Genomic DNA, 72,089 nt, shown 5'->3' with positions numbered 1-72,089 from the left:
GTGCCTGCTTCAGCTCAGAGGCCTTGCAGAGACTGAGCTTTCAGGCCCGCAGGCAGTGGGTCTTCTGGGTCTGTTCAGACGGAAGCAGAAGCTGTGGGCTGCTCAGAGAGATACAAAGCTCTGGGCAGGAATCTGGGCTTAGCTGTGGGGTATTTTTTTTACCATTTTATTTCTTAAAAAAAAAAAAAAAACTCAAACATACAGCACAGCTGAAAGCACTTTCCAGGGAACACTGGCATAATCCTACCTGGATTCTATCTGGATTGTTTTGCTATACTACTTTCTTGGTCACATCTATCCCTCTATCCATCCATTACTCCATGTTAATTTTGGTGCATTTCGAAGTGACCTACAGGCCTCAATACCCTTCCCCCTAAATACTTCAGCATGCATACTATTAACTGGAGCTCAATAATTCTTTTTACAGATCTTTCCTTCTAATATAAAATTTACATACTATGAAATGCACAAATACTAAGATAATAGGTGCTGTGTTTTGACAAATGCATGCACCTGGGTGACCCAAACCCCTATCAAGATGTAGAACATCCAGTCACCCCAAGTTGGCTATAGATTTGTTACATGACCTTGGACAAGACCCTGTTTACCTTTGATTTCAGCATGTCCCAGACTTTTCTGATCACAGAACTCTTTTTCCAAATTCCAAGTTCCAAAGTCTGTCTTAAACAATTCAGCCTACTAGATGGAATGTTAAATACCATTCAAGCCCCCATATTACAGTTGAAGAAATCTGAGAACTGGAGACGTTACTTATCCTAGATCCCTAAGCTGGTAGCACAATTAGGACAGGAAATTAAAATGTATTGAGCAACCTCTCCAAACCAGGAAATATATTAGGTGCTGGGTTGATGTAAAGATGAAATACGATTGCATATGTGAAGTGCCTTGCATTACGTCTGGAACAAGGAGACACCAAAAATCATTAGTGCTTTTCTCCTCTGTTCCATACTAACATTTTAATATGGTCACATGGCTAAGATAGTAAATGCACATCCTTCACCTCATTCCAATATAGTAATAACGCATGAGGGAGGCGGGGGAGGCATTTTTATCCACGCTTCGCAGGAGATTATATAGCTTGTCCTGATCATCATTAGTAAATGATGGTGGTACCAGGACTTCAACTGAGTCTCCTGACCCTAAATAATTTCAGACGAGAGACTTAGGAGCTTTGTCCACGTTCTCCCAGGCCACCTGGGACTAGAGTGGAAGGGGAATTTGGAAATGCTAAGAAGGCTATATTTGGTTCCAAGGGACAGAAACCCAACTTGAACTCACTAAAGAAGAGTTTAGTGGTTCTTGTAATAGAAAGTCTCTCCCTCTCTCTTTCTCTCTCTCTCCCCCCACCCCCAAACCCTGCCTCCAGTTTCCTCTTGTCTTGGCTCCATTCTCCGGCAACACCACCCTCATGGAGGTGGGATGGCCACCAGAAGGTCTTGGTTTACATTCACCCAGGTTAGCAATCTCAAAAGAAAAAGAGAACTTTCTTTTGTTATATCAGGCAAAAATCCAAGGATTGAGTTTACTGAACTAACTTGTTTCATGTGCCCATTCTTGAAACAATTATTATTATTATTTTTTAAAAGGATGGAATCTACTACTCCTATTACTGGGGGTAGGGTCAGCTCCTCCCACAGCCTGAAAGAGAGGGAGGATGTGTCCTCCAGGAAAATCAACATGCTGTTATCAGAGGAAAGGGGAAATGGACGATGGATGCTGGGCAGCAAAATCTAGTCAACAAAAATAAGTTTAACAAAACTACTGGGTGGGGGCTTCCCTGGTGGTGCAGTGGTTAGGAATCCGCCTGCCAACACAGGGGACACGGGTTCGAGCCCTGGGCCGGGAAGATCCCATATGCCACGGAGCAACTAAGCCCGTGTGCCACAACTACTGAGCCCATGTGTCACAACTACTGAAGCCCGCATGCCTAGAGCCTGTGCTCCGCAACAAGAGAAGCCACCACAATGAGAGGCCTGCGCACCGCAACTAGAGAAAAGCCCGTGCACAGCAACGAAGACCCAATGCAGCCCAAAATAAATAAATTAATTAATTAAGAAAAAAAAAAAAAAACAACTACTGGGTGACCAGGATCAACTTACACTGTTGAGAGTGGGTTAATCAGAGCTCTCCTGGAACTGTCCAAGCCCAGGCTTTAGAGGTTTTCATGGCGGTTTCACTATGTAGGCATAACTGATCAAATCATGGGCTACTGGTGATTGAACTCAATTTCTAACCCCTCTCTCTCCCCCGAAGAATGTGTGGGCAGGGGCTGACAGTTCCAACCCTCTAATCACCTGTTCGGTCTTTCTGGCCACTAGCCCCATCCTGAAACTATCTAGGACCCCCCCTCATGGCTCAAGAGTCAACCCATTAGCATAAACTTAGGTAAGGTTGAAAGGACCTCATTATGAATAACAAAAAACACTCCTAACACAAGGTCCAGTGGAAGCTCTTGTCAACTAAGAAAATGCCGAACACTTCCCCATTCCATAATTTAATAAAGCGTTCAGAGTTAAAAGGTCAATGCATTCATGTATTGTGCTTTCCAGGAACTTCACCTGATTTCTCACAGAAATCTTCAGTGCTTAAGCCCAGGGATGCAACAGATGTACGAGGTCCACTCCAAACCCTCCCCAGGAAGGTCCCCAAGCAACTCTGGTCGGTTCCCCCTTCCCCAAAGAGGACAGGGGCTGTGTCCTGCCCCATTGCAGCACTCCCTTACTTCCCTCAGAGATTTTCAGGCATCAGTGAAATTATAAAATAATTTTTCCCCTGGCGAGGGTGGGGGGCTTTGGTTTTGTTTTCCAAGGGAATCACTATAATTGTCAGCATTTTGAATGCCAGGCCTCGAGGGAAATATTTCTGCTCACAGGAGCCTTCTCATCATCACCATTCCTACTGTGAGGGGGTATGAAAGGTAGGATGTGAAAAGGGATTGGCCCACAGCTTCTCTTTTTCTAAGCACAGAGGACAGAAATAAGAAAAATTGTGGCAAAGATTGGAAGAGGTCAGCAAAGTTCCTCTGGACCCCAGCCTTCATTTTGCCTCCCTCCCCTATAGTCCTTCCTTTCTCCTTCGACAGGGTCCCGCCAGCTTCCTCCTTTCTGCCCCCCAGGAAGGAGACGGGGAAAGGAAGGACAGAGAGAAGACAGGGCCCAGGGAAGCTTGGCACTGTGGAGCCAAAGGAAATCCAGGAATTGAGGAGTGAGAACCAGGACAAGAGACTTTTGAGTGAGTTGATGTTGATATCGATCAAACACGAAAATGGGGGAATTCCTGGCGGTCCAGTGCTTTCACTGCCGTGGCCCAGGTTCAATCCCTGTCCAGAGAACTAAGATCCCGCAAGCTGCACAGCATGGCCAAAAAAACCCCAAAAAACAAAAACATGAAAAGGGGATCAGAGACAATTACTGAAAAACAAATTACAGATTCTTCAAAACTCACTAAGTGGGAAGAGAAGAACCCAAAATGCAGTTTAGCCAGATACGATTGATACTAATTAGAAAGTCCTCCTGTTCTCTAATCCCAACATAGACTCAAATTGGTCTTGATATCACTGTACCATCCCAACCACCATCACCTGGACTCCACATCAACCCTTGTTCCATCTTGTTCAGTCTTTCTAATGACAGCCAGAGGGCACTTCTTAAAACACGAATTGAGGGGCTTCCCTGGTGGCGCAGTGGTTGAGAGTCCGCCTGCCGATGCAGGGGACACGGGTTCGTGCCCCGGTCCAGGAGGATCCCACGTGCCGCGGAGCGGCTGGGCCCGTGAGCCATGGCCGCTGGGCCTGCGCTTAAATCTTTCAACTGTTTCCAAGTCCACTTAGAATCAAATCCAAAATCCTTACCACGCCTTAAAAAGCTCCACATCATCTAGCCTCTACCAACTCATATCTTATTGATCTCCCTCCTTCCACTGAGCACTGGCCACCAAACTTTTAGTTTCTCAAGATACCAGGAAACTACCCCAAGACCTTGACTTATGCTGTTACTGCTTCCTGGAAAACTTTCCAGTTCTCCTCCACACCAGCTCCCGTTCATTGATAAGACCTCAGAGTTCTCTGTTAAATGCCCCCATCTCAATCTCAATTAGGTTCCCCATGTTGCAATGGCTATCAAATAAAGTCAAAGTGTAAATGGAGAATAGCTTAGAACTCTATTAATATATTCTGGAAAAGATTTATCAATTTGTAGATATGAAAGGATTCAATTGATTGGTGGGAAAGACTAGTCCTAGGATACGTAGATAGTTTGGCCTGGACAGCATTAACTTACTTAAATTCTTAAAGTTCCACCAAATTTTTCTCCATTTTCCCATTCATTCACCTGATCCTCCTGGGGGAGACAGAGCATCAAAGAAGTTGAGAGTGGGGAAGAATGTTGTGTAACAAGAAGTGTACTGAGACGGGGATCGGAAATCTGGACTCCATTCCCCTCTCTGCCAGCAATTAGTGTAAATTGGGGCAAGTCAAATCTGCACTCTGGGCCTTAGTCTCCTAAACTCTGATAATAATCTCTAAGATTCCTTCTAGTTTTTGTTTTTCAAGATACTAGGCTATCTCGATTAAATCCCCCCTTAACTCAATAATTTCTCCTAAAGTGCTCTAATGTAAACATACTCCTCTTAGCTTAGACACATGAGTGATATAGAACTCTGCTTCCCAAGGCATTCACTCCTTCTTTGTCGACCTGTGGTCTTAGAATCTGCCTCTCCGTAATTTCCTCTCATTAATGTTAGTGCACCAGAACAAGAGAATTTATCTGGCCCCATGACAGTGTTTAAAATGTAAAGATATTATCCTGGCCTCCATTTTCCAAGTTAAACCTCTCCACTTCCTTTCACTCTGTATATAAATGCTTTCCAGACACCTCAACATCCTTCTTGCCTATACCGGTCCTCTCTAGTTTATGAATGTCCATCTTAACACTTAGTTCCCGAAACTAAATTGTATATCCTTGCTGTGATCTCAGCAGATAGCTCTAAGAGTATCATCAGTGATCCAGGAAGAATACTTCTCCAAGTATTTTGGTTTGATTAGCAACAAAAGCAAGCATTGGCTATCAATATGGCTGTTGATTTATTGTTTAAACCATCTACATTATACTACTGCTTTTCATAGCAGTGGTTCCAGCTGAGCCTGAACTGGGATTCAGAGGCTGAGATTATCTGATGAACTGGTTCTAATGGTGACCCATAGGCAGTGACCATTCTGCATGAGGTGATTTTCATGGAGGAAATAGCTTGTGGAGAGGACTTGGTGCCAGAGTGCCTGGAGGAAAATGAGAAACGAGGATATAGGTGTCTATCAAAATTGTGGCCTTCATGATGTCTTAGATCTCTGGAGAGTCGGGCTGGAAATGATACTAAGGTACACACAAGAGAGTGTCAGAGATTGGGGGAGGTGGCGCTACTCATTTCTGGTCATGACCTAGAGGAGTCTGGTGTGGTGAATACTGAAGGAAACATGGCCCTTGCATTGTCTGTCTCTGGGAGGGAACCTGGGGTTCCCTTGGAACACCCCAGCAGGCAGTAAGCAACAGACAACAGTGGAGGAGGGGAACCTGCTCCTTGGGTAGCTTGTGGCAACCTTCTGAGGAACCGAAGAAAAGCTTAGGGGCACTTTGAAGGTGAACTGAATCCGGTCTCAGGCACTGCCAGGGAAATCCGAGCTAGGGAAGTTGAATTACTACTGGTAATGAGAGCTCATTGGGACCAATAAACTGATGAAGCAAAGAAATTTGGGTTCTCTTAATATCAACAGTTGATGCAATCTCTTTCATGTTAATGTAAATCTAGAGCATCCAAGACTTTTGTGAAAAATTCCCAAGTGATGCTATATCTGCTGGTTTACATACTATATTTTGAGTAACAAGAAATTAGAATATATGGCCACAGATCCTCTAAAAAAGTAGTATCAGACAGAGAAGTCTCCTGAACTTGTAGTATAATAAGTTGGAGTCATTGCTCTTAGCTGAGTTGCCATCTTTCTAAATCCTCTGACACTTTTTCCTAGTTGCTAAGAATGAACCTTTGCTCCCAACATTTTCACCATCTTTGTGTGGTCCCTGAAAATAAAGAGAGAAAACCCACTTGCAAAGGAAATGCCTGGGAATCGAAGCTATCTGCTTTGGGAGATGGAAAAAAATCAGCTTTTCTTAAGGACATATTAAAATTAATCCTAGAAACAGATCTTGAACTTTTGTTATATTTGAACTGATATGTGATTTTCCAGAATGACGAGCAAATGAGAGAAGTGAGAAAAAATAAGTCATTTTGATATGATTTCCTCACTTCTTTAATCCCAATATAAACTGTTTAGAGTTCTGTAGAGACTTCACCCACATAAAATCAAAACAAATGCTTACAGGAGGCTCCCTGGTGAGCTTCTAGATCTCGAGATCATTTTGGCCCGAGGGTGGTGCAGAAGCCAGATGGGTAGGTGAGGGGCAGAAAGAACAGGAAGTGATCTCACCCTGAATGACAGGCCCTGCTCTCACTCAGCCCCCAGCCCAAGTGGCTCATTTCTCTTCCTTTAAACAGGGTCAGAGGATCTTCACTACTACCCTCATGCATCACACTCCAAATCTCACACAGAAAACCCTTTCTAACAACCAGCCTAAAACACAAGACAGCCCCTCAGGGATCGGGACACCAGCAGAAACTACATTACACTCAGGTACAGAGGGGTCTACAGACACACCCCTTGCCACTGGAAGATGGCATCTCAGAGGAAGACCACCCCAACTCAGGCTCGACCTTCAGAGCAAGCACTGTGGGTGCCCTTCTTCTTGTCCCTGCTACCATCTTGAAGTCCTGGGGCCTCAGCTCTCCAGCAGCAGTACTTTGGTGACCCTGCCCACTCAGGCTCAAGTAACATTTCTGCTGACAGTGTGCGAGGTGCAGACGGTTTACACAGCACTTCTCCTCCAACAGAGGCTCCCTGAGCGTAAGAATACTAACTTCAGAAGCCAAAGTGACGACCAGCTGGCTTCTTTCAGTGGGCCAGGCCCCAAGCAAGTCACAGATGAGGGAACACACACCTTGCAGATGGATGGCAGGGAAGCAGCTGCCTCGGGTAAAAGGTAGCCAGGCAGGTGTCCAAACTTGGATGGGTGACTGATAAAGAAATTTATTCTGTCCTTTGATTTCAGCCTGCCAGCCCAGTGGTTGTTTGTCATACCTCCTTCCATTTATTGATCTTTTAGTCCTCACCTTTTTAAAAACTGAGGAAGCTTATGACAAAAGCCAAAAATCCAACAGACCCCTTAAAACCAAAATAAAAGAACCAGGGCCTGGATTGGAAAACCAGGAAAGCACTGAAGTATATCATCTAAGCTGTAGACGATCATTGTAATCATCTCCCAAATCAGCTCTGTGCTCCTGATAGCCAAGGCAGAAAAGGAAAACTATTAATTTTTAAATTCTTACCTAATAAAAGGAAACATACTTGTTTATTAACAGAAACAAAAAGTCTCCTGTCTCTAAACTCTAAGGTGACCCTTCAATATCTTGGGTTTTCCCAATTTGATTAAATCACAGTCAGGGCTGACCTACTGTTCCTGGGAACTGATTCTGCCAACACTGGAGAGTCAGAAGGCCACTGTCTTGTTTCTGGACTTTATGTACACCTCTATGCAGGGAATATGTGATGATGTTATAACTTATAGAGTTACACTGCTGAAATACAGATGAATTATTGAACTTGAACTGTCAAACAACTCTAAAAATTGATATCTCTTAAAATAACAATTATTTTCATATTAGAGTCCCAACATCTTATGGTGGAAGGGTCCATGTATGCTAACTATGGGGGAGGTGACACTCATCTCCTGAAATCCTGCCCTCCTGTTTCTTTTCTTTTTAACCTGACATATAACAGTGCTTGTTTGTCTGCTTGTTGTTTACGTTTTTAAAACCTGGGGTGTGATCATTTACATATATACATAACATAACAATTACCATTTTAACCATTTTTAAGTGCACAGTTCTGTAGCATCAAGTACCCTCATCTTTTTTCCCATTTCTGCAACCCAACCTCCACTCTTAGCCCCTCCTATAAAGAGAAAATCTACAGACATTGTTATTTTTCTTGGGGCTTTATGTCTCTTTACCTCTTTTTTTTTTTAATGAATTTATTTATTCTTTATTTATTTTTTGTTGCTACGTGCGGGCTTTTCTCTAGTTGTGGCGAGCGGGGGCTACTCTTTGTTGTGGTGCGTGGGTCTCTCACTGCGGTGGCTTCTCGTCGCGGAGCACAGTCTCTAGGCGCGCGGGCTTCAGTAGTTGTGGCTCAAGTGCAGGCTCAGTAGTTGTGGCACACGGGCTTAGTTGCTCCGTGGCATGTGGGGTCTTCCTGGACCAGGGCTTGAACCCATGTCCCCTGCATTGGCAGGCAGATTCTTAACCACTGCGCCACCAGGGAAGCCCCTTTGTGTAATTTTAAGGAGATAGTTCAACAACAACAGAAGAAGAAAGAAAGCAGCCTCAAACATGCTTCAAGGAATTTGGGAGGCTTGGGAAGCAAAGTAAAAAGTCCCCGAGGACAAAGCCCTGTATTTAAATACCAGTGAGGTGACTCGCAGGGTGAGGTGGGGCTTATGAGATGCCAAAGCAAGTGGTCAGTTGACTAGTTTTCGTCCAGTGAATCATCTGGTTGAGGAAAACACCAGCAATCTCTGCCGGCGGCCTCCCCAGCCTCACCTAGAAACCCACTGTCAGCCTCACTTCCTTTCTCCCGCATTTGAGGTCTGGGCATCTGCATGAAGCGAAGTGAGGAAACATCCATGCTCTGGGTCACTCCTCCAAGCCCTGGCAGGAGACCCCTGCCCCTCCCTCCCTTCTCCCACAGGACGAGCTGAGCTGGGAGACTTCAGGCAGCCACCCATAGCCAGTCCCTCCCACACCAGGACTCAGGCTGGGGCCCAATGCAGAGGGGCTGCTGGGAATCAACGCAGGGACGAGTAGTTTCCTCCTGCCTGGTAAACCCTTGGAACAATCTGATGACTCGATTTTTTAACTCTGTTCCACACACACAAAAAAAAAAAAGTGTTTCTGCAATAAGAGCAGTCAAGGAAGTATCAGTTCTGTTTTCTTTTGGTTTTTTGCAGTTGCTACATTTTCCGGTTGAAAACTGCTTGAGTATCTATAATGTCGTCTCCACTTCGCCTCTCTAGCTTTCTTGCTTTACTGAGAGCCCTGAAACTCGCCATGCCTCTAGAGTATACAAACTTTTTCAAAAGTTGTTCAAAAATCCCTACCACTATAGCAGTGAAACTACTGAAAGCTCTCTGTTCTCTCTCTGAAAATGCCTTCTTGTGGCCGAATCTCCAACAACCTCCAAGCTCAGAACGTGCCCAAATCCCCCCCCCGCCCCGTCTGTCCAGAGGGTCTGGAATGCTGGGCATTTCCAGGAAAGACCTAGCACCAGATTTCCCCAAGAAAATGGTTGCCCTTTGGTGCAACCATTTCACTGGGCTCAGAGTACTGTTGTATAAAGTTCTGGGGAACCAGGCTCAGTTCCTTCTAAGTACAGAGTCACTGTTCTGAGGACAAGTCCAAAGCCAAGGTTTTCAAGACTACATGTTGGGCCCCGTCTTGCTTTCCTACACTCTAAGGGAGAAAGGGAGGAAAACAAGGAAGAACTATAGCACTTGTTGTTGTTTTAGGATGATAGTACTTTTTTTTCCTGGCAGGTGTGGGCTTAGAGCACAGGTTCAATAACGACATCAGGAAACCCCACCTGTTGGGTGGATGAATCTGTTGGGACTCTCTGAGTTGCAACTGAGAAAAATCCCCTTGCTCAGCAGGCATGAGCAAAGGGGAATTTATCGTCTCAGGGAAATGAACATTTCACGGGTGGGTCTGGCTGGATACCTAATTCAGACCAAATGATGCCAGGAATCAATCTCTCTCTTGCTAACTATTCATCTAATTTCCTCTATGTTGCCTTCATTCTCAGCACACCATCATGTGGAACTCCCAAAGAATCCAGGCTTTCATTCAATTAGACTAAGGAGAGAGCTTCTCTCCTTTTGTATAGCTCCACATAAGTCCCCGGACTGATTCACAATGGACTGACCTGCACGGCATGCTCTCTCTGCTTCAACAAATCAGGAAACTTGAAAAACGAAATAAGCTGATTGGCCAGGTTTGGCCCTCCGGAGCCCTGCTACTCCAAAGGAAAATTGAGGTGATGTTACCAGAAGAAGGAAAGGACGGAGGCCAGACAAGAATATGAAATGCCCTCGACAGGGGCATGTGGTGGTCTTGTGTAGCCAAGACTGCTTGGGGTACAAGCAGGGACAGCTCACAGGTCAGCAGTTCCAAGGATCAGTCATGTCTGTGGCGCATAAGCTCAAAGGCCTTGGAGAGAGTGGTGAATAAATTTCAGAAGCAATCCACGCTTATGAGCTGAATCATCACAACTCCTAAATGGCAACCTGAATTCAGGGAAACTTAGAGACGCGGGTGAACCAATGAATTTCGTGGAGAACACAGAACTTGCACCAAGTCTTGAAGAATGCGCAGGACCGGATGGAAAGATGGGCCGGGGTAGCAGCAGGAACTATGCAGTTCTGCATGAATAAAGGCTAGGCGTCTGGCACAAGCGTGAGAACCGTGGCAGAGAGGAAGGGCCACGGCTTCCGAGGGCAATCAGCCCCTAGGGGAGGGGGAGACATATGGGCAAGAGTGGATGGGAATTTGAGGGACCAGATGAACGCTCCATCACTGAGAGCAGTGACTGACTCGTTCTGTCCTCTTCCTTTTCTGTCTGTCTCTGATGTTTTAACATTGTCAGTATTTTGATTCTACCTTGGGCTAAATACAGGTTTTTCTGTATTGCATTCTAATTGTTTAAGAGCAGAGCCACGTGCAGGAAAGCATTCCCAACAGGATGCCAGTGCACAGTGATCCAAAGCAGGTCCAGGCCCTCATGCTTTACCCTGCCATGTGCCTACCTGTCATCAAGATTTCAGGGCTGCCAAGAGACAGGGGCATGGTACTGTTACTAGGAGATGCAGCTGATTAGTTAGATCACTTGTAAGCAGAGATTAGTATCCATCATCACCTGGGAGAAAACAAGGGGTGGAAGGATTGGGGCACAGGACAGGTAGGAGGCAGGGAAGGAAGAGCTAAAGAAAAGACTCATGACACGGTGTCCTTCAGAGTCAGGGAAGGGCAGTAAAAACACAGCCTTGGAGCCACAAAGACCTCGGTTTAGTCACAGGGTACAAACTTTCAGTTATAAGACGAATAAATTCTGGGACTCTAACGTACAGCATGGTGACTATAGCTAATGATAGTACCATATTTGCTAAAATTTGGTAACAGAGTAGATCTTAAGTGTTCCCACCACACACAAAGAGTAGTAACTATATGAGGTGATGCGTTTATTAATTAACTCGATTGTGGTAATCATTTCACTATATATGTATATTAACTCATCACATTGTACATCATTAAAAAAAAATCACATTGTACAACGTAAAAAAAGACGGACCTCAGTTTAAATCTGCGCTTAATAGCTGGGAGGCAGAACTTAATCTCTTTAAACTGCAGGTTCCTCACCAATAAAACAAGGATCATAAAACTTGTATTTTATTGCAAGCATTAATAAAGAGGAAGGAAGGAAAGTCCTGGCTCTGCATATTATTGTTCTGCCACTCCCTCACCATGGGTCCTGGGACAGATTAACCTTAAACTCTTTAAGCTACAATTTCCTCATCTGTAAAATAAAATGATAAAAGTGCCTAGTTCAATGCGTTGTGGTTCGGATTAGATAAGGTAACGCACATACAAATTCAACAGCGTCTGGCAACAGTAAGCACTTAACAGGTATTAATGATGATGATGGTGATGATGATGATCTTAATTGTATTAGGGTGCTTGCGACTGTATGTGACAGAAACCCCAAACAGAAGTGACTTAAACTGTAAAGAAATGTTATTACATGATGAAAAGTCCCAAGGTAAAGAGGTTCCAGAATGAGTAATTCGTTGGCTCAAAAATGTCATCAAGCATCTATGCTCTTTCCTGCCTTCATTCCGAGCTTCTCAACACGTAGGCTGTTTCCTAACTTGGGTTAAACCTCATGGGTGCAAGATGGCTGACATCACTCCAGATACCACATCTTCTTCTAACAATCTCCAAAGGTGGAGAAGATCACGTCTTTCCTTTTCAAGAAAAAGGAAAATTTTTCTGGAAGCCACCCTCTATCAGCAGACCTTCCCTCACAGTGTAATAGGGAAGAAACTTTGTATTCTATTACAAGTTAATCACTATAGGGATGTTGCTTATAAATTTAAATTATATATATGGTCCATCTCTCCCAGGTAATGAGCATTAAGCTAAAATACCTTTGTTTAGCTCACAGGAAACATCCTGACCAGGCCCACCAGTGAATGACTGCAGGAGGGAAGAAATTAACACAACCCCTCCAGAGCTTTACTCTCTCCTCCTTAAGTATAAAAGAAGCCTGAATTCTAACTCAGGCAAGACAGTTCTTTGGGACACAAGTCCACCATCTTTTCAATCTGCTGGCTTTCTGAATAGTCGCTATTCCTCACCCAACAACTCCTCTCTCGATTTATTGGCCTGTCCTATGGCGAGCAGCATAAGTTTGAACTGGGTAACAACAGCTCCTTAGCCAGAATTCCATACACATGCTAACACCTAAACCTATCACTGGCCTCTCAAGAGATGAACGACATCATGGTTCCCTTAGCAAGGAAGAAGGTGGGTATGGCTGTTGAGAAGGCAACCAACACCAGTCACCTTGATAATGACGATGAAAACTCTGGTCACAGAGTACAGAGAGAGGAGAGAGAGCTGTACGTGGGGGAGAGGGGAGAGGGCACTTTAGCTGTTTACTGTAACTCTTTTTTTTTTTTTTTTCGTACGCGGGCCTCTCACTGCTGTGGCCTCTCCCGTTGCGGAGCACAGGCTCTGGGCGCGCAGGCTCAGCGGCCATGGCCCACGGGCCCAGCCGCTCCGTGGCATGTGGGATCGTCCCGGACCGGGGCACAAACCCGTGTCCCCTGCATCGGCAGGCGGACTCTCAACCACTGCGCCACCAGGGAAGCCCCTACTGTAACTCTTTTAAGAGAAGAATCTTTGGAACCACAAAGTTCTACCCCAAATCTTGGCTCTGCTACTTTCTCATTGTGTGAACCTGTGCAATTATTTATCCTTTATGCCTTTGTTTCCACAGCTTAGAAGGTCAATATCTAAAGGATGTTTGAGAATAAAATTAAGCCACACAGAGTAAGTGCTCAATAAATAAGTGAAACTATCTTTAGTACTTCTAGCCTAGCAACAAGCACAGAAGCCAGATCAGTTGCTATGCCAACAATCACAGAAGCTATTGAACATGTCTATATGTGCTACTACAGTAGACTCTTCTCTGGGGCCACAGAAGCATGTTCAGAATGAGGGGAAGAGATTAGGAATGCAGTTGTGGAACCAAACAGGATCCAAGCTGCTTCCAGTGGTAACATTTAGGAACTATATAATCTTGGGGAAGTTACTGAACCATCTCTTGGCCTCAGTTTTCTCATCTGCAAAATGGAGTAACAGGCATTAAGTTGTGGGATTAAACGAGTTAATACAAATGCCTGCGGTTTAAACTGTCAATAAAGGTCAGCTATTGTTAGCAGGTTTTCTCCTTTTGCCATAAAGATGCCGTTATTCTATTCTGTCTCTCACTCGGCAAACTGTCACAAAAGCAGCAGAGAAAAACCTGGCTTTCAATTCTTGCTCCTTCTCTTAACAGCCACGAGGCCTCTGAACATCGAGTGCTTCTTCAGTAACAGGATCAGCCCATCTACCCCTCCAGAGATGACAGGCTCCGAACACAAAGTTTTGAAGACCGAAACCCAACATATAACGTCACATTATTTATACTTACTGCCAACAATTCCAATTTTTGTCTCATTCTTTCTTATCACCCATACTCTTCTTTGGCTTCCTGCCTGGAACTTTATCCTCTACTATGTCACTACTTATCATCATCTCCAATAACTCCATTTTTCCTTCAACCCAAATCTTTATGCATCATTACTAATAACCTCTTCAATGTGCCTCGAACTTTTTACTCTGGGATGGTGGGAAATACATGTATGTGTATTCTTTTTTTTAAAAAAAAATATTTATTTATTTATTTAATTTATTTATTTTCCTTATTTTTTTGGCTGCGTCGGGTCTTACTTGTGGCACACGGGATCTTCACTGGGGCGTGCGGGGTCTTTCATTACGGCACGTGGGCTCTTTGTTGTGGCGCGTGGGCTTCTCTCTAGTTGCGGCGTGTGGGTTTTCTCTCTAGTTGTGGCACAAGGGCTCCAGAGTGCGTGAACTCTGTAGTTTGAAGCACGTGGGTTCCCTCGTTGAGGCGCACAAGCTCAATAGTTGTGGCGCGTGGGCTTAGTCGCCCCGCAGCATGTGGGATCTTAGTTCCCTGACCAGGGATTGAACCCACGTCCCCTGCATTGGAATGCAGATTCTTTACCACTGGACCACCAGGGAAGTCCCGTGTATTCTTTTTATTTATTTTAAATTCAATCTATTTTCCCCATCTCACAGGGACTGGTGCTGAATCAGCATATGCAAAATGCTAGCTAAGCACATAGTAATGCTTATTATAAATGCTAAATAAAATATATGATGTCAATAAATACTTGCAGAAGTCCTACTGTGTGCAGGGCACTAGGCTACTGAGATGACTCAGGCACAGTTACTGCCCTCAAAGAGCTGACCTACTCCAGTTTGGGAGTGAAGACTTGTGACTAAGTAAACATTACACATATAAATACTTCTCAAATAAATATTTAAAGTAATAAAGGCCTTTTAGAAAGAATAATGAATTTCACAGGTTTCGAAATGGAAGTCACTGAAAAAGCACCAGAAGGTGAACTTTCTCTAACAACCTTTAATATTTTAAATGTTTGAGACTGTATCATTCTTTCCAGAGCAGATGAAACCCAGATGATGACCTGCTAAAAGTGTAACTACTTATAGGTTTCATTTGTTTATCCTTTTCTGATCTGGCCTGAAGATGAAGCAGTGGCTGGGTGTGAGTGTGGGACGGGTGACTGTAGCCTCTAACCTGGGTGTTTAACCCCAACAAAATGTGATGCTGACCAGGGTGATGGGGAGATAAAGTGTTTACTGGAAGGAAAGTGGGATGAAATTCCCTTTAAGATTTCTGTTTCGGTCTGTGTTCTTTGTGCTTCTTCATACAGCAGAAACCAACTCTGACTGTCTCAAGCAAAACCGTTTAGAAGGTTAGTAGGAACTCACAGAATCCACAGGAAGCTGAAGTTCAGGCTCTGAAAACAGGCTGGAATCAAGGCTGTTCCAGAGAGTCTGAGGCATCCGGATCACAGCCAGGCTCACTCTTAACATTCACAGGGTCCAGGACAAGCCTTCAAATGGAGCCCAGGGCCTGTGCCCACAACCCACCCACTTTCTCATTCCAGCTGCAGCTCCATTTTCCTCCACAAGGGGCCTTTACACACTGGTGAGTAGCTCTCATACAAGCTCCTCCCACATACCGCTCTCCCTCCAAAATATGCTCTCAGCCACCCCTTGGACCTGGGGAGTGTGAACACTGTGGCCTGATCTGCCCTCGCAGGCTTGGGGCACTTCGGGCAGGATGCCCACAATATGGTCTAGAAAAGAGGGTATGGGCTCTGGGTGGACGGACGTGAAGCCAGAGGGATAAAAGTGGGGTCCTCTTGCCCAGGTCTAGGGAAGATACCACCCAGTGGCCAAACCTGTCATCTGTCCTCCCCAAGGCTATTCCAAGGAAGAGGCATCACCTGGGTTCCTGGGCTTCCTCCCAAGACCACACGCAGAAGTGCAAAGGCAATCTACAAAAGAAAAAAAATCAGGGCACTGTGGGCAAAGGTGACTGGCTAGATAGTCCTAAAGCAACAAACACTTCTGGCCATCGCTTAAGACTCGTGACTTTTCAACTCATAATAGCTGTTTACTCTGTGCTAGATCTGGGAGCATGTCCATCACCAATCATACCCAAAAGAAAACAAATCTCTAGTCAATTCTGAATTTTTTTTAGTATATCTATCTGTAAGATCAGAGGACAGAAGGGTGTTTATTTAATCACTGCTGGCATCACAGTAATCTACCTTCCTACTTCTTCCCACATATCCCCAACCCCTATCCCCAAAGTCTCCACTCCCTTGGAACTAATGTAAATGATCAAGATAACGAAGAAAGTTCTCATAGACTATCAGTTTAAAAATCTAGGACAAGTGGGCTTCCCTGGTGGCTCAGTGGTTGAGAGTCCGCTTGCCAATGCAGGGGACATGGGTTCGTGCCCCAGTCTGGGAAGATCCCACATGCCAAGAGCGGCTGGGCCCGTGAGCCATGGCTGCTGAGCCTGCGCGTCCGGAGCCTGTGCTCTGCAATGGGAGAGGCCACAACAGTAAGAGGCCTGTGTACCACAAAAAAAAAAAAAAAAAAAAAAAAAAAATCTAGGACAAGATTTGGCTAGAATGGGACCTGAAACACACATGTCCACTGTGGCTCCCTGTTGACAAAAATACTGTCCTGGACATATACCCGGGACCCAAGGCAGGGAGGGAAACAGCAGATAACAGGGAAGAACAAATCTGACTCCCTATTAGATCTGTTCCTTTTACTTTAATCTTTGTGCTCTGTCGCCTGTGCTTAGTCATGCTGGCTCTGGACCTTTTGTAAAAGAATGTTGCCTGTAGCCTGAAATATACAGGTTAGCCTATTCTGAAGACTCTGACTTTTAAGAGTCCATTCATATAAAGGTAAAATGTTGCAGAACAGAGAATAACATTTGTCTTGTTGGGGGTTTCCAGGAACATCGAGACCTGACCTACGTGGACAGCTGCAAGAATAAAGGATTCTGACACCAAGAGGTTGGGAAAAACCAACCACGCCCCTCCCTCGCTTTGCCTTTAAAAGTGCCTTGCTCCAAGCCTCCCAGGAAATTGGGGTTTTCTGGGCATGAGTCACCCATCTCCTTGCATGGCCGTGCAATAAACCTTTCTCTGATCCAAACTCCGACGTTTCAGTTTGTTTGGCCTCACACTGTCCGTTGTCGGGCACACTAATCTGCATTCAGTAACAAGCAGAGAAGTAGTTTAGAGCATCACAGAATCCTCACTAAACTGTCAGGCACCTTAAGTTTCTATGTCTAGTCCCCTATTTATAAAAGAGAGAAATGTAGGCATTAAGTGTGCAAAATAAATTATTTAATGAAAGCTTCACATGTATGCAGGTAACAAGGAGGGAAAGAAAACCATCTTTAGAAACATAGAAAAGTGTACTGATTTGTTACGCGTACTGTATTGTTACGTAGAGAGGCAAGTTGCTGAACACTGTGATGAGTATCATGACAACTGTATGAAAATCAGGAGAAATTACATGTACATTCATACTTGTAATACGTTTAAAATATCTTGGAAGGGTATATGAGTAAATTAATGAAAGTGGTAGCAGGGACTGGTGGTTGGGGAACTGGGAACGGAGGGAAAGTGATGTGAAAGCAAAGGAAACAAAAGTTGAGGTGCACTTGTTCATATTACCCCAGAGATCCATAAAAGATTAGAACATGTGTTTGTATTATCTATTCAAAACTGTAAATGGAAAGTCAGCTGCAGCGCTGGGGGTAAACAAGGATGTGCCAACCCCTTTCAGAAAACATACCCTCCTAAGAGCCAAGTTTTGAACAAATGGGATATTTTAAAAGAAATAATTGGGAAATCCTGAATTGCTTGACTGATGTATGACTGAGACTGGAATTTGCTTCCAGAATTTATTTCCTTTGTTTCTCCTGCTTCCTGTTTATTCTTTTTTTTTTTTTTTTTTTATGCAGGCCTCTCACTGTTGTGGCCTCTCCCGTTGCGGAGCACAGGCTCCGGATGCGCAGGCTCAGCGGCCATGGCTCATGGGCCCAGCCGCTCCGCGGCATGTGGGATTTTCCCGGACCGGGGCACGAACCCATGTCCCCTGCATTGGCAGGTGGACTCTCAACCACTGCGCCACCAGGGAAGCCCTCCTGTTTATTCTTTATATAGTGGAAGCACAAGAATCAGCAACATTATTTTCTAATCTTTGGAAAAATAAACACGGGCAAAGGAAATTCTAAGAAGCCAAGAAGCACAAGAAAAAAGAAGCACCCAAATGCTTTAGCCAGCTATTTGGAAATTTCTTAAATATGCTCAGAAATGTGGAAGAGCAGATCTGCCAAAGAGAAAGTAAATTTGAAGGCATGGCAAAGGTGAACAAAGACCATTATGAAAGAGAAATCAAAACCGACACTCCTAGGGACTTCCCCAGTGGCGCAGTGGTTAAGAATCTGTCTGCTGGCCTTCCCTGGTGGCACGGTGGTTGGGAGTCCACCTGCCGATGCAGGGGACGTGGGTTCGTGCCCTGGTCTGGGAAGATCCCATATGCCGCGAAGCGGCTGGGCCCGTGAGCCATGGCCACTGAGCCTGCGCGTCCAGAGCCTGTGCTCCGCAACGGGAGAGGCCACAACAGTGAGAGGCCTGCGTACCGTTAAAAAAAAAAAAAAAAGAATATGTCTGCCAATGCAGGGGACACCATCTCTGGTCCGGGAAGATCGTACATACCACAGAGCAACTAAGCCCGCATGCTACAACTACTGAGCCTGCCTGCTGCAACTACTGAAGCCCGTGCGCCTAGAGTCTGTGCTCTGTAACAAGAGAGGCCACCACAATGAGAAGCCCACACACCGCAAGGAAGAGTAGCCCCTGCTCTCCGTAACTAGAGAAAACCCACGTGCAGCAACGAAGACCCACGCAGACAAAAATAAATAAATTTTTTTAAAAGGCACTAATTAATCCAAAAAATGGCAAAAAAAAAAAAACAAACCTTAAAACACACACAAAAACCCACCTACACTCCTCCCAGAGGAAACAAGGAATTCAAATAATTGTTCTATTAACTGAACACGACTCTATACTTGCAAAAGAAAGATCTGCAGATACATTATTGACATTCTGAATATACCTAAGTATATAAAGTTTTAAAAAAGGCGAGAAAGATGATACTGTTTGAAAGAACACAGGAATCTTCCAACATTGCTTGAAAAATTGTTTTAAAAGATTTGCTCTTATCTGTTAAAAATGTGAACTGACTAATAAAAGGACACTTGGTGCCTTGCTCCAAAGTAAGTCAAGCAGGTTAAGAATGCTTCTAGAATGCTACAGTGGTTCACAGACAAGAATGCCCTGATTTCCATCATTGCAACTTGATCCTGAGGCAGCCCCAGGACCCTCGATTGGCTCTAACTGTGATTTCTGTCAACTGCCACATTAAACAAGAACTACAGGGTTTTGGGTTCAGTATTAGTACACAGTCCCCTTCTCTCAAAAGAAACTTACCTGGTGCATCTGCCCTTCAACATTCCACAGACGGAAAATGTGGGTATAGAGAAAAGTGGGAAGCAAAGGTAAAGCAGGGCTAGGAGATAACTCACTACATAAGAAAGGGGAGCAGCAATTAGTAACTTTTACTGACACTCCTGGGGGGGGGGTGCACTTTATAAACATCATCTGATTCAGTCCTTACAACCACTCAGTGAGGCAGGTACTGTTATTCTCCCTGTTTTTTCAAATGAGGAAACGGGGGTCAAGAGGTTAAGCACTTGCGTAAAGTCACTCAGCTCCCACAAGCTGCTCTGCTGGGAGGGGGCTGGGAAAGGAGTGTGACGAGGGTAGGGTAGCTCGAAATCTGCCCCCAGCTCCTAACCTCACTTCCACTGGGGCCAACCTAATTTCACACATGGCCTGTATTCCCTTGTGCCCAAGTTAATTTGTAAGATTGTCCTACAATTTCCTTTAGAGAGTGACTCTATTTGAAGGCTCTTAGTCACAAGGGCACAAACATCTTTTCGAAGTGGGTACTGTTTCTGCTAATTAAGGCAGATTGAAGGCTGGCACAGGCAGCAGAGCAGTTTCTGACTCATCCTCTTTGGCTTCATCTATGAAAATGGACCCGGGGACTCAAAAGGCATGGCTGGGATACCACCCTTCAAATGGTTGAAAAACATTTGAACATGGCTTCTGTCTGACCCAGAAATAAGGCTTGTACAACTGAAATCTGTTCAGACATTCATCAGAAATATTTCTGCCTCTTCTCTCTCCCAAAGAGCCTCTGGAGCCACAGAAAATCTCCACTCCAATATTCCAGAACACCTCCTCCAATTGGCAAAGGAAGACTGAAGCTGTCTAATTTTAGGGTCTAACAGTTGGCATGCAATTAAAACTATATTTATTATGGGCTTCAGAGGAGAATAATTTATTTATGGGTAAATTAGGATCATTGTAATACAAACATGCTCCCACGGATTGGGAATTAGCTATGCTCAACCAGGGACCGTAAGAGCTCTGCCATTTTAACAATATGGGGCTCACTGTTTCAAAACAAGCAAAAGATCAGACACTTCAAGTCCACTTTTCACCACCACTCCCAAGCCCTGTGGCAGGGTTCCAGTCAAGACTGCCTGTATTTTAGCATTGGTAATGATTTGAGGAATTTGATCAAAGGAAACTAAAAGCAAGAAAATGTGTTCCCCCTCCTGAAAAGATATTATACCAGCGTTAAAGTTTAGAAAAGCAGACTGAGATTATTTTGATTTTGTTCTTTGCTTTCAAAACTTTACTGACCGGGGCTCCCCTAGTGACGCAGTGGTTAAGAATCTGTCTGTCAACGCAGGGGACACGGGTTCGAGCCCTGGTCCGGGAAGATCCCACATGCCGCAGAGCAACTAAGCCCGTGCACCATAACTACTGAGCCTGCGCTCTAGAGCCCGCGAGCCACAACTACTGAACACTGTGCTCTGCAACAAAAGAAGCCACCACAATAAGAAGCCCTCGCACCGCAATGAAGAGTAGCCCCCCACTCACCACAACTAGAGAAAGCCCGTGCAACAGCAACGAAGATCCAAGGAAGCCAAAAATAAATAAATAAAATAAATAAATTTGTAAAAAAAAAAAAAAACTTGACTGACCAGAAATTCAGGCAGGGATAGTTGAGTCTAATTACACTGGTTTATTCTGTGTCATTGATTTAGGTAGAAGAACATGCCTTATTATTAAATAATGAGAAACAAAAGAAAAATAAATGAAATAGCTTACAGTATGTAACCATCGTTCTCCTGAGAACAAGGTTTCTATAATACTCCTGTTTGCCAATTTAGTATCATCTTTAATTTCCTGTTTAAGAGATTCCCAACATGGTCATAGTATGTCCCCACCTTCACCACAGTGGCTTTACAAAAACACATAATGCATAGAATAATACCCAAAACTATGTGTCCCTCCCAATTCAAAAACTATATAACAGGGCTTCCCTGGTGGCGCAGTGGTTGAGAGTCCGCCTGCCGATGCAGGGGACACGGGTTCATGCCCCGGTCTGGGAGGATCCCACATGCCGCGGAGCGGCTGGACCCGCGAGCCATGGCCACTGAGTCTGCGCGTCCGGAGCCTGTGCTCCACAACGGGAGAGGCCACAACAGTGAGAGGCCCGCATACCGCCAAAAAAATCCCAAAACTGTATAACAATGTTCTGTGCAGAGTAAAGCATTTTGACTTGAAACTTGTTTCTGTGTCCTGATATAGGAAAAAAAAGTCTAAAACCTAGAGCTAGGATCTAGTTTTGTAGCTCTCTATTATTTGACCGATTTTCCCCAGGTTGAGGACTTTACATTATTGGTAACCTGTGACTACATTCCTCTTGATTATGTGTTTCTGCATCTTCTTTTCCTGCCCTACTCACAGTTATGCACTGGCCCAGGCAGAAGTGCTTACACATGATTTCCAACTAGTACCTTTAGGGTCAAACCCATTCAGCATAAAGAGACATGAGAACTGATAACTACCCCTTAGTACCCACCCTAATTGAGTACACAGGCATCCTCCCGTTGGGTCAGTCTTCATCATCGCTGAACCTGTTTTGTTTTCATGGAAATATTCATTACTAAATGAAATAATCTTTGTTCATTTTTTCATGTAACTTATTTAATGTTTGTCTCTTTTTAGAACATGCTTTCCATGAGGTTAGAGAACTTCTCTTTGTAATTCATCCCTGTGTCCCAGCACCTAGAAGACAGTCTGGCACATACAGAGATTTGATCAATGTTTGCTGAAGGAATGACTCTTGGGAGTACAAACAACGGATTTGTCCAGAAAGATAGCGCTCAAGGTTCTTAGACTCTTCCAGGTAGATGGAGTCTCGTAGGTCACTCAGAGTTGGCAAATTTTTGTTAAAGGACCAGATAGTTATATTTCAGACTTTGTGGCCTCATGGTCACAGCCACGACTACTCAAGTCTGCTGCTGTCCATGAAAACAGTCATAGTGAATGAGCACTTGTGAATGAGCCTGGCTGGGTTCCAAAAAAAACTATATGCACAAAAACAGTCAGTGGTGGGTTGAAGTGTGCTGACTGCTTCTAGACCACTGGTCTCCTACCCAATGACTTTCTAAGAATACATTTCACCAAGGGCAATAAAAGAAAATATAAGGATGTTTCTGTGAGGTTTTTCATAAAGCTAAATTTTTTCAACTTAAAAACTGTCTTTTTTTCTGCATCTATGTCTTCCTACTTTTTTGGTCTTCAAAAATATTTCTTCAGATAAATTATGGTGATAGTAAATGGGTTTTGTTGTTAATCCCCTCTCTTGGAAAAAGAAAAGTTGGCAACACTAATGGAATTCCAAAATATGTTTTGGAAATTTTTTCTATCCAAGAAAATTCAAACAGTGGAGAACTACTACGGCAGTAGCCCAGAGATCTCATTCTACAACCTGGTTCTTATTTAAGGTCAAGAGAGTCCTTTCTATTTAGGGTGTGCAAAGGGATTACAGAAAAGATCCTAGCAGTTTATGGAATCTGGGAGGACCAGAGAACTAAGCACTAGAAAAAAGCCAGCCCATACCATGTGACTGTGTTGGCAGACCTGACACCCCCTACTGTCTATTGCACTGCATCGACATCAGCAGGGGCTGAATGCCAAAAATCTGCCTCAGCTGCCCCCAAAGAACAGATGCCTCTAGTGCAATGCCTATCAAAAGAACTGTGTCCCATCCCACTCCCAGTCCTAGCCACTGCCTTGCTGTTTGCACATGCTCCTAGTCTCACACAGATCCATGGATTTAGCTGATGCAACGTCACATGCAGAGCCCTCAGGGCAAGGGAGGTGGAGAAAGGAATCTTCAGCTCTCCACCCCTTTGAAAAGGAAGTCAGGAGAGAAGGGTGCTGGAATGGGTTCTGAGTAAACCAGTTTATAGCATCTTCCATGAGAATCCTGAGGCCCAAAGCTCTTTACCTTTATCTACACACCCATTCAGACATTCCAGAGGACAAGGAAGCTCCGGCCTCAGGATCTGTGTCATAACCACATTTTTTAGAAGAAAAGTAGCATCTCCAAAGGTTGCCTAGAGGGTTGACACCACAGAAACATTTCAACTTGTTAGTGAAAGCCACATAGTAGAAAACTGAAGAACTGGGATGACTACCCAGATAACTCAGATCTCAAAACAACTTTGCCTAATCATTAAGGTAAACGGTAAGAAACAAACTAACAACACTCGCCCCCCCCCCAAAATAAACCACCTTAAAATTTGAATAATCACCTCAAGTCATTTTTTGTACTTGTAGACATATCTTGAAACTCTGCAGTTCAATAGGGAGGGGTTGGGAGTTGCTTCTTCTAAGCAATGCACACACCTCTCAGATCTGAACAGCCATGTCAATTAAGCAACTTGCCCCTGAATACGGAGGATTCTCTCTAAACAAAATAAACCACAGAAATCACATTAGCTCCTTTATACCTATTAATAGATCACTACTGTGATAGAAAAGCTGGAAACAGCACAATTATACAAGGAAAGTTGGACTTACAATGGAAGTTGTTTGATGTGATAGTTCCACTAACCAGAGACCAAAGTAAACACACTAAAATTTCAGTAACTGTTGCTTCTGGACAGCCGAATTGTAACGACAGTCATTCTTCTCAAAATTTCAAAAATATGTACAGCTGTCCCTCAGTATCTTTGGGGAATTGATTCCAGGATCCCCTTGGATACCAAAATCCACAGATAAAGTCCCTTACACTGTGTTAAATGGCATAGTATTTGCATATAACCTATGCACATCCGCCTGCGTATACTTTAAATCATCTCTAGATTACTTATAATAAGTAATACAATGTAAATGCTATGTACATAGTTGCCAGGCACAACACCCTGGCAACTATGTACAAAGTGCTGCTTTTTGGAACTTCCTGGAATTTTTTTCTGAATACTTTCTATTTGCAGCTGGTTGACTCTGTGGATGTGAACCTGTGGACACAGAAGGCCGACTGTATATACTATGTATATATAATCCTTTTTTAAAAAGAGAGCAATTTACTCCCCAAAGATATTAGTACACAGGAATCTCTTTATAACGCATTTATTATTTTTACCGTTTCATTAAATATTTATAGTTCATTAAGCACAGGACTGTATTTAAGACATATGAGCCTAAAAAGATGTTTGAGATATCCTTTTCTCAAGTTCACAATTGAATCAACAAAATTTAATAACCAATGATGTCATTACAAATACTACAAAAGGCGTAAGTCTTCTTAGAAATGTTTATGTTAAGAGAAACTGTTCATTTTTTGAGGAAAGAGGTGTGAATGCTGATGTACACATGTAATTCTTGGATGTGCAAAGTTGTTGTCCTGTGAGGAGAGGTGGGGTTGGGGAGGATTTGAAGGATAAACATTGCATTGTAGGGAAGGAAACAAGGACTCACATCCAGAGTAGTTCCTATTTGCCAGACCTCAGTTCAGTGGTGTCCGAAATTCCTTAATAAAACCCAATAACCAAAAGTATCATTGGTGCATATTTGTGCAACAAGTCCTCTTCAGGATTAAAAACACATCAAAAAAGTCATGGCCACTGAATTTTCCAAAGAAACAAAAGACAAAAGATATTATATGTCTCAGTCTCTTTAGGCTGCTAGAACAAAATACCACACACCTGAGTGCTTCTAAACAACAGAAATTATTTCTCACAGTTCTAGAGGCTGGAAGCCCAAGATCAAGGCACTGGCAGATTCAGTGTCTAGTGAGGGCCTGCTTCCTGGTACAAAGACTGTTCTCATGTTCTCACTATGTCCTCCACAGTGGAAGTGATGAGGGAGCTCTCTGAGGTCTCTTTTATAAGGGCACCAACCCCATTCATGAGGGCTCTGACTTATGACCTAACTGCTTCCCAAAGGCCTCATCTCCTAATACCATCACACTGGGGATTAGGTTTCAACATACATGAATGTAGGGGGGACACAAACATTCCATCTTTGCGTTATGTCCTAGTGTTTGCAAACAGCAGGCTAAAAAGATTGCCTAGCGGTCAGAGCCCTACAGAAGTAGTTTTTCTACTAAGTGCTTTCATTTATTAAAGTAGAAAGCAAGACTTTAAAGAGGCACGACCAAGGGACTTCCCTGGTGGTCCAGTGGTAAAGAATCTACCTTCCAGTGCAGGGGATGCGGGTCTGATCCCTGATTGGGGAACTAAGATCCCACATGCTGCGGGGCAACTAAGTCTGAGCGCCACAACTACTGAGCTGGCGCGCCTCAACGAGAGAGCCCACGTGCCACAAACTACAGAGCCCACACACCCTGGAGCCCGCGTGCCACAACTAGAGAGAGAAAACCTGCACGCCACAACTAGAGAGAAGCCCGCATGCCACAACGAAGAGCCCATGCCGCAACAAAAGATCCCGCATGCCTCAACGAAGACCCCACATGCCGCAACTAAGATCGCGCAGCCAAAAAAAAATAAAGGAAATAAATAAATTTTTTAAAATAAATAAATAAAGGGGGTGGACCAAACCCTGTACTAATCCTCGTTCTTTGGATTACATGACTATTCTCTCCTAGGCTTGTGGTCAATCTTCCAATCAAAGATTCTTAGCAGAGTGGTGTCTACACAGTTCTGAGGCCTGTTTCTCCACTGGCACTGGAAACTCTGGGTCTGTAGCAGCCTCTGGAATGTGGTTTACATTCAGGGGCTTCGTTCACAAGGAAATAGTCTTGTTCATCGCTGCCTAGGTTACAGCTTACATTTTTATAAAGATGGAGTTAGTATTAGGGCAAATCCGAGTTTACTGGCTTTAAAAAGGGAATGTGTCACCAAGGAACAAAATCAGAACCAAAGTCTGGTCTTCCCAACTAAAGGGTCTCCAGTCAGAATGGAGCTAACATTTGCACAGGTATTTGGAGTTGGACCACACCCCTCCTTCTTCATATCTATTTACCTCTACTGACCTAAACATAGGCCGAGGAAAAAAAAAAGAAGCATGTCCGTAGTTGGCTCAGACCTATACAGACAGACAGGGCTGACAGTCTTCAGGCTTTGATAGAAGACAGCTTCTGGGGTCAGAGAAGTGTCTGGGAGCAAGTTCACCATTCTGAAGCAGCCTGGCAGATTTAGCAGTAAGGCTTGAGTGCCTGGTGAGTGGTTTCAGATAAACAGTACTTGAATCCATCCTCACCCAACTACCTGGGTGGCATGTCTGTGCCCTGGGGAGAAAAAGCCTTGTGTTCCAGGACTGATAAAGCTCTCCAAACTCTGCAAAGCTCCAGAATTGACACAGTCCTTGGCAGAGGCGGTGTGGCATTCTTACTACTTGCTAGGGAAGCTGAGAGCTAGTCAGGCTTCATGAGGAAGATTTTTGCTCAATATAAGGATAACTTTTTTTTTTAAGAAATAGAGAGTCACATTAACAGAACTTTTTATCTTAGAAAGTAGTGAGCACCCTAGCACTGGAAATGTTTTAGCAGAGACAGAAAAATCTACATTGGATGGAAAGTTGTCTTAGCCAGCCTTTAAGGTCTCTTCCAGGGTCCTATGCTTCTTGCTGAAAAGTGGACTCAAATGTGCCATTTTTCTTTGCCACTTCTGTTCAGCTCATATGCATATGCATGAGAGAAAGTGTTAAGTATTAAGAGCCAAGAAGCCAACCAGCACTGTCATGGTTAATTTCACATATCAACTTGACTAGGCCACAGGATGCCTAGACATTTGGTCTGTGTATTTCTGTGAGGGTGTTTTGGGGGTGAAATTAACATTTAAATCAATAGACAACATTAGACTAGATTAACATTTTAATCAGTCAAGCAGACTGCTCTCCCTAATGTGGGTGGGCCTCATCCAATCAGCTGAAGGACTGAATAGAACAAAAAGATTGACCCTCTTTCAAGTGAAAGAGAATTCTCCAGCAGACTACCTTTGGACTTCATCTGCACCATCAGCTCTCCCCAGTCTTGAATCAGCTGGCCCATACTGCAAATTTGGACTTGCTAACCTTTACACTTGTATGAGCCAATTCCTTACAATTAATTTCTTTCTCTACATATTCACATCCTATTGGTTCTGTTTCTCTGGAGAACCCTAACTAATACAACTTTTTTCTGTCTCCTTTGCTGACTCAGCTTCCACTTTCCAATCTAAATACTGGAAGCATTCCAACATTCAGTCCTCAATAATCTTCCCTATTTAAATCTCCCCATAGGTGAGATCAGCCAGACCCATGACTTTAAATATCATCATCTCTACACTGATGGCTTTATATGCCAGCCCCAACTGCTCCCCAGAGTTGCAGATTGGACTACACTTCACATTTCTACTTGGATGCCCCAAAAGATCTCAAACATAACATATCCCAAACAGAGCTCTGCCCTCTACTCTCACTCTCTACCTCCAGTCACCCATCTTAATTAACGGCACCACCATACACCCAGTTACTCAAGCTCAATACCGAGGAGGCATCCTTGATTCTCTTATTTCTTTGTATTCAATATTCAAAACTTTAGGAAGATTTCAGTTATATCCAAAAAAAAATCCCAAATCTGTCCACTTCTCATCATCTTCACCACCTTCTCTGCCTCCATCCTAGCTCCCCTCCATCTCTTTTTTTTTTTTATGGTTTGCTTTATAAAAGTTACTATAATACAGTGGTACATAGTATTGAATTCACAAAAATATGAACAAATATTTACAGCAAGACACACCTACAACGGAAACACTTCTCTTCAAACCAGGTTACATACGATGAGAGTCAGTATGCACAAACATCCCTAAAACTTACGGGTTCCTCTTCTTTGCTGGAGGAGGGAGGTGGGGGGAGGAGGGGGGACAAGAAAAAGAAAAAGCAGAAACCCCCAATTCCTCAAAAGCTGTCAGTGCCATTTTCAAAACATGAACCTAACAACATCCCTTCTGTACTCAATATCCTCCCATGCTTTCCAACTTGCTCAGAACAAAATCCAAACTGCTAATCAGGGCCTCAAAGGCACTACACATTCCTTTGCCCCTCTCTCTGACCTTACGTCCTACCACTCTCCCACGCTGGCCTTTCTGCTATTCCTGAAACACCCAAGTTAATTCCCCATCAAGGACTTTACATTTGCTGTGCCCTCTGCCCCCAAAACTCTGTCCCCAAATCTTCACAATGGCTTTCTCCTTCCCATTATTCATATGTCAGCTTAAACCTCACCTCCTCGGAGGGGTCTTCCCTAACTACCCTGTCTATCTCCTTTTCTCCCCGACCTTCCACTCCCTAACACTGCTATGATTTCTCCACGGCACTTGGGCTTGCCTTGAATCAGGTTGACCTCTGGATAGAATTTGTACCACTTGCTTCCTGGGTCTGGATCTTAGGACCCACCTGCAGAAGAGACTGGGCCTCTAGACTACCCCAAACTTACCCAATCAGCACCATAACCGATTGAACCCCGACAGCAAGGACAAAGAGACAAAGGTCTCCAAAAGTGCACGTAGAAGGTAGGTTCTGGGCCTGACCCAGAACCTGGGTGGGGGAAGGAGTGAAAGGAGAAGGCACTGTCTTAAGGGCAGGCTGGCCAGGGAGAGAAACCCCCCCAGGCTGAGCCACAACCTCTACAAACAGATACTACTTCTCCTTGGGAGTAAGGGACAGAGAGAAGGCCTTGCGAGCAGAAGACCCTTCATGAAACACAAGGCCTGAGGAGTTGGGATCCCTCTCTTAATTTAGGGTAATAACAAATATTGTTTAAGGGAATGGGCTGAAAAGCAAGTAAGTTGACTAGTTTATCTCCAGAAGACCCTCCTCCAACCACGACTCAATGCTGGAAGAAATGTAGTCTCTGTGACGGCATTTGACCTTTTTTTTTTTTTCCATCTGGTGCATTGCTCCTTCTTTACTGATACCTTACCTATGGCAAATTAAAGCGCACACACTGCCCTACCCCAGCCACAACACCTCTTCTACATGAACTTGGTTACATAAGTTAATGATCATCCTACTTCTCCTGTCTTTCATGTCATTTATAAATTAAGTTGCCTTTCTCTTCCGTGGCTTTATTATCCTTCTGTATCTCTGTGAATATCTTTCTTAAATTGTAGGCTGTTCATTTCAACCGAGGAAGCAACAGATTTATTGTGCAGAATGACACCATGTTGAAGGTGCTAAAAAAAAAAAAATAGTAGAGAAAAAGAAGAAAACGAAACACCCTCTTTTTCTCCCATCTTCCCAAACTCACCCTCATCATTCTCCATGTGTTGGGTGCTGGGCCAATCCCTGCTCAGGCCTCTGTCAGGTCAGACTCTGTAAGCCTGATCACCCTGGCTTGATCTGTGCCTTGTGTTCAGTCTGGACTTCTACCATTTGTCCTGAGAGCAAGACACAAAGGAAAGAGTGGCATTTTAATGAATTGTGAACCCTTCTGAAGACAGAAAAGGCAACATAAATTGACTATGGGACTTCAAAAATTGTATAAGAATGGATGATGCTGGGGGCTGGGGGTGGGGTTTGGATGGGGGAGGGACAGATAAAGGTCCATCCTAGATTGCCAAGCGACTTACTGATGGAAGGTGTTTTCATCTTGGTCATGTACTTCCCAGTATTAATTTGATGACAGTGACTGACTTAATACATTATTTAATACTAATATATCAGGAGAAGTCTCCTTCTCCATGCACTGGCTTAGCAATCAAGGACAGCTACTTTGCCTGGTGATTGTCTTGAAGTTGCACCGGAGGGAATATCCTATGTTCCACTGAAGGTACTGTCTCACTTTTCCCACGAGCTAACAAATTCTTTTAATCCACTTCTCACAGTACATATACCACTTTGTGCTTCACTTTTTCTGTTTTATGACTCAGATGTATTAATTCCCTGCACTCCTTGGCCACCCATAAACTGAATATTGTTACACTGTTTTTGCACTTTTGCTCCATTGTTATCCTGGGCGGGAAAAAACGTACTCCAATCATCGATGGTTAAACTGCCTTAACATTTCCTCCCATGAGTCTCTAAACAAGCCAACATCTTTAAAACTGGCTTTTTCATTGTGGATTTTATTTTTATGTTCTATGTGAACCAAAGTCATTTGTAGAGTTCATTTATTTATGCCTTTGGGTTTTTTCCTTTTAAAGAGTCTGACAGCTATTTTCAAAAGCCCATGTATTGTTTTCAAAAGTAGGAGAATTCAAATATCATTTGGGGTGGTGGTGGTGTGTGTGTGTGTTTGTGTGTGTCTGGATTTGTGCGTGTGTGTCTTTCTTAAGATTCTGACAGCGAAGGGAATATTTTCTCTTCCCTTTTTGAGAAAAATTAAAACGAATAATTTAAAAAAATTTTTAAGGTTTCAAATTGAAAAATCCTGTCATCACTCACAAGTGCAATGTATACTGTCAGTCACTGCTGCTGTGTTTCAGGGAGTGGAAGAAATGACTGGGAGTTCTGTTTGATAACTGTTAAGAAAGTGACAAGTTGCCAAGCATCTGGTTATAGAGGCCCTGACTCCTTCTTCCCCTCATACTCATCATTCAGTCCATCAGCAAACCTTTAAGTACCACCTCTAAGCATGAGCCTGTATCCTTCCACTTCTAGTCCCATCATTAGCACTCTAGCCCCCGCCACCACCGTCTTTCATCGGGACTATAGCAAGAGCCTCTGAAAGGTTTCCCAGCTTCCACTCAAACAGCTGACTGTCCAGACAGCAGCTATAGCTATCTTTCAATAACATATAGCATGCCAATCTGAGGTCAGAACTCTCTAATGGCTTCCCATCACACCCAAAAGAAGACCCAAACTCCTCCACACGACCACCCAGACCTGATATAATGCACCTGTCAGCCTCTCCCACTCAGGTGCCATGGCTCTGCCAGTCCTTAAATAACCAAGCTAGAGCCCATCTCAGGACCTCACAACTGCTATCATCTGTCGTGAACACCCTGTCTCCTGGTGGTGGTACAGCTCCCTCCTTCCTAGCCCTCAGGACTCAGTGCAAACGGCAGACCCTCGTAGGGGCCTGCAGTGACTTTCCTTTCTAAACCACCGCCGCAGTCTCATTCCTACTCACTCTTCATCCCTCTACATTGCCCTTATTTTTTTCCTGCAGAGCACATATTAATATCTGAAATTATTTTATATACGTCTCTCTTCCACTGGAAGATAAGCTCTGTGAGAACAGGAACTTTGTCTTTACTGCTGATTCCCAGCTCCTATGACACTGCCTACCACACAGTATGCTCTCCATCAATACCTGTTGGATGAATGAATTCTCCTGCTTCTGAATATAATGGTTATTCCCATGAGCTATTTAGGATCCCAGTTATCGTAACAGAGAACGCTTACGAAAAGCTGAGAATGCCTGAGTGCACTGAATGCCGAAAAGGTGAGAATAAATGTCTGAAAATGTGGTGGTATAGGAGAAACGGAATTGGAAGGGCCCCTAGAGGTTCCTACATTGTACCAGATCACACTGTCTCTGAAAGGCTGTCAGTACTTCCCTGGTCTGTGTACCTTAAAGATCTCTGGCAAGAATTCATTTTCACTTGAGGGTACAGTAACTCAGAGGATGAAAAATGATGAGGAAGCACCTGTTCTTCAGCAGCCAAAGGGAACCAGAAATCTAGGCCTTCCAGAGTATCTAGGCCTGTGTCTTGAATCATAGAATTTCCCCAATCTCCTTTGCAGTTGTAGTCTAACCCTGACCCTACTTTAGTCTCTAAAAATGGAAGCCAATAGATGGTAAGTACAGTGGCAAGAATTCTGCACTTGGAGTGAGAAAACGTAGGTCTGAAGTTATGAGTACTGACACTCAACTGGTCGAGTTTCGGATGAACTTATTCCCGTATCTGTAAAGTGGAAATTATGCCTCCTGCTTGACAGGTCATCATGGATCATCAGCAAGGTGTGACCGTGACAGAGCCAGCCCAGTGCTTGTATGGAAGTCCTCAGTGCGTGCTTGCTTCCTTCCAGCCTTCAAACTCTGTAGGTCATTTCCTTTTGTCCTTCAAACACTCGTAAAAGAAGGATTTGGCAGGCCATACATACTTTTAGAGCATCAATATACAGGCTTTTAAGGTTTGTTTTCTAAGCCTCACACAAGCAGATGAGTTACATCTAATCAACCAGAGATAAACAGTCTTCTTTGGGTAGTAACAGCTTTAGATTTTGGAAATACATTGCCTTCGGTGTGTTTTATTCTCAGTGCATCACTAACATGACAGGCTGCCTTCCTCAGAATGTATCAGGAATTCTGTTTCTTAGCAACACCCCTCCCACAGGCAATAAAAGACAGAACATAATCCCCTTTGGGCATTAGGAATCTGCTCATAATACTGAAAATATGGCCAATTTTCTCTTAGACGCAGAATTAGAAATCAGTTCTCCACATCTGAAAGACAATAATTGTGACCCTTCAAATTAAAGCTTTTGAAAAGTCGAGCACATTTCTCATTCCAGGGCCTGCTACTGCAGGGCTTGTTTTTAAAGATATTACAGAATTTTAATGTATTAGGTCTCACAGCCTTGCTCTTCGCAATTCAAAATTAAGAATGAAGCTTTTTTGGGACTTCCCTGGCAGTCCAGTGGTTAAGATTCTATGCCTCCACTGCCAAGGGTGCGGGTTCCATCCCTGGTCGGGGAACTTAAGATCTGCATGCAGTGTGGTGCAGCCCAAAAATTAAAAAAAAAAAGAATGAAGCTTTTCTAATTCTAGGCTCTCCCCTCCTACTACTACCTCCCAAGTTCATCTCTTAAGAAAGTACAAATTATTAGTCTTGAATACCAGCTGCAGTTTTATATTCTGGATTTCAGAAAATTAAAAAAATTTACATTTATGACCAAGTATAAAATAAGCTCATTGCACCTATTAAGTCTGTTCGAAGATTAAAATCCAAATAAATCCAGCATTTATTTTATTATCTACTTTTCCACCAAATAATATTAATAGCTACTACATTTATTAAGAAATTATTATGTGCCAGGTGTTCTACTTAGCACTTTAAATGCTTTATTTACTTCTCAGAAAAACCTTGTGAGGCAGGCATTATTAATCCTCATTAACCACAGAACTGAATCTTAGAAAACTTAACTAGCTCAAGGTCACACAGCTAGTAATAGAGACCCATGGGCCAAGTAATATATTAATTTTACCCCCAATAAATTATTAGTTTTAAATTTTGTGTTCTGCTTATCACTGCCATTGATTTGTTGAATCTAAGTGAATGAATAAATAAAATCACATGGAATTTTACCTTTCTTGAAAAGGCAGTATTCAGTAGTTACCTAAGGAAACTGAACACATCCATAATTAATACTTAATCCTTTAACACTGTAATTGTCTGTTACAAAGAAGGTATTTTGAATGAATTCAATGTAGTAAAAAAGCTCCAATGAGCTTTGATTTATTTTCTAAACAAGTTTCTCAACACCAGAGCCAAACTATTTTCTCAGCTGTTTGATAATCAGGGTAATTTACCACCTCTTCCCTGTGTCTGCAGTTCTGTCCTGGGTAACTAGGAAACTACCAAGCAAAACAAATGTGGTCACAATTATTTAAAGTGTGTTCCCATCTGATGGACCCAATCTGTACTTAGACACCTGCCATTTGAATGGCTGTCATTTTCTATGACTAAAAACAGTATTCCCATTATAACTAAATAAGCCACTCCTTAACTTGAACACAAGCACTGCAACAAATATACTGTTATGCCGTTGCCACAATCCAACAAAGCACATTACTGTTTTTGTTTTAATTTATTTTATTATTATTTTATTTATGTTTATTTTTGGCCGTGTTAGGTCTTCATTGCTGTGCGCAGGCTTTCTCTAGTTTCGGCGAGCGGGGGCTACTCTTCATTGAGGTGTGCGGGCTTCTCATTGCAGTGGCTTCTCTTGTTGAGAAGCACAGGCCCTAGGCGCACGGGCTTCAGTAGTTGTGGCATGCGGGCTCAGTAGTTGTGGCTTGCGGGCTCTAGAGCGCAGGTTCAGTAGTTGTGGCACACGGGCTTAGTTGCTCCGCGGCATGTGGCATCTTCCCGGACCAGGGCTCGAACCCGTGTCCCCTGCATCGGCAGGTGGATTCTTAACCACTGCACCACCAGGGAAGCCCAAAGCACATTACTATTTAGCTATACATTAAATCGTGTCTTGGGAAGGATCTTTCTCTCTCTTCTCTCTTTCTGTATGTGTGTGTATATATATATACACACACACACACATACACAAACACACATACGTAAGTATATATTTAAATTTATATATGTGTATATTAAATGGAATGTCCTGAGGGTCAATATATAGCATACATTAATGGAATGCTTATGATGAAAAGATACATTAAATACACATTTCTTCTTTTAGATATCTTGAGATACTAGTTCATTGCTAGAGGCATACGACATTGTCTTAAAGGGCCATTTAACACTAAATGCTTCACATACATGTAAATAAAAATATAAGATGGGGCTTCCCTGGTGGCGCAGTGGTTGAGAGTCCGCCTGCCGATGCAGGGGACACGGGTTCGTGCCCCGGTCTGGGAAGATCCCACATGCCGCGGAGTGGCTGGGCCCGTGAGCCATGGCCGCTGAGCCTGCGCATCCGGAGCCTGTGCTCCGCAACGGGAGAGGCCACAACAGTGAGAGGCCCGCGTACAGAAAAAAAAAAAAAAAAAAAAAAAAGTAAGATGTACTTTGTACCCCCAAAATAACCCATGAATGAATTTTTCTAGTAAATTAGAGGAAATGCATTATACAAACTCTCATCCTCCTTTTTGCCGTGGAAATTGCAGCAGGGTTTACTTCAGCTAAGTCTACAGTCTGTGACTACAAAATGAAGACCGCTCTGTGGCTCAAAGGTTTTCAGCCCCAAGTCTTGGCCTCATTACAGGCTGCTCTAAGCAACTTTGTTTCCTATTGTGGCAGAGGAAAAACAATGTTCACATTCAGGACCGAATTCCATGGACATGCCCAAGGTCACAATTATACTTCTATGCTTTCCTGATCCATTAACTAAGTGTAACTGATTTCTAGGGAGAATATCAATATAAGAATAACCTTGATTCGACTTTAATTTATAAAACTGAAAATCCCTTAACAACTCTGGTACTTGTGACCCACCAGACTGTGGAATGAGATGGGTGGACCAGCTTAGTGCAGACTACTCTCTCATTCCAAACACGTGGAAATGGCAGATAAATATAACTCCCCCATCTTTTTATAATACATAGCTGAGCTGAGAAGAAAGGAGTGCTTAAATTTCAGAAATGAAGAGGGGAATTCAAAGCCATGCTAATGCCAACACTGATGGGGGTAGGGATGTCTAATGGCTAGGGAGCGAGGGCTTAGCACCCACAGAAGGCATCTCCTTGAGTCCCAGCTAGACAGGAAGCTGGAACTGAATTCTACATAGAATGTAAGGAACCCAGGAAACACTATCCTTGAGTTAAGGGGCCAAGAAAACCATAGCCTTTTAGTCCAGTTGGGCAGCGAGCAGACTTTGCTGTCTGTCCATCACTATGGATTTTGTTAAAAAGAATATGCTTTCAGGAGAAACTGGAACTGTAAACCTGTATTCTGTGTACAGGCACACCTTGGAAATATTTCAGGTTCAGTTCCCGATCACCGCAATTAGAGCAAACATCACCATAAAGTGAGTCACAGGAATGTTTCGGTTTCCAAGGCATATAAAAGTTATGTTTACACTATACTGTAGTCTATTAAGTGTGCAAAAGCATTATGTCTAAAAAACAGTACATACCTTAATTTTAAAATACTGTATTGCTAAAAAATGTAAACTATCATCTGACAATGCAGGGTTGCCACAAACCTTCCATTTCTGAAAAAACACAATATCCACCAAATGCAATAAATCAAAGCACCATATAAAGAGGTATGCCTACATAGAATCCGGACTAACTTCATCCTCTTCATATAGGATGCCCAAGTTGAAAATGTGATATTCTGGAACCCCTGGGGCCCTGGTTGCTCTATGGGGATACTCCCAAAGCCTTGGACACACAGGTCTTCCACCTGAAGAAACACCACATGCTGAGGACAGCTACAGAAATAAAATTATAACCTCTGGGAGGAAAGGAGCCATCCTGAAGAGAGCAGCACAGGGGGACTGGCATGCCAGGAACTCGAGATAGTACAACTACAGGGGATGATCAAGTAGAACTGTTTAAAATGATGAGATAGGTGGAAATTGAAAAAGGAACAGGAAATCGTGAACAAAATAGAGCTTCTAAAAATAAAAATATAGGGACTTCCCTGGTGGTGCAGTGGTTAAGAATCCGCCTGCCAGTGCAGGGGACACAGGCTCGAGCCTTGGTCTGGGAAGATCTCACATGCCACGGAGCAACTAAGCCCATGTGCCACAACTACTGAAGCCTGCGTGCCTAGAGCCTGTCAACGAGAAGCCACCACAATGAGAAGCCCACGCACCACAACAAAGAGCAGCCCCCGCTCGCTGCAACTAGAGAAAGCCCACGCACAGCAACAAAGACCCAATGCAGGCAAAAATAAATAATTTAAAAAAAAAAAAACCTCACAAAAAACAAAGTGTCAACAGGGTTAGTTCCCTCTGGAGGCTCTGAGAAAGAAACTGGTCCATGCCTCCCTCCCAGCTTTTGGTGGCTGCCAACAACCCTTGGCATTCCTTAACTTGTAGCTACATCACTCCAATCTCTGCCCACATCTTCAAAGAGCTTCCACTCTGTGCAGCTCTGTCTGACATGGCCTTCTCCCCTATGTCTCCCTCCATGCATTCTCCTTTTCTGTCTCTTATAAGGACACTCTTCATTGGATTTAGAGCCCACTCTAATCCAGGATGATATCATCTCAAGATCCTAAGTTATATCTGCAACTCTTATTCCAAATAAGGTCACATTCCCAGGTCCTGGGTGGACGTATCTTCTGAGAAAGCAATTCAACCCAGTACACATGTTAAAAATGAAAAGGTAGCCACTAAAAATGTTTTTTCTTTAATGGAATGTATAAATTCTAAAAAAATAGAGGGAAAAAAAGAAATATAGAAAACAATCTCCTTGAAGTAGGAAACAAGAAATAAAAGCTAAATAAAACCATGGCAAAATAAGCTGTTAGAAATTAAGTCCAAATGAATTATAAATTAAGTGTAAATAAGTTAAACTGCAATTATTAAAAGACAACTTCAGATTCAATTAAAAATGAAATAAAACAAAACCCACATGTACCACTGCTGATCAAAATATTCACATACTTAGGTCCCATTCTCTTTAATACCTTCCTCAGAACCTTAGTTTAGCAAGGCAGAAGTACATTCTCATTTGATTAATATCCTGAAATCATTTTCACCTGTGACAACATTAAGACCAGTCTATAAACAGAGGTTACAAAATAGAAAAAAGGAAAAAACTGTTTTCAAACCAAATTTCCCCCATTCTAGTGGTAGCTAAGGAGTTAAATTTTCTGGATCAGTTTTAAGATTTTTTTATAAGTAGTTTTAGATGGCTTAAAAGATTAACAAAAGGTTAAAACTGTGAGATTTATTTTTGATCCCTCACTCACTTTTATTCTTCTGCCAATTCTACATCTTAATAATAAAAAAATTTCTTTGAAATTCCAGACTACAGAGAACAGATCTTGTTAATGAACCTGGTAGACTCTGACTGATTTTCAATCATGGCAAGCACAAATTCTGAATGCTCAGCATGGGCCAGATTTAATGAGTTCAGAATACAAAAGATGTTACTTGGAAACACACACACATACACTCTCACTCACTCAAAGGATACCTCCTACAACTTTATGTAAGGTAAAGGACACATTTCAAAATAAAATACAAAGTACAAATTTTAGCACAAAAATGATGTCAAATAGATGAGGAAAATTCAGTCAATGGACTATGCACTTTTCCTCTAAACCTCATTTTGATAAAAAGGTGAAATAGCCAGCCAGTCCTAAAAATGTGAACGATGGTTTATAAAAAAAAAGTGTACAATGTAACGTATAAGCAATTTTAATTCGAGATCTTTCTCAATTCTTATTAAACCTAAAAGTCAGAAAAACCCTCTGCCCTTCAGAACACAGTTGAAAATTAGCTTCGCTTGCCTCCTTAAAAATATTGTTCATTCTTCAATGGCAAGTTTGTATTATTAATCTTTATATCCCCACTCACTGCAGGGTCAATAAATTTACTGAATGTGTGAGTTTACATGATAAATTACTCCCAAATTTATTTCCCTTCAGTCCTAAGGACTCTTTCCCCTAAACTTTCAGTAGATTGGTAGGCTAGAGAAGTTTAAACTTTGATATCATGTCATTGTATGCAGATGAAGTATTGGGGCCTAAAGAAAAGCCAGTGCATTCAATATGGATCCTATAAGGTGTTATGGTGGTTACCAGCAACTCTCTTATTTTGGCTTTTAGCACAAATAATTAAGGTGTTTCAGTATTTAAACACAGAGAATAATTTCGGGTTTTTTGGGGGTTTTTTTTCCGCGGCACGCGGGCCTCTCACTGCCGTGGCCTCTCCCGCTGCGGAGCACGAGATCCTCCTGGACTGGGGCACGAACCCGTGTCCCCTGCATCGTTAGGCGGACTCCCAACCACTGCGCCACCAGGGAAGCCCAATAATTTCCTTTTAATAATTTCCTTTAATTTTCCTTAAAAAGATAATTAAGACTCTTTCCTAACCTTGCTCCCATTTACTTCTAACGATCCTCAAACATCACTTCATTTTTAAGGCCTACTCAAAATATCAGAAGATGAATTTCACCAACAGACATTCTGATTCTATTTCAGTAATCTCAACTTATAAATTTAACATTAAAAAAAGCTAGAGAATCAGCAAAAGCAGTGAAAAGATACTAGAGTCAGCTTTGTTGAACAATCAGCTGAGACAGGAAGGAGAGAACAATTTTAGTTAGAAACAGGTTAAATGTATATATTTTTACTTTAAAATTTTATACATTATGTCTTTGACACATTTCCCTGTTTTTTTTAATAACAATTCTTTTTTAAAAAATTTATTTATTTAATTTATTTATTTTTGGCTGTGTTGGGTCTTCCTTGCTGCACGCGGGCTTTCTCTAGTTGCAGCGAGCAGGGGCTACTCTTCGTTGTGGTGCACGGCTTCTTACTGTGGTGGCTTCTCTTGTTGTGGAGCATGGGCTCTAGGCACATGGGCTTCAGTAGTTGCAGCACGCAGGCTCAGTAGCTGTGTCTCGCTGGCTCTAGAGCACAGGTTCAGTAGTTGTGGCGCATGGGCTTAGTTGCTCCATGGCATGTGGGATCTTCCTGGACCAGGGATTGAACCTGTGTCCCCTGCATTGGCAGGCGGATTCTCAACCACTGTGCCACCAGGGAAGCCCCATTTCCTTGTTTTTGATGGTGAGCTATATAGCTTGTAGTCAGAACGTTACTCTCTTTGATGCCTATTACAAAATAGTCATTAAAAAAGTTTTGTTGGGGTTAAAAGGTGCTGCCTTAAGTAATCTTAGAAAATGGTGTTTTGACTAAATACTGTAAGGCTAACAACAGAAATAGAAAAAAAGAAATATACATAAGCACTGTACTCGTAGGTAAATTTCTCACAAGGATACCGGGTTTAGCAATTCTAAAACTACTTTATTTAATAGGGTTGAAAAAATAAGTAAATAAATTGTAGATAATGGGAGTTAGGTTTGTCACTGACAGAGAAAGAAGCTACAAATAAGCAAAGGGAGAAGGCTGTAATGAATCCTGTAGTGCTAGATTGGGAGTAGGAGATGTCAGTATGAACTCAGATTTATTTTAAATATGTACAGATACAGAAATAATTATAGGTATGTGTATTTACATGTGTTAATATACGTTCAACAAGTACATCCAAAGTCAAATCTTGGATTCTAAATACCATTCTCCAACTAAAGCAACAGGGCTCTAGGGACTTCCCTGGTGACGCAGTGGTTAAGAATCCGCCTGCCAATACAGAGAACACAGGTTTGAGCCCTGGTCTGGGAAGATCCCACATGCCACAGAGCAACTAAGCCCATGTGCCACAACTACTGAGCCTGCGCTTTAGAACCACAACTACTGAGCCTGCATGCCGCAACTACTGAAGCCCACGTGCCTACAGCCCGTGCTCCACAATAAGAGAAGCCACTGCAATGAAAAGCTTGCGCACCGCAGAGTAACTCTTGCTCGCTGCAACTAGAGAAAGCCTGTGCGTAGCAATGAAGACCCAATGCAGCCAAATAAATAAATTATTATTATTATTTTTTTTTGGTGGTACACGGGCCTCTCACTGCTGTGGCCTCTCCCATTGTGGAGCACAGGCTCCGGACGCGCAGGCTCAACGGCCATGGCTCACGGGCCCAGCCGCTCCGTGGCATGTGGGATCTTCCCGGACCGGAGCACGAACCCGCGTCCCCTGCATCGGCAGGCAGACTCTCAACCACTGGGCCACCAGGGAAGCCCAAATAAATTTTTTTTTTAAAAAAAGCATGTTTAAAAATAAAAAAGCAACACGGCTCTAGAGAAATGTATGATTCTAGGGCTGGGGCAGAGAAAATACAAGATGATCCTAGAGTATATTTATAGAAAGTAAGGAAGGCTAAGGAGGAAAAGTGGGGTCATGTCAAAATACCATGGCTCCCAATGGCCAAAGCTGAAACAACCTGAGCAAGAAAACAAACAATTACACTATTTAATTATAATACACAAAAATAAAATATAAATCCATGATCCTATACTGAAAAATGATTGATTGAGGGAGACGGGACAAATCTCCCTTCCGTTAGAATTCCACATGGATACCCCTGTCTAGGAAGAGGAGCTTAATTACTCTCCTCTTCGAACAAGGGCTGGACTTAGCAACTCACTTGCAAAGAATACCCTATGGAATAGAAAAATATAACTCTCAAATAGAGAAAGAAACCCACCAGATACCATCACAACCAAGTGATCAAGGTTATTATCATCAGTGTTGTACTGTTGGTAGCATGTACCCTTGATATGATGTAAGGAGAAGGGCACCTCACCTCTGGTGGTATTCCTCCCCAGAAAATCACAATCCCAATAAAATCACGAGAAGATATCAGATAGACCCGAACAGAGGAACATTCTACAAAATACCTGACCAGCACTCTTCAAAAACGTCAAGGTCTAGCAAAGATCAATAAAACTAAAAGCTGGTTCTTTGAGAAGATAAACAAAATTGATACACCATTAGCCAGACTCATAAAGAAAAAAAGGGAGAAGACTCAAATCAATAGAATTAGAAATGAAAAAGGAGAAGTAACAACTGACACTGCAAAAATACAAAAGATATGAGAGATTTCTACAATCAACTCTATGCCAATAAAATGGACAACCTGGAAGAAATGGACAAATTCTTAGAAATGCACAACCTGCCAAGACTGAATCAGGAAGAAACAGAAAATATGAACAGACCAATCACAAGCACTGAAATTGAAACTGTGATTAAAAATCTTCCAACAAACAAAAGCCCAGGACCAGATGGCTTCACAGGTGAATTCTTTCAAACATTTAGAGAAGAGCTAACACCTATCCTCAAACTCTTCCAAAATATAGCAGAGGGAGGAACACTCCCAAACTCATTCTATGAGGGCACCATCACCCTGATACCAAAACCAGACAAAGATGTCACAAAAAAAGAAAGCTACAGACCAATATCACTGATGAACATAGATGCAAAAATCCTCAACAAAATACTAGCAAACAGAATCCAACAGCACATTAAATGGATCATACACCATGATCAAGTGGGGTTTATTCCAGGAATGCAAGGATTCTTCAATATATGCAAAACAATCAATGTGATACACCATATTAACAAACTGAAGGAGAAAAACCATATGGTCATCTCAATAGATGCAGAGAAAGCTTTCAACAAAATTCAACACCCATTCATGATAAAAACCCTCCAGAAAGTAGGCATAGAGGGAACTTTCCTCAACATAATAAAGGCCATATATGACAAACCCACAGCCAACATTGTCCTCAATGGTGAAAAACTGAAAGCATTTCCACTAAGATCAGGAACAAGACAAGGTTGCCCACTCTGACCACTCTTATTCAACATAGTATTGGAAGTTTTAGCCACAGCAATCAGAGAAAAAAAGGAAATAAAAGGAATCCAAATCAGAAAAGAAAAAGTAAAACTGTCACTGTTTGCAGATGACATGATACTATACATTGAGAATCCTAAAGATGCTACCAGAAAACTTCTAGAGCTAATCAATGAATTTGGTAAGGTAGCAGGATACAAAATTAATGCACAGAAATCTCTGGCATTCCTATACCCTAATGATGAAAAATCTGAAAGTGAAATCAAGAAAACACTCCCATTTACCACTGCAACAAAAAGAATGAACTATCTAGGAATAAACCTACCTAAGGAGACAAAAGACCTGTATGCAGAAAATTATAAGACACTGATGAAAGAAATTAAAGATGATACAAATAGATGGAGAGATATACCATGTTCTTGGATTGGAAGAATCAACATTGTGAAAATGACTCTACTACCCAAAGCAATCTACAGATTCAATGCAATCCCTATCAAACTACCAATGGCATTTTTCACAGAACTAGAACAAAAAATTTCACAATATGTATGGAAACACAAAAGACCCCAAATAGCCAAAGCAATCTTGAGAACGAAAAACGGAGCTGGAGGAATCACGCTCCCTGACTTCAGATTATACTACAAAGCTACAGTAATCAAGACAGTATTGTACTGGCACAAAAAGAGAAAGACAGATCAATGGAACAGGATAGAAAGCCCAGAGATAAACCCACGCACATATGGTCACCTTAACTTTGATAAAGGAGGCAGGAATGTACATTGGAGAAAGGACAGCCTCTTCAATAAGTGGTGCTGGGAAAACTGGACAGGTACATGTAAAAGTATGAGACTAGATCAATCCCTAACACCATACACAAAAATAAGCTCAAAATGGATTAAAGACCTAAATGTAAGGCCAGAAACTATCAAACTCTTAGAGGAAAACATAGGCAGAACACTCTATGACATAAATCACAGCAAGATATTTTTTGACCCACCTCCTAGAGAAACGGAAATAAAAACAAAAATAAACAAATGGGACCTAATGAAACTTCAAAGCTTTTGCACAGCAAAGGAAACCATAAACAAGACCAAAAGACAACCCTCAGAATGGGAGAAAATATTTGCAAATGAAGCAACTGACAAAGGATTAATCTCCAAAATTTATAAGCAGCTCTTGCAGCTCAATAACAAAAAAACAAACAATCCAATCCAAAAATGGGCAGAAGACCTAAATAGACATTTCTCCAAAGAAGATATACAGACTGCAAACAAACACATGAAAGAATGTTCAACATCATTAATCATTAGAGAAATGCAAATCAAAACTACAATGAGATATCATCTCACACCAGTCAGAAAAGCCATCATCAAAAAATCTAGGAACAATAAATTCTGGAGAGGGTGTGGAGAAAAGGGAACACTCTTGCACTGCTGGTGGGAATGTGAATTGGTACAGCCACTATGGAGAACAGTATGGAGGTTCCTTAAAAAACTGCAAATAGAACTACCATATGACCCAGCAATCTCACTACTGGGCATATACCCTGAGAAAACCATAATTCAAAAAGAGTCATGTACCAAAATGTTCATTGCAGCTCTATTTACAATAGCCAGGAGATGGAAACAACCTAAGTGTCCATCATTGGATGAATGGATAAAGAAGATGTGGCACATATATACAATGGAATGTTACTCAGCCATAAAAAGAAATGAAATTGAGTTATTTGTAATGAGGTGGATGGACCTAGAGTCTGTCATAAACAGTGAAGTAAGTCAGAAAGAGAAAGACAAATACTGTATGCTAACACACATATATGGAATTTAAGAAAAAAAAATGTCATGAAGAGCCTAGGGGTAAGACAGGAATAAAGACACAGACCTACTAGAGAACGGACTTGAGGATATGGGGAGGGGGAAGAGTAAGCTGTGACAAAGCGAGAGTGGCATGGACATATATACACTACCAAAGGTAAAACAGATAGCTAGTGGGAAGCAGCCGCATAGCACAGGGAGATCAGCTCGGTGCTTTGTGACCACCTAGAGGGGTGGGATAGGGAGGGTGGGAGGGAGGGAAACGCATGAGGGAGCAGATGTGGGAACATATGTATATGTATAACTGATTCACTTTGTTATAAAGCAAAAACTAACACACCATTGTAAAGCAATTATACTCCAGTAAAGATATAAAAAAATAATAAAAATAAATAATAAAAATTAAAAAAAAAGAAAAGAAAAGAAAAAAATATTTCTTTTCTAAAATCCAAAAAAACACAAAAAACAAAAACATCAAGGTCTAGGAAAACAAGACTGAGAAACTGTTAACAGACTAAGGGAACACAATGACTATATGCAATGTGGTGGCTTAGATTTCATGCAGGAACAGAAAAAGGACATTAGTGGAAAACTGTGAACTCCAAATAAAATCTATAGTTCGGTTAATTGTTTTATACCAATGTTAATTTCTTGGTTTTGACAAACTAAGTTTTGATAAACAGGTACCGTGTATGTGAGACGTTAACATTAGGGGAAGCTAGATGAAGGGTATACAGGAACTCTCTGAACTATCTTTGCAACTTTTCTGTAAATCTAAAATTACTCTAAAATTTTTTAAAGTTTTGGAGTATTCATAGAAATAAAAATATTCTACAACTCTTACTAGTTTGTATAATTCATCTGTAAAATAAAATTTTCATAATTCAAATATATCAAGACTTGTTCAAAGTCAGTGATGTAGAGAAAGAACTAAATATGAGAAATATCAGCTTATTTTTAAGATTATAGAAAAATCAGAAAGGTTTAAATGTATTATATAAGCTCTTTATGTGTAACTAAAGCGTCCATAATTTCTTTAATAAGTTGTATTTAGATGAATAGAAGCTATCCTAACATCAGCTATTTCAGAGATAAACAAGAAGGAATTGTTACCTACTGACAATGCATGTGGACTTATTTTGCTAACTGATTTTTTCGTGAAGATTACCCTGAAAGAGCATGGAGAATATGCCTAATTTTCCCTTAACACTCCATTATAAACAGGTCACACTCATCTAAATTCATTCTTGACCTAATTCTATTTTTCGAATTTTAGCTACCACCTATTGCTTTAAGAATTTGTCTTGAAAGAACTTAAGGTTTAAAACAGAACCAAAAAAAAAAGAAAAGAAAACATACCTAAGCATTAACCATGTATAACTGAGAGGTATGAGATAGGTGGTTTTCTTTTATTTTCGAAAAGCTTCTACAGTGAATAGAATAATCATTTGACACAGTGTCTGTTACTGCAGGAATTCAATATTATTGACTGAATACTGAACTGGTATTACTTCTGCTATTAAAGAATCAAGGTGATCGATCGGAGCCGCCCTTAAAGGAGTGGGACGTACCCGAGCTGGGGCGCCGAAAGCCTGTGGGCAAGAGGCTCCCGTGGGGGCATCCCTGGTGGCGCAGTGGTTGAGAGTCCGCCTGCCGATGCAGGGGACACGGGTCCGTGCCCCGGTCCGGGAAGATCCCACATGCCGCGGAGCGGCTGGGCCCGTGAGCCATGGCCGCTGAGGCTGCGCGTCCGGAGCCTGTGCTCCACAACGGGAGAGGCCACAACAGTGAGAGGCCCGCGTACCGCAAAAAAAAAAAAAAAAAAGAGGCTCCAGTAGGAGCTGGTGACCCCCAGGAAGTCTAGGGACAAGGGAATTTCTGCCTACCCTGAGTCAGTCCTTTCCACATGGGTGAGGTCCATCCACGGAGCAGCGGGAACAGTCTGCGAAGACCTGAGGCCTCCGTCTCTGCGGTTCCGGGTGGCTTCCATCGCAGCGCGTGCGCAGTGAAGCTCCTCAGCCCTGTACCAGCGCCACGTGGATGCGAGGCTCACGTCGGCCTGGACATCTCCGAGAACAAGTGGGTCCACCTGTGTGACATCAGGACCACCTGTTCTCCGTGCAGAACCGACTAGAACCCAACCTCGACAGCTCTCTGAACACACATGCTCCTAAGTTCTAGAAATGCCCACAACCTGTAAGTACCTGCAAGAAAGTCTAGTTAAAGCAGGTCTCCCTGTGAGAACCCTGACTCCAGCTGTCCAGCCTCTTTCACTGTTGCCTTGGTTTTTCCTTAGATGGTCTGTCCTTTCTTTGTTATCTTAAGCTGTGGTGTCATTTTAGTTTTGTTTTTCAATTGTCTTTAGTTAATCCCTTGTAATGAATATGTTAACTACATTTTGTTTAGAAAAAGAAAAATCAGGTGCCAAGTTTTTGAACTAGGTATTATCACAAGTATCCTTTATAACTTTATAATCTACAAACCCATTTGTTTATACGGATGAAAGGATTTTAGAAATAAGTATCAATCCTAGGATCAATTGGTACTATAATGTAAACAAGAGGGGAACCTGCTATTAACAAAATTTTCTTTTGGAAAAGGAAAAAATTAAATTAATAAAATAAGGCTCAAATTATGTCTAAAATAAATCAAGGAGACCTCACTTTAGAAGAGACATTACTGGGAAGTTTTGTTAATGTTTTTATAATAGACTATCTTTTTTTATTCATCTTTGGCAATGTGAAATACTTTAAACCACTCCACTCCTTGACTTACACCAAAGTATAGTTATTAATAAGCACCCAATTGTTTTAGTGGGACTACTAATCAAATCCCTCTTTAATGTGAACATATATGTCTGAAGTGTATCCCATTTTAAAGTTTAAATTTTCAATTTTTTAAGGCATGGAACTGTATTGTTTTATTTTTTAAATCAGACATTCTATATTAAGAAACTAAATTGAGATAATTATTAAAAGCTGAGTTAATTTAGGGAGAGAAAATCTTATTTAAAAGAGCCTTATAATAAAACGTAAGGTAACATGGCATACAGGAACCAATTCACAATTCCCACAACCCCATATTACTCAAGAAAGAACATTCTAAATGTGCAGAAATGGAGGGGAAAAAAAGGATATAATAACTTTTTTTTTTGCTCAAATCCTTAAAAATATTCTTAGCCTTATATATTTGCTAAGATTTCCTTTTAAATGTTGGTGGTGGTAGTTGGGAACAACCATAGCACCAAGGGTAAAGAAGACTAACACTTCAAAGGGTCCTGTGAAAACTATGACAAAGCCTGTATTTGTTATGGATAAGTTAATGATTCAAAAGGGGAAAGCCCATACAATTGAATATTTCAATTTATGCCTGGAGTTTAGAAATTATGCATTTTCTGGATCTGTTAAAACTTCTTATATTAGGAAACTTACATATAAGGAAAAGACAAGGACTACTTACATTTTGCAATTTAAAAGTGATGAAAATAAATTTATAAAATTTACCTTCATAGTAATATATTTATGATATACTTTTGATACTTAATATCAAACTCAGTTAAAAAACTGAGTTAGACCAGTTAAAAAACAAGAGTTAAAAGCAGTCCCTCTCCCATGCATCCCACAACAAAAATCTTCCTGTATCTTTAGTTTCTGTGCTCTTTACTGGAAAAAAAAAATTAGAATAAACTACATAAATCATCTTTGTTTTTTACATACTAGTATAATAATAAATGCTAACTCGTGAGTTCTAACTGACTATAAATTACCAGTAGGTGTTTTTGAGAAAGGAGTCCACTATCATATGCCTTAAGATAACATCAGTCAAGTATTGAGTTAATAAGAATACACTACTATTTGGCGCAAATTTAATTTTATTAAACCTTACAATGAATGTTGTGGCGTATCATTTTCCATTGTGTGACAGTTTATTGGCTGGCATCTGAATACAGTACTTTTTGGAAAAATACACAATGGGAATTGACAAAAGGGAGAGAAACTAGTTGCTTAGTGATGTATGAGGGCAAAAAGAAAAAGATGACAATTAATTTTAGTTTTCCTAGTAACTAAAATGGTTAAAGTTCCAAGCAATAATGCTGCTGGTACAGTGCACAAGAATATGGTTATTATCTCATCCGGCCCCCACAATTCTGGGGAAATTAAAAGGATTATTATACCTGTAAAATTCAACCTAAGGCTTCTGCTGGGTAATATTATTTTAAAGAGCTACTTTTTCAAATATAACCTCAACAGTTTTCCCAAGTCACAGGAGACGGGGGCCTCGAAAACATTATACATTACAAGTCACTTTACAAGTGAGCAATCACTTAACTGCAAAATCATAATGGGCACCAAATTACCTTTGGTTGATTTGGGCTAATGTCCCTGTCAGATTTATGGATAAGAAAATGACTCTTTTTAAAATCTGTAATCCACTTGTCTTTAAAATGTAGACTGGCATCTAAATAAAATGACCATTTCTTTTACAGAAATGATCAAGAGTGGAACATCTAAAATTCAGCAGGCCTTAACAGGGGATTTTTATGGAAATGCAACCAAAACTTATACATTAGCTCCAGCCAACATTACCATACTACAGTGTACAGCTGAGAGTACAATTAGCTCATTATTAAATTACTCATCTGTTGGTTAAAAAAAATAACACAAACTTAATTTTTTTTTTTAAATTCAGTCTCACAATTTTGTGAATACTTTCTGACAAAGGCCTTAAACAGTATCTGAGGGCACATTTATGAAACAACCTCCTCTAAAATAAAATGGACAATTTTGAGCTTTTAAACTACGTGATTTTTCAAGAGCTCCTAACATCATTTGGGGAGATGGCAAATAGAGAACTGTATCTTAATTGAAATAAGGCATTTCAGTTATCAAGACTGAGGAATAGTTCTAAGTTATCTATATTCAGTGGTGGGAAAATGCTATGTAAAGAAATCCTTATTTTATACTAGAGTTGCACAATTCAAATTCACCTATAAAATAGTGTGAGATGTGCCTTACTATAAGAGCATGTAAGCCCTCCTACACCCTCCCAAAAAAAGGAATATTAAATCAGTTAAAATCCAATTGCTCACCGTTCACCCCAAAATTATTGAGATCAACTAATGTAGATTTACTGTACTTGCAAAATTTTCCTTTCTTTAAAAAAAAAAAGGCTGTTCACACATATAATTCTTATTCCAGAAGGTCAGAGGCAAATGATTTCAAAAATTGATATCTGATATTTCCAGAATAATTATCTAAATCACAAACTATTCTTAATTTATGTGGCAGTTCAAATATTTCATCAAATTTTCCTATAGTAAACAAGATATTAAAATCTCTTCATCAAAAGGTTGCAGAGCAACCATTTATATCCAAATCACCTTTTTCAATGGTGAAATTAAATATACAACCTAGTAAAATGAGTAAGGATATCTCTTAAAAAATTAAACTTCAATTATTTAACCAGAAAGTTAAGTCTAATGCTTTTTTGTTTATTTACTATTCTTCATTACAAGTTTTTTACTGAGTAAAGATGAAATAAACCTAATGTGACTGTTTGCAATGATGACTCCTTAAATACCCCTACATCAACCCTCAGAATAAAATGTCAACACAAAAATCCAAGTGATCAGGCTCATTAAACTCACAGGTAAACTGAGTTTTTCCTCAAACCAATAAGGAGCTTTTTATTCAGAACAATTGCATTAAGACATTTGCAGGGCAAATATGCCATCATAAATTTTATTCTGAATAACAATAAAGTGCTGAATGATAATTACCTGAATCTTTTTTAGTACTTTTCACTTATTTTTTCTTAAGTTAAAAGAGCCCTTTCTGTGGCATTAGCAAAGCTGTGAAAAAAAAAAAATCCAAAAAAAAAAAAGAAAACAAAGAAGGGAGGGAGAGAGCAAAGAAAGAAAAGAAAGGAAGAGAGAAAGAAAAAGAAAGAGAAAAGAAAAGCTAATTTTCAGTAAGGGAAGAGGAAGCACTGCAACCTTTTGTGTTTAATTAGGGTGACAAATAATTGAGACCAAAGTAATTCATGCAAGTTATCTTCAAAGGTATACTTAAGCTTGAAGAAAGAAGGAACACTGTTACTGACCTCTGATACTATGGCAGTAAATTGCATACTAAAAATACCTTAATTATCCTAGATGCCTAGATCTGGCTTGGCAAGCATCATGCCACTGACATGCTTCAGCTCTTTTTTGTAAATAAAAGTGATTTGCAGTTCAATTACTGAATACTTCAGTGTGACTCATTAAGCTGTGTGATAAAACTTTGAGGTTAAATTTAAGCAAATTCTCTACACCTAATCACATCATCAGCACAAGCAGGACAATGCTGGCGCAGCATGAAAGGTGGGTCACTTTACAAAGATTCTTCCTTTTACTGCATGATATATTAAGACGACAGACCTAAATTTCAACTGGGTTAATGAGTTAGAATAGCTTTGTTTCCCAAATTTAGCACACAATAATTTCAGTGGATTAGAGAAAGAAACCTCAGATGTAAAGAAAAAAACAACAAAAAAGCTTGAGCTGTGGTAGCTAACCTGTAGCTCTAAAAATTGTCATGCTACAAGAGTACTTTCGTAAAATGAACTTTGTAACATACTTAGCAGTGTTTCGGAGTTGAAGGTGACCAACTGCTGCATAGAAAATATGCTAACATACAACAGTCAAGTTGAAGCCAGTGCATAGAGAAGATAAAGCACTTATGGTAACTGCAAATGGTAACAAGTCCATAAAGTTTGTACAACCTAACATGGATCCATAAGGGGAAAGAAATTGATAAGTAGAAATGGTTAAGTTAAAAATGAGGTGGAAACAGGGGAGAAGCTCAAAGAGAAGGAAGAAGCACAAAAAAGACATTCAATTGTATAAAATTCACAAACCAGAAAAGTATAAAGACACCACTGAAAAATGGTTAACTCTATCCCAAGCACCCAACAGCAAACAAAACCAGAATGGATAAGCCTTTGGCAGACAATTTTAGAAATCTGAATATGAGATTACATTTCTCAATAATTCACAAACAATATATTATATGCTATATTTATATTAAATACTGGGAAACCAATCCTGTAAATTTGATGCTTACAATGCTTTAGCCAATGAGAGCACGATGAAATCAAGCTAAATGAATGCTGGTGTTACCACAACAGTGCTCATTTATGAAACAACTGTTACCAAGTCGTGCTTCAACAGTCAAATTATCATCTATGAAGTGAAACGAAGGTCTCTAGCTTTTCTGGGATATGCCCTTTATAGTATATTCTATGATTCACTATGACACGAGCAGCTAGACACTGCAATGTGGTATGATTTATAGGCTGGATCAAATTTTTAGCCATTTCCTTCTCGTCCAGCAAGTCACTAGCAGTTTGTTTGTGCAAGTTTGTGGCATCAAAATGTGCACCTGATTTAATAAGGAGATTCATGATGTCTGGATGGTTGTTCAGAGCAGCGATATGGAGGGGACTGTTGTCATCCGAGTCTCTGACGTTCACATCAGCACCACATTCTATCAGTATCGCAGTAACTTGCAGAGATGGAAATTTACAAACAGGGTACTGCCCTACACAGGTAGTATTCTTGTCCACAGCCAGATGAAGAGGGCTGAAGTTATTCTTTCCCCTTGGATGCAGCTTAAGAAACCTGTATATAGTTTGCTTTTTGAAATGATCCTGTTCTAGAGTACAAGGAACTTTTTCTAATATGCAAATCAAGTGCAAAATAATGGAAAGAGCCTTATTTAACTGTAATGGGTCTGCTGGACACTGAGTTTGTTTGATCGCTCGCTCTATTTCAAGGACACTTTTGCACAGTATGCCCATAAGATCATCAAATGTAACAGTGGTTCCCAGACCTTTAGCCCTATACTGTAGCATAAAAGAGAACAGTTCTGCAAAAGATAATAAGCTGCTGGCGGTCATCGGGCTTAGAGGGTCCAAATTGTTCTGCTGCATATCCAAAGCATACTTCCATAGGTTGATGCATCGTTTGAAATTTCCAGAGTCTGCATAGACAGCACCTCTATATCTAATATAGTAAGAGGTGTCAGGATGAGAAGGACCGAGAATACGTTCTCTAATTAATAGTGCCTGCATTCTCATCTCATCAGGATCAGCAATAAGACCTTCTAGCTCTTCTGCACTGTTTACCTCCTTGGCATAATCATAAGCCATTATTAGTGTCTGCGGTACTGGTTTGCTAATTATATTAGTCCTATCACTGTACCTCATGTTCATTGCCTTTTTCCAGTATTTCAAAGCCCCAAGGAGATCTCTTTTTTTGTCTACAAATGTAGCTCCCAGAAGCTCTAGAGCATTGATCCTTTCTGTCTTGCTGGTCTGTGCATGGTGAGTCAGGAAATCCACAATATTTGTGTGACCAGTCACACTTGCTGAGAGAAGGGGAGTCATTCCATAACCATCCTTTTCCATCTTGGCACAATACATAAGAAGCATCTTCATGATGTCCAAACTTCCAGATTCTGCGCAATCATGCAATGCAGTATTACCTTAAGGAGGAGGAAAAGAAGAGATAACATATTTGAGGGACCAGGATATAATGTAATACATATGTATACTTTAGAATCTAAAGAAAAGCAGGCAGCTCCAAGCTGCCCTCAATGGGACATACTTTAATTTGATTACAAATAAGAAAAAATGATCCCCAGCACCTAAAGCTAATATCTGACACACAGCAGGGGGAAAAAATATTGGTTAAATTCTTTGAATAAACGAAATGACAAAATAAGGCATGAAAAGATATTCAAAGTCACTAAATGAAATTCAAAATTAATCCACGGCCTCTTGATATTTTTCAGTAATGTTTTCAAGTGTATATTCTACAACTAAAAACTGAGGAAATGAAATTAACCACCTATTTACAGTTTTGCTGACAGTCACTTAACTTTCTGGGTCAGACTCCACATTTATAAATAAGAAATCTAGTCTGTAACACCTAAGAGTCTCCAATTTGATTCTAAGAGCCAGAAATTATTTTTTCAGTATTTCTGATTGCCAAGTGAACCTCAGCTGTTTTAGTCAAAAATCTTGGTAACAAAGTACAATACTTTCTTCAAAAAACTCACATAAGAAAAACAAGTCCACTGAAACCTAAAAAATATGTGGGTGGTTCAACATGAACTTTAAAAGGAGACATCTGAAGTGTCCTTTCATAATGGATTATTTCCCACTGTAATTTAATTTTCTTAAACATTCTTTTTAAATGTACTAAATGTTCTAACACCGTCCGATTCTTCCCACACATGCATTAAAACTGACAATAGACACTGGCACATTAGTGAAAGGCTGTGTGGATGGAACATACTAAGACATAATCACTCATTTAGCTACGTAAATTTAATCTAAACATTCTACTAATGATCAAAACAGAAATTATCATGCAGACCTTTGATATCTACATACACTGTTTACAGAAAATTTCAACAGTCTTTTTAGGCTGTGTGTGTGAAAAATAACTAATATAGCTGGCTGAGACAGCTATCTTTAGAAAGACCTGCTTGCAAGGATGGCCCTGGGCTGGCATCTGGAATGTTGTCTGGTAAACAGTTCCAAGATATAAAACTTTCCCTAAATGATAAGGGTGGGCTTTTATGCTGACTACCTGCTTTCCTTCTGGGACTCTGGAATTTTGCGTATGTGCTCAGCAGAGGGTGCCTTTGTGACCAGTGCCCAATAAAAACCTGGACATTGAGTCTCTAACCATCCTCTCATCAATCAAAATGGGTTTCCCTGGGCAGGAATATTGCACACATGCATTTATGTTGCTAGGGGAAGACAGCTCTTTGTGACCTCACAGGAAGGAGAGAGCATAAAAAAGCCTGCACAAAGATTCCTCTAGGCCCCAACTGTGCCTTTCCTCTTATGATCCAGGTACATGTCCTTATTATATCACTGTAATAACTCTTAGCCATGAGTACAACTGTATGCTAAGTTACCTGCAAACATGGGGGTGGCCTTGAGGACCCCTGACACAGGATGTGTACTAGAAAGTTGTTTAAACCTGAATACTTCACATAACAGATCTACAGATAAAATTCCAAAAAGCACAAGTTGTAATACATTAGGACTTTAAATCTCTTCACAAGTTTATCCTGTTTATTAGTCTTCCATGATATCTATAGGGATTATATTAAAAAATCTGGATATGTTGTGACCCAGGATTCCAATGGTCTACAATGGAAGGGTGTCTGATAGAATGTTTTAGCAATGTGTATGGTAACCAACCACTAAGAGAGCCCAGAACTTCTGACTACTAATGTTCATTTGCTCAAAATAATTTCAATTAAACATGACTACTACTAAGTATATTTTTAAAACTCTTTTGAATTATGGATCCCTAATATTCCCATTTTCTCTAAGAAATAGACAATATAATAGAAATATAAACAGAAGGCTTAGATGGCATTCTTCTCTATTCAGAACAATAAAATCAAGAAAAAGAATGCAGCAAAAGCCAGTTTTTTAAGTAACTGAATTGACATATTAGAAAAATGCAGAATATATATATTTTGAATACACCATATACTGAAAAAATGTTGTTTTGTTTTGTTTTTTGTTTTAAAGGAATAAGAGACTCTCACATCTAGTATTGGCAGAGGTAGCATGATTACCCTCCCAATCAGAACCAGAAAAGCTGAAAACTGCATTTAAAAAAAATCTGTACGACCGCCTGTAAGAGCTCACAGGGAGACAACATCCAGGAGAATAAAGAAAATTAGTTAAGTAAAGTCCAGAATTTGGGGAAGCTTTCCCCAACGACCTCTATTGATTCTGGAATAGGCAGCTAAAAAACTGGGCAGAGCTTTTGACCTTTCAGGGCTAGAGGAGAAAACTGGAGTCCAAAGCCCATTAAGAAATCCCTATACACTTTAGGTTATAGCTCTGAAGGGCTGCTCTCTAGGAGTTAAGGTGAAGTGCAAAGAAACCAGCGTTCACAGGCACTGAAATGCAAGTTAAAATCATCTTTATATTGAATTAAAGTGATCCAGAACTGCTAGTATATATGTAATTAAGCCAGAAGCAAATACAAATACTACTTAGATGAAGATATTATCATATTAGAGCTCAAATTATTTTTATATATTCTTCATATATAATGTTTGGTATCCAATCAAAAATAATGGACAAAAGAGAAAACAAGGAACCACAACACAAAAACCAAGGATAAGAGCTAAGAGAAAAGCCCAACAGAAGATCTAGATAATACAGTTATCAGACACAGACTTTAAAGTAATAATTATGCTTAGAGTATTCAGATATTTAAAAAAAATTTGAGAATTAGAAAACTGCAAACTACAAAAAAGAACCAAACGGACATTCTAGAACTGAAAAACTCAATGGGTGGCTTTAAAAGCAGACTACACACAGCTGAATAGAGAATTAGTGAACTAGAAAATTAAGTCAGATGAAAATACATAGAAAGAAGCATGCAAGTGAAAGGATGGAAAAACAGGAGACTATAGAGACAGAGGAAACGATGTCAGAAGGGATAACATGCTTAAAACCAGAATTGTAGAGTAAGAAAATAGGCCCAAAGCAATATTTAAAGAGATAAAGTTTGAGAATCTTCTGAAGCTGATGAAAGATTAAGCATAAATTTAATAAGTTTTATAAACAACAAGGATAGACAAAAAGAAAGCCACACTGAGGCACTCTACGGCAGAACCATTAAAAACTAAGGACAAAGAGAAAAATCTTAAAACCAAAGAATAGGTGGACATGACCTGCCAAAGAACAACAATTAGACTGACAGCAAAGTTCTAATCAGAAACAAGAGAAGCCTTAAAGCACTAAAGGAAAATAAATGCCAACTTAGAATTCTGTGAAGTAAAGGACCGTTTCAGGTGAGAAAGAAAAGATGAGCCACATGGAAGCCTGGAAAGGAGAGTATCAACATTGACAGAAAGGGTAAATTTGTGAGATATCTAAATAAATATTGACGTTAAAAATAGTATCTTGTAACAGGGTTTGAAACACATATAGAAGAAAAATGCTTGAAAGCAATAGCATAAAAGTAAAGAGGGTAATTGGAGTTGAAGTATTCTAAGATTTCTGCCTTGCTTGGAAAGAGGTAAAATTAGAAATTTATGTTAGCCTTTGATAAGTCAAAGTAGTACTATCTAGAGTAACCACTAAAATAATAGAGGCTATGCATGCATATAATTACTATATCCTCTAATATAGAGAAAAAATGAAAAATAATCCAAACAAAGACAGAAACAAAGCAAAACAGGTAGACAAATAAAAATCAGTAAGTAGCTAGGAGATTAAAGCCCAAATATATAAGTAGTTACATTAAATACAAGCAAACTAAATGTTCCATTAAGACAAAAACTGTCAGACTGAAAATACAAACACACATAGAACTCAACTACATGCTGCTTACAAGAGAAATACCTTAAATGTAAGGATAGAAAAAGGTTTAAGTGAAAAGATGAAAAAATATATATACTTTATGCAAAAATTAACCATAAGAAAGCAGTCTGATATTAAAATATCAGATTAAGTAGACTTTAAAACAAAATACATGATTACAGATAAACATTTTATAATGGCATAAAATTCAAAACAACAGAAAGATATAATTCTAAATTTGTTTTCACCTAAAAACAGCAAAATAAATAAAGCAAAAATCAACAGAACTACAAGGAAAATCAGATAAATCCACTCATAATACATTAGAACACACCTTTTTCAGTTTAGGAGACCAAAACCAATAAGGATATTGAAAATTAAATGAACACTATAGAATTTAATTTTTTTCTAAGGACACATGGAACATATACAAATGCTGACTACATTCTGGGCCATAAAATGAGACTCACACAAATGTCAAGGGACTGAAATCACTGAATATGTTCTAAGTCCACAATACAAGTTAGATTAAAAACAAGCGGAAAAAAAAAAAAAACCCTAGAAAAATCTCCACATATTTGAAATTTAAAAATATACTTTTAAATAGCCCACGGGTCAAAGAAGGAATCCCAATGGAAAGCAGAAAATATTTTTATCTGGATGATAATAAAAATGTTAAATAAAAAATCTTGTGGGATATGGCTAAACTATGCTTAAATGTACATTAGAAAAGAATGGCTTTTTGAAAAAACAGCTAAGTTTCCATCTCAAGAACTTATAGGGGAAAAACAATATATTAAACCTAGAGAGACTAGAAGCAAATAATAAAAAACAGAAATAAATGAAGAGAAAAGGTACCAGTATGCTAGCACGGCATTTTTCCCCTAAATTGTATTAACTATTGCAAACTTATATTAATAACTATGCAAAGTAGAGAAGATAAACTTGTTCTACAAACAGAAACCAGAGAAACTGGTAGTAAAATAAAAACCCATGTCTCCCAATTGCCATTTCAGTGTATTGCTCATTACTAAGGTCATATTTTAAATGCTAGTCATACTACACTCCAGTGAATAATTTATTTCTAATATAAACCAAGCATCATAATAAAACTTCCACCAATCATATTACTTTCCAGCTCAAAAGCTTTCATGCTTCCTCTAAAGAAATAGCTGAAAATCTTTAAGATTTCAAAATTTTACAGCATTGATTCTCAAAGCACTATCTGTGTGAGGATGAGAAAGCAACAAGGCAGAAATCTATAGTTTTAGAAGGCATGTCATGTGAAGTAAAGCTTAATCTTGGTAGTGGGAACACACATAAGAAGATATACTCTGGGAAATAGATTTTTAAAAAGAGAAATATTTCCCTAACCTACCTCTCTAGCCTCATTCGTTGTCATCTCCAGTATGAATGCTGCTCTGTGAATCTAGCCCAGGAGCCAGCAAACTTCTTCTGTAAAGGGTTAGATAGTATTCCAGCTTTTGCAGTCCATAAGGTCTCTGTTGTAATCACTCAACTCTACCATATAACAAAAAGTATCCATAGGCAATTGGTTAAATTAATGGACATGGCTGTTTTCCAACAAAACTTTACTTATGGACATTGAAATGTGGCTTTTGTGTAATTTTCACATGTCATGATATATTATTCTTCATTTGATTTTTTTTTCAACCATTAAAAAATATAAAAAATATATCTTAGTTCTCAGGCAGTACAAAAACAGGGGGTGGGCAGGATTTGACCTCTGGGCCAGAGTTTGCCAACACCTTCTCTAACCCAAAAGACATCATCAATACCAGCCACACACAAGGCAAAGAAACGGCTTAGGCTTCCCATCACTGTATTCTAAGTTACCTCTCCCAGTTCCTGGAATAGTCCCGCTTACTTCCACCTCCATGCCTCTTCTCTTAATTTTCCTGTCAATATACTCTTTCTTCTTTGCCTTTTTAACTTCTTTTCCTCCAAGTTGCACCAGAAATTTCAGCTGCTCAAAGAGGCCTTCTTGGTTATACTATGTCAATTTATCATTTTGAGAATGCCTGGTGAATAAATGTTTCATTCATCCTGGTAAGTACTCATGTTATATCTACTACTATAATCTTATGTAATACCTTACATAATATGTTAGTGCTTCACAAATAGGTTTTCTTACCTAAACTGTCTATTCCTAAAGTACACAGAGCCTATGTTATATTTCCTGTATATCCCAGATAGCAGTTATTTAGCACAATATCAAAGCTAAGGTAGATTCTTAAATTTTTAATACTTGATATCACAAAAAATGATTCAAATAAGGACAAAATAACTTTAAAAACTAAAATCTTAGGGCTTCCCTGGTGGCACAGTGGTTAAGAATCCACCTGCCAATGCAGGGGACACAGGTTCGAGCCCTGGTCCAGGAAGATCCCACATACTGCAGAGCAACTAAGCCCGTGCACCACAACTACTGAGCCTGCGCTCTAGAGCCCATGTGCCACAACTACTGAAGCCCGCATACCTAGAGCCCATGCTCCGCAACAAGAAAAGCCATCGCAATGAGAAGGCTGTGCACCACAATGAAGAGTAGCCCCTGCTCGCTGCAACTAGAGAAAGCCTGCGCACAGCAACGAAGACCCAACGCAGCCAAAAATAAATAAATACATTAAAAAAAAAAAGTAAAATCTTAGCAGGAGGGGATCACCTTTATTATTCTAACAGGTTAAGTATATAACTGCCACACTTTCATGCCCTGGAAGCCCTAAAAAATTTCTGAATTATAACCTAGACCATTACTTAAAAGTTAAGAAAACAGAGGTCAAAAAAAATCCCCAATACAAAAGCATAATTTTACAGCCACTATGTCATGTCTCCAAGTGTCTTTACATAGTATATTTTGATAAAGTTGTAATCAGAAAATATACAACTGTTTCCTGCTTTTCACCTACATCTTAGTCATTTTGTCATGTTCCATGTATATAGTCTACATGAACTATTTACACAGATACTACATAATCACTCTTAATGGCTTTATGGTTAAAGTTCAAGTAAGGAGGCATGTCATAATTTACATAAACACTTCTCTGTTGATGGACATCTGCATTCCTTCAGAATTTTCACTATTAAAATTAATGCCTAAAAAACTATAAGGACAGATAACAGACCAGTGATTGCCAGAGGGTGGGTGCTGAGAGAATGGTTAACTGCAAAGGGGCATACAGGAAGTTTTCATTCCACCTCTATTGTAGTGGTGGTTAAATTACAGTTTATGTTTTTCAAAACTTAGGGAACTGGGCTTCCCTGATGGCGCAGTGGTTGAGAATCCGCCTGCCAATGCAGGGGGCACGGGTTCAAGCCCTGGTCCAGGAAGATCCCACATGCCGCAGAGCAACTAAGCCCACGCGCCACAACTACTGAGCCTGTGCTCTAGAGCCCGCGAGCCACAACTACTGAACCCGTGTGCCACAATTACTGAAGCCCGCACGCCTAGACCCCATGCTCTGCAACAAAAGAAGCCACTGCAATAAGAAGGCTGCGCACCTCAACGAAGAGTAGTTCCCACTCACCGCAACTACAGAAAGCCCACGCGTACCAACAAAGACCCAACACAACCAAAAAAATAAAAAAAGTAATTGTCGTGATGGCTGCACAAATCTGTGACCATACTAAAAATCAATGATGGGTGGTTTTTAAATGCGTGAATGGTATGTGAATTATGTCTCAAAGCTGTTTTAAAATCAAAGTATTTGTTTTTAGTAAAGTATAAGTTTTGACTGATAGAAACAGCAATTAAAAGGTTTTTTATCATAACAGATTTGTCTGGAAATGCACAAAAACAGTTCTTATTGTAACAGGCAACAGCCAATTTTGACTCCATGTTGGATCTGTTTCTTGGACTTTAGCCTTTGCTTTTCGTTGCTTTTGTTATTATAATCATACATAATTTCCTGCCTCAGGGAACCCTACCCACCTGTGAATGGCTGCAAGAAAAAAAGAAATTAACACATCCCCTCCGGGAGGCTGGCCATTCCAGGAGATGTTCTCCAAGACTGATGGCCGTTTTTACTTTACTTCCTCCCCACCTCTCCCTCTCTATTCTGCCTTTTTACTTTACTTCCGATTCTGTAAAAAAAACTGGCATCCAGACCCCATAAGGTGGTTTTTTGGGGGACCCTAGTCTGCCATCTTCTCGGTCTGCCAGCTTTCCGAATAAAGTGGTACTCCTTGCCGCAACACCTCGTCTCCCGATTTGCTGGCCTGTCGTGCGGCGAGAAGAGTCAGCTAACACGACAGCTCCAGCTCGCTCATCATCTCTCCTCTTTAGCCTGCTGTGCTTGGCATCCATTCTTCTACCTTGCAGCTGGGGCTAAGCCGAGTCTTTAAAGAGAGGTCCACCTATAAACATGGGGGCGGGGGGGGGGGGAGGGGTGCAGTTCAACTGCATAACAAGGCTGATTGCAAGCATTTTACTCCTGGAATAGCTAATTGGTATGTGTTAAGGGAGCAGGCGGGAAGGGGTGAAGAGGAAAACTTTAGGATATCAAAGGAGCACTAGAAGGTTCCTCTGCTCAGAATATTTCCCTTCCCCATGTATGCTGTAACACCAGAGATACTCAAGGACAAGAGTTTGAAAAAAAAAAAAAAAAAGAATCAAAAATAGGATAGGGGGCTTCCCTGGTGGCGCAGTGGTTGAGAGTCCGCCTGCCGATGCAGGGGACGCGGGTTCGTGCCCCGGTCCGGGAAGATTCCACATGCCACGGAGCGGCTAGGCCCGTGAGCCATGGCCTCTGAGCCTGCGCGTCCGGAGCCTGTGCTCCGCAACGGGAGAGGCCACAACAGTGAGAGGCCCGCGTACCGCAAAAAAAAAAAAAAAAAAAAAAAAAGATGATAAAAAACTACTGGTATTAAGATTACCACGTACCTTCCCCTCATTAATTCTTTATATAAGGCAGTGAGCTAGGAACACAGAGAAATTTAACAATACAGGTCCTTGAGCTCACAACAAAGTTAAATGCTAAAAAATGCTCAAGATGCATTCATGTGACTCAAGGGGGATGAGGACTTGCCTTTGAAATGGGTCTTGATAGCAAGCAGTAATATCTGAGCTAAGGGATCAGGACTAAATTCAACTAATAATAGTATAATTTGATGAAGATTACACAACATAAGTTGATGAAAACATCAACATTACAATTCAGACTTACATTCTAGTTCAGACTCTCTATTCAACTGCAGCTCTACCCAAAGGTAGGGAAAAAAGAGGAAGAGATATTTTAATCAAATTTGCATCCGTGTGACTTCTTTACCTGGGCCTCTCCCCAACTCTTCCACCTCTATCTTCCAACACATGCATTCCCGATGTCTCAGTAGCATACATCTTTAGAATGCCATGGGCTTCCTAAATTTTCTTTTAAACAAATTTAATTAATCAATGTGATTAAAATCTCATAAAGATGAACTCAGTGAGGGAACTATATGTAGCTAAAAGATCAATAAGTAAAACTTAACCACTGCCTTAAATTTGTGTTGCTGGGGATGACTCTGAAATAGCAGTAGTGTTCAGGAGCTACTCATTTTCACCATCTTCAGTTCAATCTTGTGAGGACACAGTTTACAATCCAATCTTCACGGATAGAGGAACACAATAGATATTTCCCTACTGCACTCAATAGACACATCATCTACAGCTTAGCTTCCCCAACTAGGATGCCAAGTTTCCCCGAAGACACAGAGAAAGTGTGCCAGGAGATACAGGAGGGAAAAGGATGAACAAGAAACAACCTGCAGGAGCAACTTGATCTGGGATTAAAATGTTAATGAATTCAACTAGTTAAACATTATTATTATAACAAAATAAGTATGGAATGTTACAGAGTAGAAAGAAATTTTAAATCCCTCTCTTTCACTCTTCTCTGCTACTAGGTGTGTTCTGAGGTAACCAAGAGCTGAGCTAGAGTTCTCAAAGAAAAACAGAATTTCAGCTTCCAACACTCTCAGTCCTGAAGTATACAAATAAACTACCTACATGACAATAGTCATTATCCTTGTCCATTCTCTTAATACCAACCATTCTTAATTTACAGTGGAGATTTTCTTACATGAAATTCCTTTGGATTTACAGTGGATAAGAGAAAAAAAGGATTTCTTTTTTTTAACATTCTCTTGATTGAAATACATCTATACCCTAAACTGCCTATACTATAGGAGAGAAAGAATGCCTGGGGTTTGCTTCAAGCTCCTGCAGAGAACAAAAGGAGGGAGAAATATATTTTTTAACATATATTAGCAAATGTGGATAAATGCTGAAGCAAGGTGATAAATACATAATGGTTCTAAGTATTCTTCTCTCTTTCTCCACTTACATATAAGTTAGAAAACTTCCATAATAAAGAGGCAAATAGGGGCTTCCCTGGTGGCACAGTAGTTAAGAATCCGCCTGGTGGGCTTCCCTGGTGGCGCAGTGGTTAAGAATCCACCTGCCAATGCAGGGCACAGGGATTCGAGCCCTGGTCTGGGAAGATCCCACATGCCACGGAGCAACTAAGCCTTGTGTGCCACAACTACTGAGCCCACGTGCCTAGAGCCCGTGTTCTGCTACAAGAGAAGCCACTGAAAGGAGAAGCCCGCGCACCACAAAAAAGAGTAGCCCCTGCTTGCCACAACTAGAGAAAGCCCGCACACAGCAATGAAGACCCAATGCAGCCAAAAATAAAGATTTAAACTAAATTAATATAAATAAATAAATAAAACCAAGGTTTAAAAAAAAAAAGAATCCGTCTGCCAATGCAGGAGACACGGGTTCGAGTCCTGGTGCAGGAAGATCCCACATACCATGAAGCAACTAAGTCCATGTGCCACAACTACTGAGCCTGTGCTCTAGAGCCCGCGAGCCACAACTACTGAGCCCGCGTGCCACAACTACTGAAGCCCGCACGCCTAGAGCCCGTGCTCGCAACAAGAGAAGCCACTGCACTGCAACAAAGAGTAGCCCCCACTCGCCACAACTAGAGAAAGCCTGTATGCAGCAATGAAGACCCAGTGCAGCCATAAATAAATAAATAAATAAAATAAAAGATTTATTTATTTTTAAAAACGAGGCAAAAAACTGCCTGATCTAGCTCTCTCAAACCCTTTTAAAGTTAACCATACTTACGAGCCTACATGGTTTTCTCCCTTTTCTAAGCTCCTATAGAGTTCTACCTGTACCACTCACTTTTCACCATCACTGTCTTAATGTCTTCATGTACGTATTTCTGTACTACAAGGACCAGAAAACAGTCCTTGCCATCCAAGAGCTTATAATCTTTCCTCTCCTAAATGCAACACATTCATTCAACAAACTCATTTATCAATTGCCCCCTGTGGGCCAGATTACTCTTTCTAACACATGGATACAAACACCAGGTCTCTAGCCTCAATGAGCTCACAATGTAACAGAATTAGAATGTACTAAGATGGGTTTCTCTAAAAAAAAAAAAACACCTCAGTCGTTCCTCTGCTGAAAACATTCACCGACTTACCTACCACTGCATAAAGAATAAAGTCAAACTCCTTTACCTGGAAGTCAATGTCCTTTTATACTCTAGCCCTGACTGCCCTTTGGTCCAAATATGCTACTTTCCAATTTCTGTACCCTCCAAGCATATTTCTCAATGTGTCTTTCCTTATGCCATTTCCTAAGCCTTAAAAACTGGATCAAATCCCTTCTGCAGATCTCAACTCCAACAATCCTTTCAAAGCCCAGTTAACTCCATGAGGCCTTTCCAGTCAGTACACTCTTCCAAAATCCTATATAATGAATTTATACCATTCCTTTATCGGTGAACAAATGTGATGTGCTGTATCTTTTCAGAGCCTCCACAATGTCCAACACAATATCTGGCCTACAGAAAATGCACAGGAATTATCCTATTACTAATTTACTTAATTACCTTGGGTATCTAAAATAATTGACCCATGCGTGAGGATAGCCTGTCCTCTGGGGCCAGTCTCCCCAATCCCAACTCAAAGAGCTGTTCTATATAGGTCTGTAGTACTCAACCAATCACTTTCAGGTGCTCAATTTCCAGTCAAATTTGGGTGTAAAAGCAGAATTGAGGGTTTAAGTAACTTTTCCATAGATCTGCAAAGTCCTATTATGAGTCAAAACATAAACAAACAAACAAACAAAACCCTCAAATATAAAAGAACCAGGGCTTCCCTGGTGGCGCAGTGGTTGACAGTCTGCCTGCTGATGCAGGGGACACGGGTTCGTGCCCCGGTCCGGGAGGATCCCGCGTGCCGCGGCCACTGGGCCTGCGCGTCCGGAGCCTGTGCTCCGTGACGGGAGAGGCCACATCAGTGGGAAGCCCGCGTACCACAAAAAAAAAAAAGAACCAAAGAAAGCCAAAGATGACTATAACCGTGAAGTACTGAGATCAGTGTTATGGCCCTAAGATGGGCTTGTCTAATCACTCCTGATTTGAGGTCTATATTTAAATAGCAACCAACTTTCCTGTCTCAAAAATGAACTGTTGTGTTAAACTGCAGCAGCATTTCTAAATATCTCAGTTTTTCTCCCCCTTTTGAATGGCATGGGAAAAAATGGAACCCGCTGTCCCCTCAGGTAATGAGTTAGTTGGGGATAAAGTATTTCCAAAAATCTAAAACAAGAAAGCACTACTGCTGCATTTACCACAGTGTGGTTTAAGTATCTGCTTATGAACCTGTCTCTCCAAACAAGCCATGAGCTCCTGAAGAGCAGGGAATCAAGGACTGGATATCTTGTCTTACTCATCTTTGTATATCCTAAGTCAAACAGTCTGGCACACTCAAGGGACTCAATAAGTGCTCTTTCAATTAATGAATGAATTCCACCTTAGGTTAAAACATGTTCAAAATGCCAACAGCCTGTTAAAAAGTAATGGAAAGAGGTTAGATAATATATTCAAATGTCAACTGCCTGTTAAAAAGTAATGGAAGGTAGAAGTCACATGCATTTTATATTTAAGCAAACCAAGCATAATCTACTGACATTTTCCTTCTTCAGAACCATTTCCAACAGTTTACATATAAAATTTCCTAAGAAATTATCCCATTTTATCCCTCATCTTATCAGTCTTTTCCATTTTTTGCATGGGGATAAAAATGTGGGAAAAAAAAATCCTTTCTTGACACTCTACCAGATCCTTCTCCAGTGTTCCTGCCTCAGTTTCAAATAGTTCCTGTTTTTTTATTACCCCCCAAACCCATAAAATAAAAAAAAATCTGAAAAATCGATGAGGGAATTATCAAAGAATGGAAGCTTCAGGACCAGAGCGAGGGAGGTACATACGTACTTTAATCTGCCCCCAATATTCTTTAAGACTCACTGTCAAATTTAAAAGGCACCATGCAAAAGTTAAAGTACTGCACACAAAGTGATATGTTATATATACATATACTACACACGTATGTATTATGTGTATATATGTATGTATATAAAACTGAAGCTATATGAAAACAATTTTTGGTATAAAATTGTTTTCTCTTATGTGTACTTCTTTAAACAGCATAAATACTAGATATTGATACTGAGGTAAAAAAAGAAAAAACTCTAGAATTAGCCAGAAGAGGGAGTATACACATCCTCAAGTACAAAACTATATGATGATGGTGTTAAAAGGTTTTATTACCTCTGAAATAGCAAAGGTAATCAAGTTAAATATTGTTCACAGTTTACTAAGGGAAAATGCTCACTAAAATATGGGCTATTTACACTATAGTTCTCCCATACATTATATATCTAGAAGTATAAAGAACTTTGAAAAAGAGAATGAAAAATAGTACCAGTACTAACCTCTCCAGTGACCTAAGTTTAAAACATGCCCCAATTTGATTTAAATACGTGAGTTTATCAACAATCTCTACATCATTAGGCTGATGAATAAAAAGCCCAAAACAAACTAAAAATTCAACAAGCCTAAACATGCAGCCATACCTTTTAACCCTTTCTCTTCTAGGTATGATTTCAAAGCATTCCCAATACTAACATGGTCAATTAAGCAGTAATTTGTTCTTTTAAAACAAACATTCTTTAAAAGAATGATGATTGTTTAAAAAAAAAGAAAGTCATGCTGTCCTTTTACCCAACACCTACATCAAAGATAATCAGAAACAATAAATCATTCATAAGAAAGAATGTTTACAGAAACATTTCTTATAGTGAGAAGGCAGAAGCAATGTAAAACTCCATTAGTAGAAGAGTATGCAGCTACTGAAATTAAAGAGCTATTATTAATGACATTAAGGATAACATTTATTAAGCTAAAAAACAAGTACAGAAGAGCATATAAAATAAAATTTCATACATATATCTAAATGCAAAATTCAGTATCTTTGGGAGGATTATCTCTAAGTGCTGGAATTTTGTGAGATTTTATATTTCCTCAGGAAAAAAATTTACAAAAAAATCACAATGTGGCTGTAACATTTTTATGACAAACCTTTTTAAAAAAGATTATACTAACTTCAGTAAATATGTCCAGTAACTATGTGGTGCCCCATAATTGTGTGGTTTAGCCACTCTGAGAGGCAATCAGTCACTATCACAATGATAAACTGCACATTCACTTTGATTTAGCAATTACACTTACAGGTATTTATAATACAATTATTTTCACATAAGTGTGCAAAGCCACAGATTTGTTCAAGAATATTCACAGCAGCATTGTTTATTTTGGATGTGACCTGTCTGTCAACAGGGACTAGATAAATTATGCACACTCATACAATGAAATACTGTGTAGCCATGAAACAGAATGAGGTAGCCACGTGTGTTGGAGCTGAATGACATTCAAGATAAATTAAATTGAAAAAAAAGAAAGAACAGTATGCATCAACTAACAAAGAAGAAAGAGGGAGAGATATACAGACAAGTATACTTGTATTTGCATAGACTATCTTGAGGACACACAAAACACTGTAAACAATGGTAGCTGGTGGGTTGGAGGTCTAGAAATGAAGGGTGTTAAGACTTATTTTTCATACTAAACACTGTAAACCAATTTATATTGTGTGATTTTTTTTTTTACCATGTATGTATGCTCCTTTAAGTTTTATAGTTTTTTAATATTACGCAGTGAATTACTTTGCTGTTGTATAAACAAATATGTTTAAGGAAAATAATGCTAAGTATTAATATTATACTATCAAAACATTTGTTTTTAAGGGTTAAAAAAATCCTAAACTATCATCTGAACAGTATACATGACCATAAACCTGAACTCTTCTTCTGGACAAAGAAGTTTACATTGTTGCTAGTCAGCAAATCCACATCTGCTTAACCTAGTCCTTGTTCTGCTCTGGGCATTGTGGCAGTTTAAAAAAATCTGTTCTCTCTTGCTATATTTAATGAAAGGATTTTCTATTGGCCACACAGTAAGTATGGAATAAGGGAACAGATTTTCTCCTTTTCATGGATATTAATCCTCCCGGGTCAGTATGGCCTAGCCATCCCTGACAGAATAACAAATGAAATGCCTACATAAGACAAACATGACAATGACTCACTAAGTATAGTAGTTTCTACTCCAAGGGTATTCTAAGAAAATAAAACTAAGAAAAATATATTAAATCAAGTTAAGTAAACTAAGTAAATTAAGTAAACACAAGTCTAATGGCTCAGATCAACTGCCACTAACATGCTCGAAACTTTGGGGAACCCACTTCCCATAAATTGTAAGTTACTCCAAATAAAGAGAAAATGCGGCTTAACACAGTGATAGAGGGTGTTTTTTTTAAATCACATTTGTCCCATGTACTATCAAATACCAAAGAAACAATCAACAAGGTTATACTGGAAGGGATACCTAATCAAAATAGGTCTGTCAGTGTTGGCTTACTCAACACCACTGCTTATTATTATGTATCAAACTTCCTGAAAATAAGTGGTAAACACTTAAAAAATTAAAATGAATATGAACTCACCTTTAACACTTTTTCTATTAACATCTGCCCCCTTTTCAAGTAAATACTGAGCAATCTCTTTGTGTCCTTTGTAACATGAGATCATCAAGCATGTATGCCCATGTCGGTTTGACACTTCCAAATCAGCTTTGTGTTCTACCAGGTACTTGACTATTTCCAAATGGCCATCGAAACAGGCAGCTCGAAGAGGAGTTGAATTGGTTAAAGTCGTGTTGTTGACAGACGCTCCATGATTTAACAAAGACTGAACCACCTTCAGATGTCCTGCTGCAGAAGCGGCCCACAAAGGGGGAGCCCCCTCAATGGTTTCGCCATCAAAATTGACCGAGCCCCCGACTTCTATGGAGGCACTGCACTGCTCTAGGAGAAATTCCACCATGTCAAGGTGCCCATACCTGGCGGCCATCAAGAGTGGGGTGGCCCCATTTGTTTTTTCAGAGATCAAGGAGGAAACCTCCTCTTTAGATTTGCTTGCCAACAATTTGGTGAGAAGCCGGAGTTTGCCATCTCGAGCTGCATTAAATACTGCTGTCTTTAGATCCATTTATGTCCAGTTGAGAGGCTGTGCTTTATTTATCTTTCAAAGCAAAGCTCCAGCTTAACTCTATTGACACAGGCAAGGGTTACAGGAACCAAAGTTCAGTGTTAATCACGGCGCCCCAGAACGGATGTATGTTCTGTCTATTGCCGTCCAACATATGACAACCAGAGCGCCAAACTGGAGAAAGAAAAAAAAAAAAAAGTAGCGGTTTTGAAATTTCCATAGGTAAAGGCGAAAACACTAGGTTTTCTTAATTTTTACTCCTGGGGGCGGGGGGAGCCACACTTTAGGGACTACTCCGCCTCCCCAAAAAAGGTGGGAAAGAAGAATACAAAAAAGATACACACAGAGACCCAAATGTTACGGTGGGAGACAGTCTCTTCTCTGTATACGGTAAATTTAAACACTACAGGCAACCGGTTTTCTCGCCTCCTAACCAGCCAAGCTTTGGGCTAGTTTTGCTTTGCACACGCCCAGAGAGAGTACAACCCAAAGAGGCAGGAGACGCGGGTGCAGAAATGTTTCCCTTTCTCACATCTGCAGAGGAGAGCGGGCCAAGGGCGCGAGGCTGCAAGGCCTCGCCGTGGCCAGGATGGCTTTCGAGAAGGAACAAAAAAGGTCGGACCCAACAAACCGCGGCCAGCTAACGCCAAAACCCTCACCCAAAAGGTTCCCTCGCCTTTAAAACTACTCGAGGCTCTCAGGAAATCCGGCTGCCTTTTAGCTAACTTCGCCCGCCCCATTCTGATCCCCACCCCCCGCCCCGCAAAGGGGTCCGTAGGTTCCCCAAACCACAGCCGCCCCTACACAACCTTCACCTCTACCTTTTCCCGATAGGGGCAGCCCCCTCCCCAAGCTCCTCCATCAACCACGACCCCCTCCCGCAGGCCGATCAGCCTGTGGCCTCCAGCCCGCTGCCCGCCTTCCGTTCCTGCGAGCGCCCTCCTTCCCCTTCCCGCCCAGGCCTCCCCGCGGGAGCCTCAGGCCACGGCCCGGGCTCGGCCGACCGCCGCCGCCGCCGCCTCCACTACCTGCCACGGGGCTAGTCCTCCCCGCCGCCGCCGGCCGCTCGGGCTCGGGCTGCCCCCTCAAAATGAGACCGCTATCCGCGCCGCCGTCCGGACCGCCCAGCTCCGCCTGCGGCCGCACAGCTTCTCCATACCCCGCGCCCCACAGGAATGAATCCGGCCGCGCCGCTCGCCCCGCCTCGCCTCGCCCCGCCCCGCCCCGGCGAACTGCCTCCCGCCCTCCCAGTCTGCGCGGGCTGCAGCGGCTACAGCAGCAGCCGCGGCGGATGGTGTAATGGACTGCGGGACGGGGGCCGGACGTGCCAGAGCACTGCTTCACATCACCGACGCGGCAGCCTCGCCATTGGGCCGGGGGAGGGCGGCGGCTGCCGCGAGCAGCCGCCTAGGGGCGGGGCGGGGAGGGGCGGGGCGGGGCCACGCCGGAGGCGGTCGCCGAAGGTTGGCGGAGAGGCTGTCGAGGTGTAGGGGGCTGCTCCGCGCTCCACCTTTCGGGGCGCTGGTTTCGGGTACCTTTGGGTTCCAAGGCCATAACCCCCCAGAGGGGTGGTAGCCATTCTTTCTTTCTCGCAGACATCAACTCTCTCAAACTAGTCTCTTCTAAGGTTCCTTCCTTTGCTGGGCCCTGGAATATACCGAGCTCGTTATGAGGCCTCAAAAAAGCAAAACAAGAAAAACGCAACAAACTTGAGAAAAAGCTTAGTTTTGGAGGCTGCCAAACATGGCTTAGTTTATAAAAATATGAACTCTAAGAAAATATAAAGCTACAAGGAATGATAAAGCTTAACAGCAGTGTAAGTCATCGAGTTCTTCACTCTGAACAGTAAAACCAGGAAATGAGAGGAAGCTAAAAAGTTAATATAAATGAAAAGAATTACTACTTTATGCAGCAGGAAATAAACTTGTGGAATTCATGACGTTAACACATGGGATGTTTTAAACTAGGGTGAGGAAGAGTTTAAATATGTTTGGAGACTTAACACCCATAGTGAATCATGATGAGAAAATAGTTTTGAAAAACGTAGTTTTCAATCTCTTGAACACTTTATTTTGGGGGACTTGAACTCACACACAGTTTTTTGGTACCGTTAAGAGAAAGAGAATGTTAGATTAGACATTATCTGACCCCCAGTATCATAAGTGTAATTAGCATTATTACTTAAAAAGTAATGCAACATTAAAGACATTTTATTTAAAAATCACTTCATTTTTGCATATTTACTTATAGTATTGTCCAGAATTTTATGTAGTTTTGTATAATTGAAATAATAATTTACATACAACTACATATTTTGCTTTTTTACCTTAATATACTCTAAAGATTTCTCATTTTTTATGGTCTTAATAATCATTTTTAAGTGGGGCATTATATTTGCCTCAGGCAGTCAGTATATAGGCTCAACATCAGTACTCCAAAATTGAAGTTAAGGTTACTACCACTGAGAGGAAAATAAAGAAGGGCAGAATAGAAAGGATGAGGGTAGCAATCTATAAAAATCAAACAACCAAGAGGAATTGGCTGTTTTATCCCTAGTGTTAAAGATCACAGTTCTACACTCCCAAGGTGTAAACACCAGAGTACAGTTTCCCAACCAAGGCCTAATGTGAGCTGACCTATCTCTCTTATCAAATTCAATAAGATGTTGTAAAAATTTACATCAGTGGTCTTCAAATGGACATGAGCATCTCCCAGGGGATTTTCAAGGGGTAGGTGCACACTTAGTTTTAAGGCCACCAGTTTCTGAATCTTCAGCTTGCATCTGTATCACTTCCTAAAACTGATCTGCTGGTAAAGGAATGCAGTATGGCATCTCCCTGTTTCATTTCCCAACTCTTTTACAATAGCCATATATTTCCCAAATTGCAAAAATAAAGGACATAATTTTCACTCACTGAGAATCTTAAAATGGTGCATTGTTCCAGGGTATAAAACCAGGCAGGGCTTCCCTGGTGGCGCAGTGGTTGAGAGTCCGCTTG

General features: G+C 40.9%; 1 protein-coding gene across 1 annotated transcript; it reads right to left on the bottom strand.

Moving 5' to 3' along the window:
• Window positions 1-48,090: 48,090 nt before the first annotated feature.
• On the bottom strand, window positions 48,091-70,262 carry FEM1C (fem-1 homolog C). The gene is made up of 3 exons (XM_060009001.1): window positions 70,119-70,262; window positions 68,547-69,264; window positions 48,091-52,756 (listed from the first exon to the last, which is right to left on the bottom strand). Exons 2-3 carry the CDS (start codon window positions 69,088-69,090, stop codon window positions 51,450-51,452), a joined length of 1,851 nt encoding a protein of 616 aa, XP_059864984.1. The 5' UTR covers window positions 69,091-69,264; window positions 70,119-70,262; the 3' UTR covers window positions 48,091-51,449.
• Between the last annotated feature and the right edge of the window lie 1,827 nt (window positions 70,263-72,089).

The sequence above is a fragment of the Delphinus delphis genome, chromosome 3 (assembly GCF_949987515.2).
Source record: "Delphinus delphis chromosome 3, mDelDel1.2, whole genome shotgun sequence".
In the NCBI taxonomy this organism is placed as follows: domain Eukaryota; kingdom Metazoa; phylum Chordata; class Mammalia; order Artiodactyla; family Delphinidae; genus Delphinus; species Delphinus delphis.
The sequence above is the reverse complement of the archived record's forward strand: the minus strand, read 5'-3'. Positions and strand labels throughout refer to the sequence as shown.

Excerpts from the sequence above, each read along its gene's own strand:
- FEM1C (XM_060009001.1), bottom strand. The coding sequence starts at position 69,090 with ATGGATCTAAAGACAGCAGTATTTAATGCAGCTCGAGATGGCAAACTC. Across the intron at positions 52,757-68,546 it reads TAATAGAAAAAGTGTTAAAG|GTAATACTGCATTGCATGAT; the intron begins GTGAGTTCATAT and ends CTCCTCCTTAAG.